Below are 72,089 nucleotides of genomic sequence, written 5' to 3' on the forward strand. Positions count from 1 at the left end.
TGCCTGGAGAATCCCATGGACAGAGGAGCCTGGGGGGCTATAGTCCACGGGGTCTCAAACAGTTGGACATGACAGAGCGAAAAAAAAAAAGTTTCTTAGACTTTCAAGTTGCTGACTCCAAAAAACTTAACAATCTAGATCTCCTATTTCTCTTCTTTTCATTTTCATTTTTCTTTTGGATTTCATTTTTCTTATGGATTTTGACATCTAATTAAGAATATCAACCCTAGTATCAACTCAGGAATTGAAAGCCTGATTGTTTTACCCCTTAACAGTTATGTGATTTGGGTGAGTTTCTTAATTTCTTTATTACGTAATTTCTCCACTTGCTAAATGGGAGGGATAACTAATTGCAATGCACAGAACAGGCAAATGTTAAATGAGATATTAATTCTAACATCGAGAGTGCAGGTTTCCCAGTTGGCACAATGGTAAAGAATCCACTTGCCAATGCAGGAGACACAGGAGATGTGGGTTCAATCCCTGGGTTGGAAAGATCCCCTGGAGTAGGAAATGGCAACCCACTCTGAATTTCTTGCCTGGAAAATTCCATGGGCAGAGGAGACTGGCAGGCTACAGTCCATGGGGTTGCAGACAGTCAGATGCAACTGAGCATGCAGCACAAAATCAAGAGTGCATCAGAACCATGCTGGAGGGCTTGTTACAACAGAGATGACTGGGCCCAACCCTCAGAGTGTCTCATTCAGTAGGTCAAAGATGGGACCTGAGATGAGCACGTCTCATGGGTTCTGAGGGGATGCCAATGCTGCTGGTCCGAGGACCACAGCTGTAGAACCAGACCTTCCCTCCTGAAACACCTGTGGAAACCTGTGTGCTGTCGATTCAGTCATGTCCGACTCTTTGCGACCCTATGGACTGCAGCCCACCAGGCTCCTCTGTCCATGGGATTCTCCAGACAAGAATCCTGGAGTAGATTGCCATGCCCTGCTCCAGGGGATCTTCCAGACCCAGGGATCAAACTTGCATCTCTTAAGTCTCCTGCATCAGCAGGCAGTTTCTTTACCACTAGTAGGAATATAATGCGTAACACACACATAGTTTTAATTTTCTATTATGTGGACTCAATTGATCAGTCTTGTCTGACTCTTTACGACCCCGTGGACTGTAACCCACCAGACTCATCTGCCCACGGAATTTTCCAGGCAAGAATACTGGAGTGGGCTGCCACTTCCTGCTCCAGGGGATCTTCCCGACCTAGAGATCAAACTTGAATTTCTTGCCTCTCTTGCATTGGCAGGCAGATTTTTTACCACTAGCACCAACTGGGAAGCCAATTTTCTAGTAGGCAGGTTAAAAAAAGAAGTGGGTAAAACCAATTTTAGCAATTTTTCATTTAATCTAATATATCATCGTATTATATGATATTACCATATTAACAAGTAATTGATGTAAGAAATTATTAATGAGATATTTTACATTTTTTGGTACTAAGCCATAGAAATCTGGGATGTATTGTACATTTCCAGCATATCTCATTTCAGACAGCCCATTTCAGGGGCTTGTGGCCACTCCACTGGACGGCACAGTTTTAGGTATTTGTGAGGGGAAAGAACTGGACAGTTCTGCATGTGTTCTCAGAATGAAAAACTCCTCAGAGAGTACTGGGCTCTTTATGCCATAGATTCTTCTGTAAAGAGTGACATAACTTCTCAAAAAGCCAGATGTCCTTGTGTGAGAAAGTGGAAGGCTTGGGCCCGAGATATTTTTCATAGAAAGTTGCATGTTCCACCAGGCAAAAAAAAACATCCTTAGATATCTGTTATGGTGCTCCTAAAATATTCACATTTCTGAAACCACACTCTTATTCCTGGAAAGTAAACTCCCAGCGTGTCCATAGATTCTGATATTCCAGTCAAGCCCAGGAGTGGTGGATTAGCTGCTTTTGTTTCTTCCTGGAAGAGAAACTGGTAGACCATTTGGAGCAGAAACCTCCAGGCAAACTGCCACATGAGTAAATTAGAGTCACCATCTTCCAATTCAGCTTTCTCGCAGATGGCGATGGTGGCCTGTAGTGCCCAAACCTAGGAAGCGCGTGCCTGGGGTGAGAAAGCCCGCCCACTCCAGAGAATTTCCACAGCGGACAGGGTTGAGTACTTCACTAATGAAAGTGCTCAGTCGAAACTCACAGTTTCTATTCAGACAATGTTGAAACTCCTTCAGCCAAGTATTCTTATTTCTGTTCAAGTAGTCCTTAACCCACAAAGCATTACCTTTTTAAACATCTGAAGTTGAAGATCATTTTCATGTTGTCTCTGCAAAGTCAAGTTTTTAGGACTCAGAATAGCTGTGCTTTCAAAGTTTTTCAGTCTTGCTGAAATCTGTTATTGATAATGTGATTCCATTTCAGAAATATAATTCAGGGGCTGTATCAACTATATTTCAATGTCAGATGTTTTGGATTTGCTCTGGACGCACTGAGGTTGTGCCATTAGTTGAGAATAAGGCATGATGTGTGACGTGTCCCTGAACCTGCAGTGTGTACTAGTCGTGGCTTATTTTCCTGAGTAACCAAGTCTCGCTGACTCTGCTCTGCTTTATTTTCTTGAGCTTGAAGCCACCATCCTCACTGCCCATCAGCGTCCTTGTCTTGCCCTTTCACTCCAGCACCCAATCCTCTCCCTTCTGCATTTCAATCTTATTTGCATTTCAATCTCATTTCCCTCCTGAATATAACTTTATCTTTTTCCTTGACTGTGCATTCACAGAAAACTCTTGGGACAAAACTCAGTCTAATTCGACCTTGTTTTCTTAATATTATCAATTCTCTGTTGGTAAATTATCTTTAAGCTAATTGCATTTTTCATTATTTTCTATTTTGCTTTTTAAGCAGGAAGAAGAGGCAATAACAGTTGCAGAGACTTCCAAAAGTATAATTTATGCTATAAACTAGCATGAGGGATGGGGGCAATAACTCTTCATGTTAATGTCAGCTTTTTTTTTAATTTATTTTTTTATTGAAGAATAATTGCTTTACAGAATTTTGTTGTTTTCTGTCGAACCTCAACATGAATCAGCCATACGTATACACATATCCCCTCCCTTTTGAACCTTCCTCCCATCTCCCTCCCCATCCCACCCCTCTAGGTTGATACAGAGCCCCTATTTGAGTTTCCTGAGCCATACAACAAATTTCTGTTGGCTATCTATTTTACATATGGTAATGTAAGTTTCCATGTTACTCTTGCCATACATCTCACCCTCTCCTCCCCTTTCCCCATGTCCATAAGTCTGTTCTCTATGTCTGTTTCTCCATTGCTGCCCTGTAAATAAATTCTTCAGAACCATTTTTCTAGATTCCATATATATGTGTTAGAATACGATATTTATCTTTCTCTTTCTGACTCACTTCACTTTGTATAATAGGTTCTAGGTTCATTCACCTCTGAGAGGCTTATAAAAATCCCTAAGCCTACCTTCTTATAATCTAGAAAAATCCCACACTCAAATTCTCACCTTTACCTTCAGGATAGCAGTTGCCCAGCCCCAAGGACATCTCAGGAGAATTGCCAGAGGGAAAAAAAAATAGAAGCAGCAAAAAACAAACCTGGCTTTCTATAAGTTATATAATGTAGGTGGGAAACTTTGCCTTGAAAAGGGCCTTTTAGAATAAAAACATGGGTTTCCCTGATAGCTCAGTTGGTGAAGAATCCACCTGCAATGCAGGAGACCCCAGTTTGATTCCTGGGTTGGGAAGATTCGCTGGAGAAGGGATAGGCTGCCTACTTCAGTATTGGGCTTCTCTTGTGGCTCAGCTAGTAAAGAATCCACCTGCAATGTGAGATACCTGGGTTTGATCTCTGGGTTGGGAAGATCCCCTGGAGAAGGGGAAGGCTACCCACTCCAGTATTCTGGCCTGGAGAATTCCGTGGACTGTATAGTCCATGGGGTCGCAGAGTCGGACATGACTGAGCGACTTTCACTTTCAGTATAAAAACATAAAATTTAACCTAAGAAAATCCTTTAAAAGCATTGACCTTTGCCATGAAACCCACAGAGGAAGGTTCAACTAAGAATCCCTCATTGTCATTAGAATTTGAAATACACAAGATGTGTTTCAGAAAGACTCAAAATTAACTGATTTCCACAAAGCAGGGCTTTGATTCATTTGGCTTAGTGTGTAAGTCTTTGTGATAAAAAATATTCTTAGCCCCTTACTGTATGTCAACCATAGACTTGAGCTCCAGATATACAAAGATGCAGAGGACATCATCCTGGGAGGGAGGAAGACAGACACATGAGCAGATGATGACACTGTAAAGGGTGATCAGGGCTTTGACATGCATATAAAGGAGCAACAGATTTTACTTGGGTCAAAGAAAAAGTGACATTTAAGCTAAATTTTGGAAGAGAAACAACAGTTCCTCAGGTAAATGAGGAACAGTTCCTCAGCCCTCAAAGTAAATGAGGGCTGTTTCAAGCAAAGAGAACAGAGACACAGATGCAAACACAAAAGAGAACTTCATGAAGAACTGTAGTAGTTTGAAAATGAAGGAGTGCAGAGCATTTATGGGGTGGGTGGAAGCAGAGCAGAAGGACAGCAGGTCAGGAAGAGCCTTGTTCTGGCAAAGGAATCTAAACTCCATCCCTCAGACAATGGGACTTGCAAGTCAGGGGAGTGGTACTCCTACCTAGACACATTTTAGCAGTGTCATTAGCAGGAGGCTGGATTGGAGGAGACCAAGACTGAAGGCATGGGACTAATAGTTCAGGAGGTGGAGATGGTGGGACATAAATTAAGTAGTGGAAGTGGCAGGGAAGGAAAGAAATACTAGGAGGGTTTTTAAGAAGTGAACTGACTACTTGGTGACTGACTAGATGTTGAATATGAGAAAGAAGTAATTTAGAAAGGCATTTTCTTCTACTTCCTTGATGAAATTCTTGATGTAATTCTGCATGCCTGTTTCTTCCAATACTTTGTTAGTTTATTCAGTTAACATGTATGGAGGGTTTATTATGTGCCAGGTGTCATAGTAAATGCTGAAGATACAAATTCAGTTAATCAGCAAATACTTCATAGACACATGCTTTCCATCAGGCACTGTCCTATACTCTCAGAATCCAACAGTGGAGGAAACAGACAAGATATGTTGAAACAAGCAGGAAATCCAAACAAAGAAAAAACAAATAGAGGAATAAAATGTTTCTCTTTATTAACTTGTTGAGCAGCAGGTAAGACAACTTCTAAAGTAGCTGCTTCAAAATGATGAAGCAGAGACAGGATTCTATAGCCTTGTGAGAAGGAGTCAGTCTGAGAATAGGTACTGGAAATTCTGACAACAGAAACCAAAACAAAGTTTCAAGCATCCTGGTTTTCAAATTTTAGCAAAACAGAATATTGGTGATATGCGTAGTCACCTGCAAGAGCGAAAAGACCCCAGCAGTTTTCCCCAGAAAGATGCGAGTGGTTATTTCTTAGGAACTTAACATTAGACCAGGTAGAATGGAAAAATCATGAGACCAGGGAAATTGAAGATAATTCAGAAAAATACAGGCTTTCAAATCCTTGCTCTCCTGCAGTTTACCTCAAGTGAAATAGATGATAAAAGTTAGTAAATTATATAGCATATTAGAAAGTGATGGATGTTATGGAGAGAAACAAAAAGCACAGAATCTTAATAGGGAAAATAGTGTGTGTGTGTGTGTGTGTGTGTGTGTGCGCGCGTGCATTCACAGATAAATGACTGTTCTTTTATTAATAAGTGAGATGACCTGAGAAGGATGCACAGAAGCAGTATAGATGCAGATAAGAAAGAATGCCTGTCTTCAAGGAATTCAGTGTCGTGGAGAAGTCAAACAAGTACAATATCACGTGAGACATTAGGAGTTGGAGGAACGCACGGGTGGTGTGGCAGCTCGTGCGTTGGGTACCTAACTCAGCCAGACAGCAGGGAATGGTTAACAAAAGCATCTCCAATAAGGTGCCACCTTAGCTATAACCTGCAAGTTGAATTAGAGTAAGTTGAATAAGATTTATTCAGTGGGTTTTGTTCCAGGAAGGAGGGACATCATATGACAAGGTATAAAGTTATGATAGTTTGGAAATTCCAGAGAACTTCCATTAGCTTAGAGCTACTGAGAGCAGGGTGTGTGTGGAGGGGTAATGGTGACACGAAAAGAAGGGCTGGATCGTGGATGGACTTGAACATCACAGCAAGGAATCTGGATTTCAGACTGAAGGCCATATATGTGTGCATGTGCATATGTGTGCTCGTGTGTGTGTGTGTGTGTGTGTGTGTGTAATATCACTGAAAGATTTTAAGTACTAAAAGGATTTTAAGCAAAAAAAAATATTGGATTAGTTTTTAGAAAGATTAGGCTCATAGTCATGTTATAGATGGATTAGAGGAGACTAGGAAGGAAAAGAATCCTATAATACAGTTAGGGAGACCAATTCAAAGCTCATTAGTAGTAAATTCAGCCAAGACAGGAGAAAGCCTGAAGAAGTCAGAGGCTTGATAATTGAAAGGCGATAGAAGGCAAATTCAGGAGCTATTTAGATAGTCTCTGTTGATGGTGCAAACTCTCAGGCCCTCAGCCCCATTTCCCCTCCATCGCTTTGTTGCTTGTGGGCAGAAGCCCAAACAGAACCTTCCACTTCAAAACCTCAGCCCAGACAAATCAGTGCATCCATCTATCTTTGATGTAACTCGAGCAGCTGCTCTGGAACCATTGCCTCTGGTAGTTTATGGTGTAAAGCGTGCCACAGAGCTGTGCTGGGCATCGCACAGGCGTGTATGAAAGTAAGTACATAATACTACTCACCCTCGTGCAGGACAACTGAGAGGAGACCGACTGACAGACTCCAGGGTGTGCGTTATGGCAAGAGCATCAAGGGCTGAGTAATGGAAAGTAGGCACTCAGTAAATATTTGGAAAGTGAAGAAGAGAGGCCCAGCTCTGTTTGGGGAAGCTAGAGGAGACTTCACAGAAAGACATTTGAACTGGGTCTTGAAGGAGGCATATACAGTTTCCTGGGTGCACAGGGCTAGCATTCAATGAAGACAGACTGATAATGACCATGGAGACAAGCACGGTCAGCTGTGAGATCCTTTTTCTGTTTTGAAATCTCGCTTAGGTCCACAGCCATACTCAGTTACCTAAATTCAGCCTTCTAATGAGGCAGGAAGGAAATGATTTCATTCTGAAGGCAGAGACATAAATAATCACAGAAAACCAAATATATAAATGCTATTTATCTCTGGTTCTTCTGTTAATGTATCATTAACATTTAGAATAAAAATCTGCTGCTGCTACTGCTGCTAATTCTAATATTTGAAATGATTGAAGAAACAGACTGAGGAGAATCTACGAAAGGCCTCGATCTTCTGTAAGCATCTGAGGAAGGAAGATATGTAACTTGAAAGTTAAACCAAGAGTCTCGTGTCTCAATGCTTTCCACGTCAGTTGTGTCTCTCCTAAATGAGTCCAAAGTTTAAACAGGCACTAAACGAAGTCATAGAAAGACTTGGAGGCAACATGAGGGCATGAATTTAGCCCAGGTCGCAGATGACAGAAAGGAGCTGGGGATGACCAAAGCTTAATGTTTCCACAGCCTTAACTCCCCCATCATTACTTCTCATTAGCTTTTTATCACGTTTAGGAAACTACTCCATATTCTGTGATAACCCATATGGAAAAAAGAACCTTAAAAAGAACGGGTATGTGTATGCTGCTGCTGCTGCTAAGTCGCTTCAGTCGTGTCCGACTCTGTGGGACCCCATAGACAGCAGTCCACCAGGCTCCCCCGTCCCTGGGATTCTCCAGGCAAGAACACTGGAGTGGGTTGCCATTTCCTTCTCCAATGCATGAAAGTGAAAAGTGAAAGTGAAGTTGCTCAGTCGTGTCCAACTCTTAGCAACCCCATGGACTGCAGCCTACCAGGCTGCTCCGTCCATGGGATTTTCCAGGCAAGAGTACTGGAGTGGGGTGCCATTGCCTTCTCTGGGATATGTGTATATGTATAACTGAATCACCTTTCTGTATACCTAAAACACGTTATAAATCAACTATACTCCAATATAAAATTTAAAAATTAAATTAAAAGAAAAAGAAAATAGAGCACAGATTCCACCCCAACTGCACCAATCTGAGAAAACAGCGAAACCTGTCAGAGGCAAACATTAAATTTTAGTTAGCACTGAGTGAAGTTATAGAAGTTTATCTGACTCAACCAGTCATAGATCTGCATTTGCTAAAGATGTAATGTGACAGCTGGGTTTGTAATAAAAATGTAGCAACTGGTTCTCCAGCTGCTGACATTCAAAGCACCATGGCCTCAGAACTGAAGGACAGGGGCACACTGTGCAATCAAGAGCTGAGGAAGTGTGTACGTTGACTACTTGCCTTGCTCTTCCCTCAGTTATGTGGGAAACATAGAAAGGAACTTAAGACTTATTTCCAAACAAAGCATAGTTAAGTACCTACCTCCTTCCCAGGATTACCTAGCTTGACTTTGTCTGCTCCTGGCAGAAAGACTGCCCATCAGTCTTCCTGGAAGACTGGAAGAGTTGGACAACCCTGCAAGACACAGAGCTTAACTTGGTCCTGAGGGGGATGGAGAAAGAGTTGGGGGGTTGGAGAGGGAAGGATCCTCTGTCGTCCCCTCTGTCGTATCAACTGGTAGGCTAGTGGAGATAGGACAGGCTAGGCTTCCAACAGCAGAGAGGAAAATAGTTTTGTCCTTGAGGAGGGGGCCCTGGGAGGATAGAAGTATAAACAAGTAGCAAGCACAAGCTGGAATCAAGATTGCTGGGAGAAATATCAATAACTTCAGATATGCAGATGACATCACCCTTCTGGCAGAAAGTGAAGAAGAACTAAAGAGCCTCTTGATGAAAATGAAAGAGGAAAGTGAAAAAATTGGCTTAAAGCTCAACATTCAGAAAACTAAGATTATGGCATCCAGTCCCATCACTTCATGGGAAATAGATGGGGAAATAGTGGCTGACTTTATTTTTCTGGGCTCCAAAATCACTGATGGTGATTTATAGCCATGGTTATAGCAGATGGTGATTATAGCCATGAAATTAAAGATGCTTACTCCTTGGAAGGACAGTTATGACCAACCTAGACAGCATGTTAAAAAGCAGAGACATTACTTTGTCAACAAGGGTCTGTCTAGTCAAGGCTATGGTTTTTCCAGTGGTCATGTATGGATGTGAGAGTTGGACTGTGAAGAAAGCTGAGCGCCGAAGAATTAATGCTTTTGAACTGTGGTGTTGGAGAAGACTCTTGAGAGTCCCTTGGACTGCAAGGAGATCCAACCAGTCCATCCTAAAGGAGATCAGTCCTGGGTGTTCATTGAAGGGACTGATGTTGAAGCTAAAACTCCAATACTTTGGCCACCTGATGCGAAGAGCTGACTCATTTGAAAAGACCCTGATGCTGGGAAAGATTGAGGGCAGAAGGAGAAGGGGACGACAGAGGATGAGATGGTTGGATGGCATCACCGACTCAATGAACATGGGTTTGGGTAGACTCCGGCAGTTGGTGATGGACAGGGAAGCCTGGCATGCTGTGGTTCTTGGGGTTACAAAGAGTCGGACACAACTGAGCGACTGAACTGGAACTGGAATGGAACCAAACTCTTAGGGTCTCAAAGGTGAACAAAGGAATTAAGACTTGATACAGAAGGCAGCAGGAGCCCTTGTAGATTCTTGAGCAAGGGCTTCAAAGTGATAAATAAAATATATATTTGGGAGATTTATCTGGCAATGTAACACAGACTGGATCAGACATGGAAGGAAACAGTAGTTTTCTAAGTTATTGCAATTATCAAATTCTGGTTGATCACATAGGGACAATGGGAATGGAAGGACAGGAAATTCTTTTTTCATCTCTTATTATCCAAGTTGGGTTTCCCCAGTAGCTCAGCGGTAAAGAATTCTGCTGCAGTGCAGAAGACACAGGAGATGCTGGTTCACTCCCTGGGTCAGGAAGATCCCCTGGAGGAGGGCATGGCAACCCACTCCAGTATTCTTACCTGGAGAATCCCACAGAGAGAGGAGCATGGTGGGCTACAGTCCATAAGCTCACAAAGAGTTGGACACAACTGGAGTGACCAAGCACACACGCACATTTTCCAAATGTTGGTTGGGATGGGAGTGGGGTGGGAGAAAATGGGTGCTTGACTAGGAAACTGGAAACAGAGCAAAACAAGTTTATTCACTGAATGATTTGGGACCATGTGACAATTCTCCAGTGTTCTGTAACCTGTGGGAACAGTCACATCATTTAAATGCTGGCTTTGCATTCCTGTCAGTGGAATCCTGGCCGAGGAACAGAAATGCTATTTCATATGGAATCTAGAAGCCAGTGTGTGTGGAAATGCAGACTTCCAAGTCGGAGAGTAGTAGTAGTGAAAGTCGCTCAGTCGTGTCTGACTCTTTTGCGACCCCGTGGACTATACAGTCCATGGAATTCTCCAGGCCAGAATACCGGAGTGGGTAGCCTTTCCCTTCTCCAAGGGATCTTCCCAACCCAGGAATCAAACCCAGGTCCCCCACGTTGCAGGCGAATTCTTTACCAGCTGAGCCACAAGGGAAGCCCAAGAACACTGGAGTGGGTAGCTTATCCCTTCTCCAGCAGAAGAGAACTCGGATCCAAAGGGAACCGTGAGGGCTGGTGTTTCTGTGACAGAGAGCTGTGTGGTGCAGCATGTGCTCTTATCTGGGGTAGGAGCAGGGTTACCCGGTCACCTTGGATGGCGCTTGGAGGACACAAATGGAAAAGGTAAGCCCTCCAAAGAGATTTCTGAATTCGCTACATGTTTATATTCCTTTTGACACAGTAATGGGATTCTAGGCCTGTACGATTATATTTTAAAAAGAATTTCTTAACATTCTCTCTCTTTTCTTCCTGTGGCCTCTATCCTCATCCTTTGGATTAACACCAAGTTAGAAGAGCAGATTTCCACATTTCATTCTTATTTTTAAGCATCTCATCTTTAATGTATCCATGAATGCAGACTATGTTACAGCAGCATGAGAATCTTCTTTATATCTGAAAATAATTTCTACAATGTTCAATCATCAGTTTCCTCTTTCAAGCATAATGTTAAACCATCAACTGAGGAAGGCTTCTTCTATTCTTGGTGAGAAATCAAGAGAAGGTCCTTTTATTAATGGCATGAATATGAAAGTGAAAGTCACTCAGCCACGTCCAACTCTTTTCGACCCTGTGGACAGTCCATGGAATTCTCCAGGCCAGAATACTGGAATGGGTAGCCTTTCCCTTCTCCAGGGGATCTTCCCAACCCAGGGATCGAACCCAGGTCTCCCGCATTGCAGGCAGATTCTTTACCAGCTGAGCCACAGGAGAAGCTCAAGAATACTGGAGTGGGTAACCTATCCCTTCTCCAGTGGGTCTTCCTGAACCAGGAATCGAACCAGAGTCTCCTGCCATGCAGGCGGATTGTTTAACAGCTGAGCTATCAGGGAAGCCCCATTAATGGCACGTCTATTACAAAATCATTGTTGATGATCAAAGTTCAATTTAGTTTAGTAGACTTATTTTTAATGGAATTTTCTAACTGTGAAATTAAGGAATTCTGATAAGCTATGTTTTGATAGCACACTTAATACAATTCCTTTCATTTCATCCACAGACATTTGAGTGTCTCTTTATTCCAGCAACATGCCCAGTGCTAGTGATTCCAGTTTGAAAGAAAGAGGTGACCCTCCTCTTGACCAGGGTTGATCCCTACCATCTGCACTCTGCATTTCATTTCCTCCCATCTTCTGTGGGATCTTTTAAGTGTTAATTATTTAAATCATACATTCAGCCATTCAACAAACATTTCTGAGACACTTTACACAGCCTGTTGCTGAGGCTGGAGGTGAAGGGATGAAAAGACAAACCATGTTAGATGAATATTGCCATTCAGTGTGAGAAGACTGTCCCCTTTCTGGTCCATCTTCTGCCTCTCCACTCCATCAGACTCTTGCTGTCCCTATAACACAGGCAAGCTCTTTCATCCTGAAAGTCAAAGTTGAGGCAGCCCTCTTTGGACACCTGCTTCTACTCTACAGATTTTATTCCACGACACCATGTTCCTTGTGTTTCTCACAACTCTGGCTTCATCTTCATGGTGGATTCATTTCCTTTTATAAGCCTTTTAACCCCAAAGTTCAGTCGTTAGCCTCCTCTCTTCTCAATTTGTACAGAACCCCTAGGGATCTCATTCATGCCTTCAGCCTGGCATTCTCGTCAACTCCAAACCCGTATTTTCAACTGTCTCAAGGATCTCGTCTACAGAGACATCAAAATCGGGATCTTATAGATTCATTATATCCAACCTTGCAAACCTTCTTCCCACCTTCTGTTTTCTTATCCCACTTGACGATATCATCACCACTCAGATACCTGGGCCTGCCTCCTTCTCTGACTCCTATAGCTCTTATCACCTTGCTCTGCAGCCAGCCACCACCAGGATGGTAATCTTGAGGCACAGATCTCTCTGAGCCTCTCTTTCTTTCTCTGACAGACAGAGCTAGTCATCGAAACCACATGGAGTTACTGTGACGATGAAGTGAAATTCTATATAACATCGGACACAGTGCCTGACCCACAGCAGACATTCAGCTTACGTTTGTTTCTTCTTTATCCTTATTCCTTCCCCTCATCCCCACCCCCACCAGACTGCGAGCCACCTGAGGACAGGGTCTGCATCTTATTTACTTTCTATGAGGAAGAATTGTTTAATGAATCACAGAACCTATGTAACAGGGACTTAAAATATGCAGACCTTCTAAGTCTGTATTTAAGAATCATCAGTGCTACCAATATTTCAGATTTCTGTGTCCTACTGTGAGGAAGTGCAAAGAGGCACAACTTTAGTATAAACGCTATACTGTGATTGTAGTAAACAGTAAGGGGTTTTCACAGGGTGTGTTTTTCACACCTATTAGGAACAGACCAACTATAAAACCTATCACCATGCGTTCAGAACACAGCCTGAAGCCCACATTTCTAAAATCCACCAAAGTTCTCAGTCTGCATATTGTGTGAACCAGAGGCTTTCATTTCCTTATTTTTAATGGAGTCTTATATTTTCATCAATTTTCATTGCACCAGATGCCAAGGTATAAATTATTTTTGGTAAAATAGCATCCTTATCCTGTGAGAAAGAAATCAGAGTAGCACACTTCCCTTATGGGGAATTCTTTGTTGTAGTTTAGCATTCACTATGACAACATGGCCAAGTGTGGCTGAATTGCCATCTCACTCTGAAAAAAAATTTTAATTCTAGCTATGTGTGGATTATAAGCAGCTATTTTCTGATTATACAGAGGTCTGTTCAGTGTTTTTCTAACTTACTTGTTGTGTGGTAGGTAGTGGTTAATCGTGTTTGCTTTGAGCAAAAAGGACTACTTGTTTAAGAAGGCAGATTGTACACTGCTGAGTCACAGAGTTTCCTTTGACAAAGAGAAAGTGGACCCTAAAGAGAATGAGTGAAGCTGGGGGCACACAGTGCATAGCGAGGGCGTGGAGTGGAGTGTGTACTCCTCCTCCTCTGGCCTCCAGAGAAGTTAGAAGGAACACATCCAAAGCCTTGGGAGCCTGCAGATTGAGAAAGGCAAAAACTGGAAAGAGGCTAGCTAACCTGGGCTTTATGCAGTTAGGTGACTGGGAAAACCATTTAAGGTTTTTTCCCCCTGTCTTATTTTATGAGGTGTTGTGTAGCTCATAAACAAACACTTTAAAATGAGCTCTATTTGGTTTGTTACTTTAAATTAATTCTATGTGAAAATACTGATGAGCATGAGGGAAATTGAATCCTATTTTTCTTAGATGACAGTCATTTGTGGACTCTTTACGGAGGGAACCTCATCTGCTGCTGTGGGCTGGGAGGATAACTTGCAAACTCAGAGTATCTTGTGTGAGGGAGACAGATGAATTAATGCAGTGATGCGTGCTATGTATTCACTAACAGGGCACAGTATGAAACCCACAAGAGAAACCACCCCTGGCCTGGGAGGGTCACAGAAGACCACGGAGGAGCTGACGTCTAAGTGAAAAGCTAAAAGATGTATATGATCTTTTACATCAAGGTCTTGACAACCTACCTATTTTCTCTCTTCCTCCTAACCTAAGTTAGGACCAGGAAATAAGAGTGTGTATTTTAAGGAGAAGTTCAGTCGCTAAGTCATGTCTGACTCTTCAAGACCCCATGGACTACCCCACGCCAGGCTTCCCTGTCCTTCACTATGTCCCGGAGTTTGCTCAAACTCATGTCCATTGAGTCGATGATGCCATCCAACCATCTCATCCTCTATTGTCCCCTTCTCCTGCCCTCAATCTTTCCCAGCATCAGGGTCTTTTCCAATGAGTTAGCTCTTCACATCAGGTGGCCAGAGTATTGGAGCTTCAGCATCAGTCCTTCCAATGTCAGGACAGCCTTAAAAAATGCTACTCCTAATACATGATGACATTCCTTGGCTAAATTATTGTGTCAAATTTTATATACTGAACATGACATTAATGTAGAAGGAAAAAGTGATATCAAGATTAGAGTTAACTATTTCTACATATATTTCCCAGGTGGCGCTGGTGGTAAAAAACCTGCCTGCCAATGCAGGAGATGTAAGAGACCTGGATTCAATTCCTGGGTTGGGAAGATCCCCTGGAGAAGGAAATGGCAACCCACTCCAGTATTCTTGCCTGGAGAATCCCACGGACAGAAGTTCCTGGCAGGCTACAGTCCATGGGGTCCCAAAGAGTCAGACATGACTGAAGTGACTTAGCATGCACATATATTTTAGTCATATTTTGGAACAGAAGTAGTACCAAGAGTAAGAAAAAGCCGTTTCACCACCAAAACAAAGCTGATCGTTCTAAATGTTTTTCATATATCAGGTAGTGAGTTCTGTCACAAATGACTGGACCATGCATATTGATGTCATAAATCAATTTCCTCCTCCAATACGTTCTCATGGCAGTATAACTGAAAGTCAGACCCTATGGAGAAGCTTTTATCGACTAGAGTATGAATGTCTCTTCATACTGTTCATGGGGTTCTCAAGGCAAGAATACTGAAGTGACTTGCCATTCTCTTCTCCAGGACTGAACTGAACTGAACTGATGAATGTCTCTAGGATACTGGCTTTGCTGGGATTATAGTTAGACAATTTGAAGTAGCCCAGATTGCAGAAGAACAACCCAGAAGGTGTTGCGGATTCTGAGTACATGGCAGACACGTCCCTGAGTGAGAGCCTGCTTGTTCCTGAGAGGAAGTTGAAGAAGCCAGTGGAATCGCTGGAGAAGAGGAACCTTTGTGGTTAATGAAGGACAGCATCCAAAGGAAAGGGGAGAAAGGATTCGGTTTAGTTCAGTTCAGTTGCTCAGCCATGTCCCATTCTTTGCGACCCCATGGACTGCAGCACGCCAGACTTCCCTGTCCATCACCAACTTCCACAGCTTGCTCAAACTCCTGTCCATTGAGTCGGTGATGCCATCCAACCATCTCATCCTCTGTCGTCCCCTTCTCCTCCTGCCCCCAATCCCTCCCAGAATCTTTTCCAATGAGTCAACTCTTCGCATGAGGTGGCCAAAGTATTGGAGTTTCAGCTTCAGCATCAGTCCTTCCAATGAATATTCAGGACTGATTTCCTTTAGGATTGACTGGTTTGATCTCCTTGCTGTCCAAGGGACTCTCAAGGATGCAGTGGAATACACTATTCTCACAAGTTGGAGGCAACCCAAACCAGGAGGCAGTAAAATCTCTAGAGGGGGAAAAAGAATTCAGGCAGAACTGGGAATTTCACTTAGCCTTATAAACAGTGTAGGATAAATTGTCTGCAGGATCACTGAAGCAAAGAGTACAAATAAGCTTGAAAGACTGATATTTATATGGAACAGCTGATTGAAAACTGCCCTAGCACAAGCAGAAGAGAAGAGAAGTTTAAAGTCTCAAAGATGCCAGGTTTACTGAACCGAATAAGATGCTTTTTCCTGTTCAGCAATTTATTGGGTTCTTTGGCTTATTGCTTCTTTCCTCACGTCCTCATGAACATTTTCACAGCATATGGTATGCCCTGCTTTATTAAACTTCTCAGTTCAAAAACTCAGTGAGCTGAACTGTGGTTACATATATCCCAGCCTGATTTCTTTCTGCTGGCTTTTCTAGGCAAAAAATTATTTGTTAGAGCTTCCAGGATGAAATAGACACACAGAAAGATGCTTAGAGAGTCTCTGATTCAGGTCATTGCCATTGATTTTTTTGGATGGTGCCCATGAAATCATTGTGATCAGTTCTTCTCATGGGTTTCAGGGTTCTCATTCTGCCCTCCTGGGAGCACAGGGAATTTATTCCTGCATGGTTGGTCTGTCTTTCTTTCCCTTGTTCATTCTGCAAACATTACTAAGCCATCTATGGCTGGGGGACAAAAAAGTAAGATTTGCAAAGCACTTTCATATATGTTATTATTCCAACTTTCAAAAAACTCAGAAAGGGTATGGTCATGTCATTCCCCTGTTTGTGCTTATGAGGGGTCTGCAGCGGGCCACCAGCCACTGGAGGATGCCCCAGCCTCCCGTGGCAGATGAGGCCTGATGATGGTTTCTATCCTGACTGGCGGGGACCATCTCTCACCACTGCCCCATAGAGCCAAAACTAGCAATTTTGTTGTCATGGGGTTCAGAGGGAAGCCCACCCTCAAATCCTCAGATATTGAGGTGTACAGGGGAAGGTGACGGGGAAATGGCCTCCTTAGTCGTGGCCACTTGTCCTTGATCTTGTATCTCAGGTTCCCTCTCTTCACCCATGGGGCTCCCCTGGTGGCTCAGACGATGAAGAATCTACCTGTAATGCAGGATATCTGGGTTCAGATCTCCCCCAGGTCGGGAAGATACTGAGAAGAGAATGGCAACCCACTCCAGTATTCTTGCCTGGAGAATTCCATGGACAGAGGAGCCTGGCGGGCTATAGTCCATGGGGTCACAAAGGGTCAGACAGGACTGAGTGACTAACATTTTCATACTTTCACTTTCACTTTCTCTCCACCCTGTAAAAGTGCTGCAGAAGTTGTTGAGCTTCAGGTGCTACTCAGTCACAGGACACAAGGAATTAAGATGCTGCACCAGCAGGAAAGTTACTCAGTCTTGTCCGACTCTTTGCAACCCCATGGGCTATACAGTCCATGGGGGAGGACCTAAACACCTTGGAAGCTGGTCCTGTGCTGATCTGCCTTCTCGCGGGTACGGTGTCGGCCGGCAGCAAGGAAGGCTGTGTGATTCCTCACACATACTAAGCCCTCTTGACCACCTGGCCTTTGACCTTGTTGCTGCTGCAGGAATGTCATCTTCCGTGCCCATCCATATGGCCAAGAGCTGGCTCAGGCGTCCTCAACTTGCAACAGGCTTCTTCCTCTGTGTCTGCTGTACATTCTACTTACTTCCAGTAGAGCTTTGTAAATTCTCAATTTGTTCCTGCCCCCCAACCATTTAGCTGAGGCTCGGTTGGCATGACAGCCAGGTGTGCACAGACACCAAAGTCTATGAAGTGAAAAAAAAACAAAAAACATGACCAAACCTTTGGAACTGGAAAGCAAAAGCAAATGGTTAATGTCATTTTTAATGTTCCAACCAGTCATCTTGATTCATGTATCCTTTGGGTGAATAAGCAGAGCATGTAGACCCAATCAGTAGATGGAAGACAGAGGAAAATGAGGTCAACTCAATGTGTGAGGGATTATTTTTTTTGTTTCTTTTCTTTCCCAGGTAAATCTGTGAAAACTCTGTTATGACTTGTGGTTTTATGTTTGCTGACTCTGAGTGACTGAAAGGATAGAGATTCAATAACTGTTTTTACACTGTAATCTTCAAATGATCATCCTTTGGGATGCAATTTCATTTTAGGGCAAAGAGAGCCCAAAAAGATGCTCTATACAACTCAAATCACATCTCACAAAGGTCTCCCTTTCTACCTTTCAATTACGCTCAGTTCTTTCTGTCTGCTTTTCCTACTTTATTTTTTCTCCTGTGCACTTAAATTATCTGGCCTACAATGTATTTTACTTATTTATTATGCTATTGTTGTCTTTTCCACTAGAACACGAACTCCTTGAAGAGTTTTGGTCTATTTTGATTACTGTTAAACCCTAAGAGCAAAGAACAATCCTGGCATATAGTAGGTAAGCAATAAATATTTGCTGAAGGCACGAACACTTCTTCATCAGAAATGAGTCTGCCCCATGGAGGGGCTTTTTGTGTGTTTTGTGTGTGTGTCCCTCACTCCCAGCTGCTGTGGAGCTGAGACATCTTTGTGTCCACGCTCTGTAGCAGGGCCCTTGCTCAGCGTTCCTGGCTCCAGCTCGGGCACGTCCATGAGAAAGGAGCCTGTGTGGGACCTATGTTTATAGTTAGGTAAGAGAGTAATAGCCTGTGATCTTCTCTCCATTTTCAGCAGGTTCACATTTATCCTGGCCTGCAGAATATTGTGAAGTTTAATATTTGGATATATAGTTATTCCTTAGCCACCTTTGTGAATAAATGTTTTCCTAAACATATCTATTAAAAATGACAATTTCTGAATGAAAGGATGAGAGAAGTAAAGAGCAGTAGTTGCAGAACTTAGAGACTGATTTTTTGGGTTGAAGTCCTGATTCTGCACTCACTAGCTTTGTGACCTTTGTCAGTATCCTTATCTGTAGAATGGGAATAATGATAGTATCTACTTCAAGGACTGTTTGGAGTGAATAAGATGCTTTAAAAAGTGACATGTATGACAATAGTGACTGTGTGTTGGCAATTAACGTTATTTGTCATTATTATTATTCCTGCTTGAATAATGGTCTTGAGCTAAATAAATTTACTTTTATTGGCAGTAGTAAGCATGTTTAGATACTCTTAATGTTATTACAATGACATTGTAGTAAGCAAATGAATCTGGCATTTTATTAACCAGAACTGCCCTAGACTGGCATTTATACCTACAGAGCAAAAAAATAATGTTCATGATGATCATTCTGTCACTGGGAGATCTTGAATTAGCTTCTGAATTATTGAAGTTACTATAGCTTTGGGGTTGAGTGGATTTTGTTATAAAGAAACTATAAACTACTTTTTTTGCAATATGATAATCTGGAAGTCACAATGTGCAAAAGCTCTTCAGTAAGTTTATGTTCTTGAATGCCAGGGAGAAGTAGTGCAAAGACTCCTCAAAATATAAGGACAGTCTGGGAACCAGTGATACTCTGTGCAGCTAAACAGAGCATATTGGGAATCCAGAGGTGCTGGTTCACCGGGCAGCCCTGGATGATCTGGGCAAATATGCAGGGGCCTTCAGGTTGCCTGATATCTCCAGGTACCATCTCATCCCACCCTGACATTCCTAGGATGACTGCAAGTTTGACTGTAACCCCAAATTTCTGATCACTAGCAGGTTTCATCCTCGACCTGTGTCTCCACCATTATCACTCACATTCTGATACAGGACCCCAGAGCCCACAGACCTTGGGAAGGGGATAGGCTGGAGTTAGTCAACAGGGCTGTTCAGGGAAACAGTAGCATGAGTTCTTCCCCTCACGTGTCTTCGCTGAGGCCCTGGGAACTTAGAGAGGGAGCAGAGGGAGCAAGATTACAGCAGCACAGAAAGGGACAAATAAATGGAAAAAAAGAAAGTGGAAGTGGAATTACATTCATGAAGGTAGGGAGAGCAGATAGTAGGCAGAAACAAATGGAAAAATTTGAACTTTTAGGAGCCAAAAGTTCTACAGAATATTTGCCTGATATTTACATGTACAGTACTAATTAATCACCACATATTAAGCAATGTGATGTTAGATGATTTATATACCATTTCTACTTAATTTTTACATCCTGTAAGTGTGATATAAGTGTTAGTTGCTCAGTCATGTCCAACTCTTTGCAACCCTATGGACTGTAGCCTGCCAGGCTCCCTTGTCCATGAAATTCTCCAGGCTGAAATACTGGAGTGGGTAGCCATTCCCTTCTCCAGGGGATCTTCCTGACCCAGGGATTGAACCCAGGTCTCCTGCATTGCAGGCAAATTCTTTACTGTCTGAGCCACCAGTGAAGTAACTATTCTCTTTATGTCATTAAGGTCTTGGAGGCTCAGAGAGGTTGCTTTAGGTCACAGAGGTAATATTTAAGGCTCAAGGATTTGAACCACCTGTACCTGAATCTACATGTGCCTGTGTTCCATGACACACAGAGTGATTTAAACAGGGCAGGTAGATAACTGAGGATAAACTACCCAAAAATGTCAACTATTTGCCAGAGGCTAGAGTCATAAGGAATCAGCCATATAGTAGATGAAGCATGACAACTCTTTCATCAATAGAATTTTAAAAGGAGAAAAATTTTACATACTTCAGCTTTACTGTGGTATTAGTTTTATTGGAACATTAGTCACACATGATGTTAAAAATACTGGAGAAAGAGTTACATGGACTGAAAATGAAAGACTTTAGACAAGGGTCAAATGGAGACAAAAGAGGAGAGGGTTGGAGGGAAAGGGTGGGGAGGAGGGTAATCTGAGAAAGTGGGGAAGTCGGGGGAGGAGAGGGAGAGAGGAGGGGGAGAGGTGAGAGTGTGGAGGAGGAAGGGAGTTGTGTGGCAACACTCATTCTAAGCTAAGACCGTTTCCATGGCTAGAAGATGAACAGATATTTGTAGCATGAAGAACTACTCTCCACCCACTCCCATACCCCACTCAGGGAGGATCTGAATAGAACTTTTTGTCCATCTTTGGTCTGTTTTCCACAAAGCAGCTAGAGTAATCTTTCTTAAACAAAAATTCAGTGATTTAACTTTTCAGCTTCAAACCCTTCAATGGATTCCCCCTGGTCTCTGAATAAAACCCAAATCCTACTATAACCTTCTGTGCGTGCTTGCTAAATCGCTTCAGTCATGTCCAGACCTTTGAGACCCCATGGACTGTAGCCTGCCAAACTCTTCTGTCCTTGGGATTCCCCAGGCAAGAATACTGGAGTGGGTTGCTATGCTCTCCTCCAGGGGATCCTCCCCGCCCAGGAATCAAACCCATGGCTCTTAGTCTCCTGCATTGAGAGTCCAGTTCTTTACCACTAGTGCCACCTGGGAAGCCCCTATAACCTTCTAGGCCTGCATAATCTGCCCCTGCCCACCACTCCAACTTCATAGGAGCTGAGACTTTTCCTGCCACAGGGCCTTTGCACACACTGCTCCCTTTGAAAAAATACTCTTCCCAGCATGCTTCAGTGCTCATATGTGATCTCATCACAAAGGCTCTCCCTGACCACCATATCTTAAGTGAGTTTCCCTTCTTATCTATCACTTTACCATTTGATTCTCTTCATAGTGCTAATAGTACTTGTGATTATGCATATTGCTTTTTATTTGTTTCTGTATCTTCTTCACTAAATTTTAAGCCTCCTGAAGGAAGAAACTATATCTCTTTGCTATACCTGCTGCCAATGGTCTTATTTGTTTATTTAATAAATACCTGATGATAATGATGTCTCCCTACAGTGTTCAGGGTGGCACACACCATCCCTCAGAATGGATCAGATCTAAGCCCTAGTGGTAAAGAATCTGCCTGCCATTGCAGGAGTCGCAGGTTCAATCCCTGGGTCAGAAAGATCCCCTGGAGGAGGAAGTGGCAACCCCCTCCAGTATTCTTGCATGGACAATTTCATGGACAGAGGAGCCTGGGGAGGCTACTGTCCATGGGGTCATGAAGAGTCAGACACAACTGAGTGCACACAGACAAGATAAAGAAAAGCAGTCAGTGCTTGCAGTGGTTTGATGAGGTCTCTGAATAGTCAGGTGTGGAGTGAATACTGGGGTCAGTGAGCTCTGCTGTAATAAAAGGAGTGGTACTAGAAATCGTCTCGTACAAACTAGAGATGTTTAGGCACGGCTTTGAAGTCAAAGAATGAATAAGGAAGAACTAGTGTGCCCTGCTCACCGTTGAGGGCAGGGTTGTAGTGAAGTCAGCAGACTGTGAAAAATGATGTGTAGACTTTGAACACTGAGAATTGCTGTTTGTTCCTGGGACGTTTGTGTGTGAGTGTATGCTACACACACACACACACACACACAGAGGGTTCTAAGAGCTGCCCACTGGTGACCAGGAAGAAAGAGCACGGTTGTCCTCTCAGGGGACAGCCTGAAGAGAGCCCTGGGAGCCCCAGAGCTCCTGTCAGACTCTTCCCCCAACCACCCACTGGAACCACCCCCCACCCCTCCATGCACCCTGTTCTGTCCTGAGTTACTCAGGCCCTGGGAAATGCAGTGCTGAAGTGTGAGTTCTGTGTGCTCTGCCGGGTAGGAGGGATCCTAGAGGGCTTCCTGAAGGACAGGGGACCTGGTGTTGGTTTGAAGTGGGAGCCTTGGGTGGGGGAATGGCAGACCTTAGGCAGCAGGTCTAGACACTGGCATTTTTCTTGGAGAATGGTTCATTTTCATTCACTGGTTCATTCATATGCTATTGCTTTCTTTTGGATTGTGGGAATAATCTAGTTAGGATACCGTGAAATACATTTTCTGTCCTTTTATAAATCTCGTTGGTGACCCCCATCCTCTAACCTAGTCTGTTATAGGCACACAAACTTGTGAAACAGGTACTTTTCTCATATCCCTCTTCCCGGGAGCCCAATGTGATGACAGCAGTTTTCCACCGGGGAGGGTGGCCTGGAGTTCAGCTGCTCCCTCATGGGTGGGGCTGTGAGCAGTGTCGGGGAAGGGGACACTTCTCTCAGAGAAACAGCCGTTACTTAGGCAGTAGTCCAGAGGGAAGACCTCCCTGGTCTCCACAAATACGCTCAGGCGATATATGTGACCCTGAGCTTCCGTGGTGGCTCAGATGGTAAAGAATTCGTGCAATGCACGAGACCCATGTTCAATCCCTGGGTCAGGAAGATCCCCTGGAGAAGAGCATGGCTATGCACTCCAGGATTCTTACCTGGAGAATCCTATGGACAGAGGAGCCGCCTGGCAGGTTATACTCCATGGGGTCTCAAAGCGCTGGACACGGCTGAGTAACTAACACTTTGACTTTCCTCTGCCACCGTGTGTCTCACTGACCATGAGCATCACCCAGGGTCCTTGTTAAAAATACCGGTTCTCTGGCTCCCTCCTGAGGTCTGGACTGTGGCCTGGGAATATCTCCTGAATAGTTCCCAAGCATCCAGGTGATTCTTCTGATCAGGGACTTTTGGAACTCACTGCCCCAGAGGGAGGGGACCCTTCAGGGGTGGGGAGAGGCTGGCGTTTTGACCACTCTTTATTGATCCTGCTTCAGTGAGGACTTGAAGGAAAAGCCTTCCCAGGAGAGAAGCTTGTGGACCGCCTCACTGAGAACAAACAATAAGAGAAGAGCCAGGCTTCCAGTGGGCTTGATTTCTTTATTTATAAACCAGTCTTCCAACCTTCCTGAGCTTCTTAACACAAATTCATCTCAGGTTGTAGAGTCTGTTATCCTGGCAAGCTGGGAGTGATATTTTATGTCTTTGAATGTTGCTCCCAATCGCTAACCTTGAGAGCTGGAACCATCGTGGAGGGGAGTTGGGGGGTGGGGAAGGGAGGGGTGTGCCTGAAAAAAAATTTTTTTTTTAATTAGTTTTAGTCCTAGAAGCCTTTAGATCTCTTCCAGAAGGAAAGTGTAAAGTTACCCCCTTTGAACAGGTCATTCGCAGATTATACTGTCATGTGGCAAATTTGCTCCTTTATTTTTTAAAATCAGTTCATCCGAGTCCTTTTTTCCTTGGTAACCAAAATAGCACAAGACTAATCAAAGAGCAAAAGTGATGATATAGATGCCTCTGTAATCCTGTGCAGCTTTCATACAACTCTTAATTGGGAAGGGTGTGAATATACATATACATATATATATTATATATTCTATGTTGTGTACAGACACACACACACACACACACACACTGAGAATGCTAATAATGGTCTAAAATAGCAGTTTTTCCAGTCCAGCATTTATAGTACATAATAACATTGTAACACACTGCTGTGCTTTAAATGACAGCAGAGGGGAAATTTTCACTCATTATACATTTTAGGGCTGCAACTCTGTGCAGGTCTTATAGTGTTTGGGGGGATTTTTGATACATAAACCTTCCGATATGGTCAGATTTCAGTGAGGCTTATGGGTTAAAAAAAAAACAAAAACCTGATCCTCACTGTGAATTCACATCTCTCTCAGCATTTTAGAATGACAAAGGTATGCCCTGTAAAAATGGTGCATTCTTTACCCCACTCCAGTTCTGGATGGAGAAGCCATGCAACCAAACCAAAGGGTGGCTTTAAGGCCCCACCACTTCAGATTATTAAATATTTTGGATAAGAAGTGTCTAGTTGCCCTGGGCAGATAGGGCCATGCTGATGCAGGGGCTTTGCAGAATGAATACATTCAATGTTTACACCGTAGACCACTGATTTCAAAAATTATATTAAAATTCTTACTCTTAAAACGCTGCAAAGGAGCAAAGCTCTTTGCTTGCTTTGTTAGTTTTTTGGGGGGCAACTTGAGTCCCTCCATATTCCATGTCTGTGCTCTCGAGAGTGCTTCCTTTCATGCACAAAGCCCCTGAGTTCAACTGTGCTTGGCTGACCACAGTATAGCAGCCCCCTACCCAATGTGAGTGTTTACAGTTTTAAACATAAATCCACATCCTGGAATCCTAATGTAGAGTATTATGCTAACACACAATAATGAATTATCAGAGACATGTAACATCCACAGAGTATATAACAACATAACTATTAAGCAATGGAGTCTTCTAAGTTTTGCAACCTAATGTGAGAGAACAGACATCTGACATCTTGGAGTCAATATAATTCTGCACTGAGCTTATGAAGACTGTGAAACTGAATAAAGGAACATACTTTCACAACCACGAGGAGTGCAAAATACAACTAAATGAGTATTTTCCGTATGTATGATTCCCACTGATGGAAATTATAGATACAAAATAAAAATTTCCAGTGTCTGTTCTGGTGCCTGTCTTAGGAATAGCAACAGCAATTATCACAAAGAATTCCACAAACATAGAGTCATTAAGACTATAACATAAGTAGGAAAAAAAACCCCAAAGCAGAAATATGTTACAAACAGCATCATAACACTTATTTGTCTTGCTATTAAAAGTTAAAGTCTTCCAGAACTTCTCCATATATGACTTAATTCATCAATAAATGTGATTTTCATTGGTTAAAGTGAAATGAAATAAAACACTTAGCATATTTTTGCCTCTGGCTGTAGAGATGTTATACATGAAATCCAAACTGATTTTTTTTTTTAAACTTGGTGTTTTCCACTTTATCTTTAAAATATGTAAAATATCTTCTACATAGCTCAGACTTCACTTTGCCAGTTTCTGCTGGCTCCGTTGGTTTCATGGTTTTGTAAGAGAAACAGAAGTGCAGAGCCCTGACCCTGACCCAGCTTCCTCTGCGAGGCCGCCTCAGGTGAGTTCAGCCTCAGGTGTCCAGCAGGGTGGCCTGCCCCACCGAGAAGCCAGCTGCAGGTTCATCAAGCGGTCTGGGTGAAATTCCTCACCATGCAAGCATTTCTGTCAGCATCAACTCCTACATTCACAACAAAAAGCATCATGAACAGAAAAAGAAATCAGGGCTGAAGGAGGAGAACCAGGTCTAATTGGTGAAAAAGAACAACATGGGCATTTCTTTCCTGAAGTGCCTGCTTCCTGTGATACTTCCCCTGAGGGAAAACTTCAGCAGCCACGGCACTGAAAGATTCTTCCATTTTCTTCAGGAGGAAAGGTTCGAAAAAGTGGACCTTTGCGAGGAAATACTGCAGACTTCCAAGTTGGTGAAAGAACTCCCAGCGTCGCTTGGATACTCCGGGTAGGAGGAACTGGAGGAGATGATATTTTTGAGCCTCTGGAGGGCGATGATTAAAAGCAGGAGCAGAAAGGCTAACAGGCTGAGGAATATGGACACATAGATGTAGACATTTGACAGGTGGCCCGAGGACGGGTCCACCGATGTGGACAGGGATGTGGGAAACAGCTGGAGGAAAGTTCCGTTCTCCACACTCCCCGAGAATGCAGAGGAAGAGTCAGGTTCAGACATCTTTACCGAAGGTCACAGAATGCACAGTGTATGAAAGTCAGTTTCACACAGGGGTTAAAAGGGACAGAATCAGCATTCCTTCTGCTGTGATAGCCTCAGCAAACACTGCAGCACAACAGAACTTCTCAGTTTCCAAGCAAAGGCGGCAGGTGCCAGGTGTCCATTGACACTGCAGAAACAAAGACAAAAAACCCCAGACAACTGAGTGCATTATTCAGAAAGAAGTCACATTAACTCTCATTTCCAGTTTTAATTTCAGCATGGCTTAATTATAAAATCCATCGGGGAGGGAAAAAAATGAAATCACTTTCCCAGGAACAAGTAATGTTCCTGACTTTATGTTACAAATGATGATATAAAAATGCACTTTTATTTGATCTCATAGTACCCTAGGTGCCAGGTTTCTCCAAAATAAAAAGGAAAGTACATTTCTGGTGTGTTCCATCTGCTGAGATTTCAACAGATGCTCCAAGCCTACTCTGAGAATAGGACCCCAAAAGTTAGCTGCAAACCCTCCTCCTCCAGAAAATGAATTCCCTGCACTGTCCAGCCCACTAGCACAACTTTTTTTGACCAGTATTTCCTTCTAGCATGCTTTGGAGAATCACTGCACGTGTAAGCTTGCTTCTCATAATTTGCAGACTTGTTTATAAAAGCGTATCTCTTTGGGATCAGGGGTCATTCCTACATATTTGTTTCCTTTTAGGTCTACCTCTGTATTCTGTTCTGCATATTTTAGGCATTGAATTAAAAACCTTTAGATTGATAAAAGTTGGATTTCCTCTTAATTATAGAAAGAGTACTGGGTTTGCTGTCAAGAGCCTTAAGTTTGAGGCCTGAATTCTCCTTTATCTTTGGGAAGCTAGGCAAATTACCTAGCTTCTGAGCTTCATTTTTCTCATCTGTAAAATAGTATAGTACTGCCCCAACTGCACACTGTGTTATGCAGGGATCAAGATAGACAGGGAAGCACTCTGTGAACTGTAAAATTGGGCCAAAATGAGCTCAGTGTGTGTGTGTGTGTGGCAGGGGGAGGTTCATCTGTATGTGGGGTGTATGTGCATGTGGTATGTGTGTGGGGTATGTGTGATGTGTGTGTGTGTGTACATGTGGTGTGTGGGGGAGTGAGGGGTGTGATGTGTATGGGTGTGTGTGTGGGTGTATGGGTGTATGTATGGGTATACGTGCGGTGGGGGTGAGGGGTGTGATGTGTATGGGTGTGTGTGGGAGTGTACATGTGTGGTGTGGGAGGGGGAGGTGCATGTGTATATGTGTGATGTGTGTGTTGAATACAGGGAAAGAAATGCTCTTGGCCATGTTCCCCTCCTTATGTGGTCCCTGTGAGGAACGCCAGAAACAAAGTGGACGGAGCCAGGTGGGCATCCTGGGAGGGAAGGTGTGTGATTCTGCAGGCTCCAGGCGTGGGTGTGGGTGCGGTGTGTCTCTACCACCCTCGCGTCCATGACTGGAGAAGTCCCAGCCAGCTTCTTCTGCCTAGTCAATGTGGGGGCGAGGGAAGCAGCCTGAGGGAGAATGATCCCTCTGATGGATGACTCTGTTTCCTCAAATCCAGCAAAGATGCTCTTCCTAGCTCTTTATGGCATTGGACCATTTGGTTGTAAATTTCCAGATTTCCTTGCATCAGATGTAGTGAAATGCTGCCTCTGTACCCTGGCTTTCCCTTTCCCTAACCTCTGCCCACATTTTACCTTGACAACTTTCCTTTCCTTCCATTCCTCAAATCTAATTAAGTGACTGATTCCTTGAGGGGCTGACAGCGGCCGCTGTGGCTGTGGCTGTGGCTGTGGCTGAACGGCACTAATGATTCCCAAGAAGGAGGGACCCTCTGAGAGGGCTGCCCTGGCGGCAGTCAAGCCAGCTAACAATCTCAGTGACTCCTCAGAGGAGGCCATGGGACAAGCTCTTAGTATTTCCTAAAATAATGAGACTCCCATTCCTCATTACACTTTGGTGATTTTAATTCCATTAGGCTGCTATAGGCTCCTAAGGATCCTTTAAAAAAAAAAAAGGATCATAGTGGGACTGCAAACGTGTTCCACTGATCTGGTAGTAATACCATGCCTTATACAGCAGAAAAGTGCCCTAGCCATTCATCTGTAGGGAAAATAGCAGCATCTCAGAGACATCATCCTGGAGAAGGGAACGGCTACCCACTCCAGTATTCTGGCCTGGAGAATTCCATGGACTGTCCATGGGGGTCTGACATGACTGAGCGACTTTCACTCAGAGACAGCATGGTGCATAGGAAAGAATCGTGTGGACTGAATGGAAAGAAATATTCAAGATGTTCTGATAAGACCTCCTAAGTCTAGCTGAGGAAACTAAGGACAAAGATTCTATCTTGCATTGATATGACAAAAATAAATGTATCTAATTAGAAGATAAGCCAGAACTTCCACCTTTTATACCATCCAATCTCAATTTTCCTATCCTTTGATAGTAATGATTTTACTCCTTCTTTTTCTGGCATCGGTAAGAAGGTAGGGGCTGTACATTTTGTGTTGTTCTTCACACAAACTAGTTTGTAGGAGAGGCAGAGCAGGAATTATTATTTCCATTTTGCAGATGAGGAAACTGATCAACAAAGAAATTGTGATTTACTCAGGGTTCACAACTAGTCAGTAACAGAGGACAGAGAGGAACCCATGCCTGAACTGTGTTCTTACTTTCCTCAACTGTGGTAGGAAGAGAAAATGACGACACTCGGTTAGTTCCTACCTGCCACTTACTTTGGACAAGTTTACAGTTCAGTCTTGATATTTGTTTTCCCATCTGTCCAATGATACCTTTTCTACCTCTCCACAAGCTCCTAAGTTAGGATGTGACACTGTGTCCAAAATCATGCTTTGAAAATAAAAAAAGTCCATCCAAGTAAAAGACCAGTAGATATAGGTCTTTCTCAATCCCTCGAAGGACTAGAGGGACTTCCAGGTCTCTGCTAGTCCAATAACTGACACGTACAGGTCATACATTCAGCCGAAATTGGCTGAGTTCTCTAAAACCACCTTTGCTACTCAGCTCTGTATCATTTTCTGGAGGTGAGGTTGGAGGCACCGAATCAGTCACTGGCAATTCAATGATAGAGCTCACAACTGGCTGCCAGACTAGTTGCTAAATCCAAGGTATCTATTTACAATGTAAATATTCCAAGAGTACGTTTCACCTCCTGAAGATCACCTTCTTTGAGACAAAAGCCCATTGTGAGCCTCAAGTGTCTATGGAAGAGTTTATGGCAACTGAGGCTGAGAATGTTTGGGGAAAGTGTCTGACCTTCCAAGTGGCCTTGGGAGATAATGGTAGAAATGAACAGATGACAACTTGCATCCTCATTCAACATTTCACAATTAAATATCTTCTCTAAATATTCTTCCCCGAATATTTTAGATTTACTATTACTTTCAGAATACTACCTAATTTAAAATGACAGATCTACAAACTTCATTTCACTCTTCTACTCCAAAACAATAGAGTGTACACACTGTTAGAATCATTTTAACTTGATGACATCACTTCTTATTTTCTTATGGATGTCTTAAAAATGGATAACTCTTTTTTCTCTCTGGTGAATGTTTTGAGTCTGTGTATAATGCTGAGGATGACCCAGAGTGTATGTGTTTAGTCACTGAACAGTGTGAATGAGGCTGTAGGTGGTACTTTGGAAACAAAATCAAACAAGTGTGTTTCAAGATGCTGCTTCTTGGGTTGTTTCTCCCAAACAGATTAGGTTCAAAGGAAAAAAGAAAGCGATTTCATCTGAAATGCATAGCCTTGACCCATCCAGGGGCAGCGAGAGCAGACTCTCATTTCATGTGGCACCTAAAGCCATGTGAGGATTGAGATGCATTTTTTTTCCCTCTGACCCATTCTCAGAATTTTTTTTTTTTTTTTTGAGAAAGGAAGAAGAGACAGATTGCATTATAAGTGAAGATCTGGGGAGATGTTTCAGTTCATGATCAGCCAGCTATCCCTTTGTCTCTTGGAATAGAAAAATGTGCTGGGAAGAAGTCTACAAGCGAGGAAGGATGGGCGTGTGATCTCACTGTGAGTCCGGTGGGGTGGGGAGTCAGAGGAACCGCACAGCTAAGAAAGACCTGGCGGAGGGGGGCGGGCCTCCGTTGCACGTCACTCAGTGCCCAGCCTCTGTGACTCCTCTGAAAGAATGGAAGCTTTCCTTCCCAGGGGGTGATTATGAGGACTGTGAAGCTCTGAAGGAGCAAAGCATACTCTCTGCTGTGTGTACCTTCCTGCTTAGTGAAAGGAAGGAGATTTGATAAGCCCTCATCTCTGAGTGCTCTCCCAGAAGCACTGCAAGACCCCTGGGTGGCCAGCTTGTGGGAGGGGCCTCTGCCAGGGTCTTGACTTCTACAATACAGTGGTGGATTAAACCCAGCCTACAGTCAGCCCCCAGTCTGGCACAGCAGTCTCTGAGTTTCTGACCTTTATTTAAATACATTTCTATGTGAATAGCAACTCTGTGAAAGGTTTTTTTTTGTTGCTGTTGTTGTGGAAAACTGGGACAAGCTGCTTTGTTCCCTTGTGGACATTATTTAGAGTGCCCTAGCTGTTAGGATGTTGAATCAACAGTTCATCGTTATCATGCCCTGCTGTGTCATTCTCCAAAAGGTGGGCCTCCCAAACCATTAGCAACAATTTGATACAGTATTAACATGCATGGTAAAGGCTCTTTCCAGGTCTACAAATGTAAAATGTAATTGTATAATGTAATGAATAGTTTTAGATGATATATTTGATCCCTTTCTTTGTAGGACATGTAGAAACTACCATTTCCAGAATCTGGAGGGGAACTTATCATATCTTAGCACAGTTGTTTCTAGTTCTACTTAGAAAAGAACATGGTTTATATAGGACCTTGAACTTTCCTTTACAATTTGCATGATTTTCTTTTCTCTTAATGCTTTTTCTTCACCTAGTGGCCTTTTAGGTCATGCTAGGTAAGAGAAGGTAGGTGCTGACAATACATACTTTAAATGCAAATCTTCACTTGCAGTCAATGGCAAACACTTACCCCTAGGCTTGCAATAATGAAAATAAAGTTCATTATATTACTACTAACCTTATTCAAAGCTGATTAAGCCCATCCATGCATGTATGCTAAGTCACTGCAGTTGTCTGACTTTGTGACCTCATGGACTATAGCCCACCAGGCTCCTCTGTCCATGGGATTCTCCAGGCAAGAATACTGGAGTGGGCTGCCATATATTCGCTTATTTGAGAACTGCTCCTGCTTAGTCAGTACAGTGCTTTGGGAGAAGAATTTTGTGTGAAAATTAGTGGAATCTCATTATGATTCCCTGAGTCAGCACAATAAAAAATAAAACCAAGTAAAGAAAAAAACTGAGTCTATCTGCTATTCAATGTGGAGTTAGAGAGCCATTTCTGAAAAGAAATGTGGAGAGATGAAGTTTCTGGATAACGTCCTAGAATTCATGGTCTGGTCTGGATGCATGTGTGCTAAGTCACTTCAGTCGAGTCGCATCCAACTCTTTGCAACCCTAGGGACTGTAGCCCGCCAGGCTCCTCTGTCCATGGAATTCTCCAGGCAAGAATACTAAAGTGGGTTGCTATGCCCTCCTCCAGGGGATCTTCCCAGCCCAGGGATGGAACCTGCATCTTTTCTGTCTCTTGCATTGGCAGGCGGGTTCTTTACCACTAGTACCACCTGGGAAGCTCCCCTGGACTGGATAATGGCAGCCAAAAATTAAAATGAACAGTCCTCTTTATTTGTAGTTCAAAAGAATGATGAGAAGATGTAATCAGAATTTCTTCATAGTACTCTGGTGAAAATTAAAGAAGTGTTGGAGTAACAGCTTAGTATCTGTGATTTATTTTCAAAACCAGTTTCTAGGGTAGGTCATTAGGTGGCTTTGGATTCAGTCCAATCCCTTATTATCTCTCTTTACCTCGGTGATGGCTTTTATCTCTCTGGATTAGCCTCCGGCTCAGTAAAATATTTCCTCAGCAAAATAATTAAATTATTTTCAGAATACTTTTATGTTAGGCTAGTTATTTTGTTCTGATTCTTTAAAAAATAGTTATCCACATAAGGTATAATTCACAGAATATTCAGAATATACCTTTCTTGATATGCAAAATAGTGTAGATTGAATGAAATTAAAAAATAAAAATAAACAACACAAGAAACTATTTCAAAAGGAGATAGGAACCTAAGTGACCATCTATCTTGTACAGCCTCAAAAGCAATTATAGATAGGAGTTCCCTTGCATCTATAGCACTGTTTTCCTGGGGAAATCAAACTATTATTTGTAATAAAGTTTTGCTACATTCTTGTGAACATTTTTATGCCAAAATCTCTGCCTTAGTAAGAATAATTATTTTTAAATGATATTCCATTAGAAAAAAGAAAGTTTAAGTGGATAATTTTCTGGACAATGATGCATGATGCATGCATTCTCAATCGTGTCTGACTCTTTGCGACCCCATGGACTACAGGCTGCCAGGCTCCTTTGTCAATGGAATTTTCCAGGCAAGAATACTGGAATGGGTTGTCATTTCCTCCTCCAGGGGCTCTTCCTGACCCAGGGATCAAACCTGAGTTTCTTTTACCTCCTGCATTGGCAGCGTATTCTTTACTACTGTGCCACCTGGGAAGCCCCCATTTTCTGGATTAAAAAGGTCAAATATAAAACCAGTATTAGGCATAGTATTTTTGTGATTTTGTAATGATGTTTAGAAAAGACCAAGAAGGGGTCTACCCTGCACTTTGGGAAAATTGGACTCATCTATGTTATTAACACAATGAATCAAATCAAAATGAGAAAAGTGGCCACTTAAAGGTTGAAGGAAGCAGGAACTGGCTCAGAAGTAGCAGAACATGATATGTAGTCACTTTCAGGGAGCAGGAGAAAAGATTATTGGCTATACACTTGATTTAAAGAAAAAGCAAACCGTCAGAGAAATGACTTGAAGATCACAGGCAAAGTTGAAATGAATCAGTGTGAAGAAAGACGGTAAGAAGCCAAGATCGACCTTTCAAGATGTTACAGAATTTTTAATGAGGACTTTGAGGTGCAACTCCCTTCCTCCACTCAGCTCTGATCATTTCCAATTTTTTAGAAGAATATTAAGAAAAATATATATTATTTTAATTCTTGGAGCAACTAGTATACAAAAAAGCTTCCTTATTTTTTTTTAACATTTTTAAATTTTATTTTTGCTGCCCAAGGGCTTTGTCTAGTTGCTGTGAGAAGGCTTTCTCTAGTTGTGGTGAGCAGGCTGTGGAACACTGGCTCAGTAGCTGTGGCGCATGGGCGTAGTTGCTCTGGGGCATGTGGAATCCTCCCAGACCAGGGATCAAACCTGTGTCCCTGCATTGCAGGGTGGATTCTTAACCACTGGATGACCAGGGAAACCTGCTTGCTTATTTTTAATAAGACGAGACATGTTTTAAAAAATTCTCAACCATGCTCTGGTTGGAGAACCATGCTCTGGTTGGAGAACCATGCTCTGGTTGGAGAATGGCATTTCCTTCTTTCCCATTGCCTTTCATTCTATCTCCACAATTAAAATAATTTGTATTAAGTTTAGTTTTTGTCCAATCAGGAAATGCTCCTAACAGTCTCCTTATGGAGTATGATATTTGGGAAGATTTTGTTCTTGTAAACTTAATTTTGCAATTGCCATAAGTCACTTTTTTAAACTTTTATAGGTAGACCACAGGGTATTCCCGGTCAACTCTCTCAGGCTCCAGGGGCCTTTGAGTGCCCCTAAAACTATTCTAATGAGACAGGGAAGAGCTTGGAAATATGGGATTTCTATAAGCTTTGATAAAGTCCACCCTAAATTTAAGCAGATTCCTCTGAAGTAGGCAACTATGGGCCACTGGGACCATGCAGCATAAGAAGAAAGTAAGTGAGCTTGTACAACTCCTGACCAATGCCACTCTATTCTCTTGTTTCTATTGTTATTTTCCTTTTTAAATACACATTCTTCTTTTTGTGACTAACCTGATCCCTCTTTCTCTACATTTCCTTCCATCTCCCATAGGTATCTAGGCAAATGTGTTCAGTGAAAACTTTTCTGATGGCATATGCTTCTGTATATGTCTATTACTGTTTTGTGTATACATTATCTTGTAATTTTTCATCTGTATTGTAAATTTTCCAGAGAAGGCAATGGCACCCCACTCCAGTACTTTTGCCTGGAAAATCCCATGGATGGAGGAGCCTGGTAGGCTGCAGTCCATGGGGTCGCTAAGAGTCAGATATGACTGAGCGACTTTGCTTTCACTTTTCACTTTCATGCATTGGAGAAGGAAATGGCAACCCACTCCAGTGTTCTTGCCTGGAGAATCCCAGGGACGGGGGAGCCTGGTGGCTGCCATCTATGGGATCACACAGAGTCGGACATGACTGAAGTGACTTAGCATTGTAAATTTTCAGCTTATAAGAATGGATATGTAGTAAATGTTTTATTCACTTCATAAATTAAACCCCAAGCTTAATTTTCCATTAAAATATCTTGGTAATTGAGGCATATGGAAGACAGAAAGATAAATTATCTAATATATCCACTTATAAAATTTGCACCTAAGAATATGCCAAAACCTAACAAACCATTCTCTTATCTATAAAAATCAGGTATACAGGTACAATTTGAAAAAAAAAAAGTGATGATATAGGTTGTTTGAAAAGAACTTCAGTATTAGCAAATTAATTAAACAGGCCATGATTTATTTATATTTCTCTGTTGACAACTATAGTCATGTATTTGTTTAAACTAAGATGCTTTATAGCCTCTTCTTAGAAATGGACTAGACTATGACAAGTATGTGTGTTTTAAGTCCTGCATTTCCCAGCAAGGACTCAGGCTCACAGAGTCTTCCATCTGATGACATTTTCAACAAAGCATTTACTTGAATTAATAAACCATCGCCCCTCATAATACAACTACAAATAGAACCTTAGTTGATTACATAGCGTGTACGCTGCCCAGCCCTCCTGGATATTAGCCCAGTGCTTAGCATAATTCATACATATGGATTCTACTAAATACATTCTCTCATTCTTCCAGTCCTCCATGGCTGAGAGTCAACGTATGATGATGCTTTCCACAGTGAAACGGGTATTTAAAAATAATAATGCTTGGTAATTGGCAGCTTAGGCAGGCTAAGTTTTGGCTACAACCAGTTTTGGCTGTATTACATTATTTAGTATTCAGCTGAATACTCAGAGAAGAAAAAGTAGGATGCAGATGTCGAGATTTATCCTCTAATACAATGAAAGATCCTTGGGCCCATTAAAAGGAAAAATAGCTTTGTTATAAAGGACATTATTATGACAACTGGGGAAATTTGGGCATAGACTGTACATTGGATAACTGCATTGTAGCAAAGTTAAATTTCCTAAGTGTGATATAGGAGGACGTTCTGGTTATTAGGAAATACATGTACAAAGTAAAATATCACAGTAGCAGCAACTAACCTTCAAATGGTCAGCCAAAATAAAAAAAAAATTAGTATACACACACATACAGAAAGAAAAGATGATGAAACAAATGTGTTAAAATATTAGCAACTGATTAGTTAAAGGATATATAGGTGTTCATTGTTATTATTCTCATAGTTTTTCAGTAGGATTGGTGATCTTTAACATATAAGTTAGGGAAAGATGGTTTATCCCCAAGGGTATTAAGAAAATATATTTGGTATAATATGCAGTAAGTCAGTAAAAATGTTAGAAGCTTCTAAATAAATACAGTGATTAAGCCTGACTTTTCAGTGGGCTTTGGAGAAGTTCAAATATTTGCTGCACCATCAGCTTATGATGCCCAGAGGTACAGGAAGTGAAGTCTCAGAGAATGAGAGAGAGGAGGTTTAATACTCCTAGGGAACTAGATCCATAGTGGCAGGACAGGCTGCCTGAACACCAGGAATGGTGACTGGCCAGCCAGCCTTGCTCATGACTTCACTCTGCCGCCACTCACTGGTCTGAATCTCTGTCTGGACCTCCAGATGAATGTAAGGTGTTCGATGTTCATCTTACGTCATCAGTCATCCTCAGAGGCAGCCCAGGATATCTTTCCTGCACTTTAAATACCCAGTCAAAGGGAGGGGCTTTGTAGGTATCCTGATTCAAGAAAGAGTAGTTTTCTTTTTTAAAATAATTGAGATATAATTGACATATAGCTTCCCAGGTAGTTCATTGGTAAAGAATCTGCCTGCCAATGCAGGAGACGCAGGTTTGATCCTTGGAAAGGGAAGATCCACTGGAGGAGGAAATGACAACCCCTTCCAGTATTCTTGCCTGGGAAATCCCATGGACAGAGGAGCCTGGTGGGCTATAGTTTACGGGGTCACAAAGAGTCAGACATGACTGGGCAACTGAGCATGCATTACTCTTTAGTATAGCAGCAGTAACTGACATATAACATGGTATTAGTTTTTGGTTGTACAAAAATGATTAGATATTTGTATATTGCAAAAGGATCACTACAAGAAGATAATATGTGCTACCACCCACAGTTGTAATTTTTTCTTAATGATGAGAACTTTTAAGATATTAGCAACTTTAAATATACAATGCAGTAGTATTAACTACAGTCAACATGACAAATGTTATATCCCCATGACTTACTTATTTTATAACTGGAAGTCTGTACCTTTTGACCACCTTTGCACATTTCACACACTTCCCGCCAACCAACTTGTTCTATGAGCTTGTTTTTGTGTTCTTTAGATTCCACATATAAGTGAGATTGTGTGAATTTGTTTTTTGGTCTGACTTGTTTCACTTAGTATACTGCCCTCAAGATCCAAGAGAGAGTCATTTTCTATTGAAGGCTAGTGTGTTGGCAGGCTCTGGGGAAGGTCACTGAGACTCCCAATAGCCAATGAGGTCCAGGTTCCACACAGGGCCCACAGGAAACACAGAAGCAAATAAACTCAGCAAAAGCGGGAAACTTGATTTAGGCATCAAGCATCGGTCTTCAAACTCCAAGTTCAGCAGATCAAAGAACTCATGCTTCCTGCATCTCAAATCTAGCAGCCACCTCCCTGATCGCTCTGGTTTGGGTGCGTCCTAATACTATTGTGGCAAGAAGAATAAACCCAAATACGTGAACTCTCTTACAGTTCAGGGTCTGCATCTTTTGAAATAGGAGCCAGTAAACAATTTTTAAAGAATGAAACTGCTGCTTCTACTACTGCTGCTAAGTCGATTCAGTCATGTCCGACTTTGTGCGACCCCATAGACAGCAGCCCACCAGGCTCCCCCGTCCCTGGGATTCTCCAGGCAAGAACACTGGAGGGGGTTGCCATTTCCTTCTCCAATGCATAAAGCGAAAAGTGAAAGTGAAGTGGCTCAGTCGTGTCCGACTCTTAGCGACCCCATGGACTGCAGCCTACCAGGCTCCTCTGTCCTTGGGATTTTTTAGGCAAGAGTACTGGAGTGGGCTGCCATTGCCTTCTCTGAAGAATGAAACTAGTCATTGAAAAATGCAGCTGCAAATTTTTTTAAAATATGGAGCATTGACATTAATAGTGCTTTTCTTTAGTCATAAGCAATCATATGACTGAGGCTCTAGGTAGGTACCCTAAATTGATGAGTACCAGATGAGTCAGATTTTAGGCAGAGGTTACATAAAACACCAACCATATAAGGAGACAAAGTGCCCTCTCATGGCTCTGAAATTACTCTTCTACCAGGATTCCCAAGTTCACCAGCAAAGGCAGGAGACAGAAATGAGGACAGTGTGTCCTTCATCAGGAAAGCATGTTCCCTCAAGAAACTTCCCATGGTCCTGCTAATCCTTTGTGTAAACAGAGCAGCAGAGCTTGCCTTAAAATTCTCTCATTCATCCTTCCTTTTTCTCTCTCAGGCAGCACAATAAACTCAAAAGTCTGGCTAACAAAAAGAATGTCTACGTGTTCCTTGTAACATGGAGCACCATGACACGGCAGACTATCAAATGTAGAGGAAATCAAGTCCCTGGCAACCTGTTATTTGAGATAACAACCCAGGACTAGAATTTGTCAAAGACAATATGGAAGCAATAAGCAAATGTAGGCTCAAATGCTCCCAGAATGTGTTTCACTTTTAAAAATGGGAAGAGGTCAAACTGGAAAATAATTAGTCATTATTTGTAGAAAACAGACTACCACACTGCTGGCCTATATAAAAGACTTATACATTCTTTTAAAAGTACAAATAAATATGGCTTTACTCATGAAAATCACGAGGATCTTTTATACAAGATTTATCAGACTTTGGCTTTGCCCTTTATGAAGGTTGAGCTCTCCACTTTACCTTTCAGGCTGTGTGCTTTGTGTTTTTTTTAATTAAATTTGTAGGAATACCCTTAATCAGAAGCACGCATTCACACATCACTCATTTCTCTTATATCTGAGTGCTTTTTTATTTCAGTGTATGTGCACTGGATGTAGAGGCAACATCGTGCCAGAAGAGTGGTGAGAAGTAGCAGGGGGTGGTGCAAGGATCCCCAGGTCATTGTGGAATGAAAGGAGGTCTTCAGAATGTGACAGGCAGAGGAAGCTGGATCTGACATGCTTGTATAGGAGAAGGGATGTCCAGATAAACGAGTTTGGAAAAACAGCAGCACAATGAATGACAGCAGCTGATATGTATTCAATAAAAGCATATACTAGTTGTGTGTATATGTGTATGTGTGTGTGTGTATGGCACAGGGGTATTTTCTTTAATCTTCACAAGTCTGTACTGTAGTTATTATTATCCCTTACCTTGCTTTAACCAATGAGAAAATTAAGGATCAGAGAATTCAAAAGCTTGCCCAAGGTTACCCAGACACTTAGAGGCCAGACTGGAATTCAAATCTATATCCCCATGTCTCCAAATTTTATGTTCATTCCATTTCTTCTCTCTGGGGAGGTTGAAGATAAAGGAGGAATACATTTGAGACCTGTGGTCATCAGTGATGCTTACATGTTTCTGCTGTCCCTCCCTCTGTCCAGGCATGTTGTACGGCTGCGTGTTTCCACCCCCTCTGAAACTAGGGTGGCCACATGACTTGTTTTGATCAGTAAAATTTGCGGAAAATTTTACATGTGTTACTTGTGGGTATAAAATGCAAGACTACATGTGAGATTTGCCACATGCCTTCCCTCTGCTCCAATCACTGTGTGAATTTGCTTCTCTTGTGGCTCAGCTGATAACGATTCCGCCTGCAATGCGGGAAACCTGGGTTTGATCCCTGGGTTGGGAAGATCCTCTGGAGAAGGGAAGGGCCACCCACTCCAGTATTCTGGCCTGGAGAATTCCATGGACTGTATAGTCCATGGGGTCACAAAGAGTTGGATATAACTGAGCAACTTTCACTTTCACCTTTCTTTCACATGTGAGATTTGCCTTCCCTCTGCTGCAATAACTGTGGATTTGGGCCAGCTTCTGCCAATCTGGGTTCCTGGGTGACCAAAGCCAATGCATTCACCCCTTTCTGGTTATGTGAGCACTTAGTGTGAACAATAAGTAGACTTCTGTTGTTTTAAGCCACTGAGATAACTCGCTTATTTTGTACTGTAGCATAATCTACCTTCTACTGACTGACTCACTATGACAGCAGAGGTTACGATGGTATATAACAAACTGACTTTAAAGCAGTCAAATTCTGAATAATGGAGAGCTGCATGAATTGCTATATATTATATTAAAACTCTCTTTTGGCACTGCTAAGAAAGAAGGTTGTAAAGCATGTTTTTGGTTAGCTTTAATTTCATACAAGAGTGAGGTTTAAAGGAATGAGAGTGAGCTATTGATACAGCTACACACATTCCCTGACAAGCTGGAGCATTTAGTTCAGTTCAGTTCAGTTGGCCAGTCATGTCTGATTCTTTGCAACCCCATGGATAGCGGCACACCAGGCTTCCCTGTCCATCACCAACTCCTGGAGCTTATTCAAACTCATGTCCATCGAGTCAGTGATGCTGTCCAACTATCTCATCCTCTGTCATCCCCTTCTCCTGCCTTCAGTCTTTCCCAGCATCAGGGTCTTTTCCAATGAGTCAGTCCTTCACATCAGGTGGCCAAAGTATTGGGAGTTTCAGCTTCAGCATCAGTCCTTCAATGAATATTCAGGACTGATTGCCTTTAGGGTGCATGAAGAGGTGCTATTTTATATGGACAGTCCTGCCCAGCTGTCGCTTTAACCTGCACAAATGGTTTCAAGAGGGACTAAAGTGAAAATGAAAGTCACTCAGTCATGTCCAACTCTTTGCAACTCCATGGACTATATAGTCCATGGAATTCTCCAGGCCAGAATATTGGAGTGGTAGCCTTTCCCTTCTCCAGGGGATCTTCCCAACCCAGGTCTCCCGCATTGCAGGTGGATTCTCTACCAGCTGAGCCACCAGGGAAGCCCAAGAATACTGGAGTGGGTAGCCTATCCCTTCTCCAGCAGATCTTCCAGACCCAGGAATTGAAGAGTCTCCTGCATTGCAGGCAGATTCTTTACCAACTGAGCTATCAGGGAAGCCCTCAAGAGGGACTAGGGGAGAGACAATAAAGACATGAAGACTAACTCAAGACCCCTAATGGATAAAACAACTCATTATAAAAATAATGGGATAGTGGTAGTGACTTTGGTTAAGAAAACTATTCTTTGATACAATCAATGATTAACTCAACAACTTGTTAACCATGTACTATGTAAGGTAAGGTGATAAAATATTACTATATGTGCATGAGTCTAATGCACATGCATATTTTTATAGTGACCATCTTGATTAAAAATTCTAAAAATCCTCTCTTATATTACCTACCTTATGTGTCCCTTGTTACATAGCCACATGCTACTTTTCCAGTCTCATTTTTCTCTTGTCTCTGAGAATGGTGTTCCAGGCATATTAAACTATTATAGATTCCCCATATATTTTGAATTCTTATATTTAATTCTTATATTTGTATGTCTTCTCCCCAACTCCACCCCAAATCCAATTTGTTCATTCTTTAAGACTCTGCAAACCTTCCTGCATCTGCCTCATCTGGTAATTCACTCGTAATATAAATCCCTACCTATTTTTCTCTAAGCAAGTTTCTGGCTCCTTCTTCTGTATTCTCAGGATACTTTCTATACCTTTCTACAATAGCATTTCTCACATTTTATTATACTTGTTACATTTGTTGACCCACTGGTCTGCTTTGATAGACTATGTACTCTTAGAATAGAGGACTAATCTTTCTATCTATGAATCAGCAATCTCTATTATAAAGATTCTCAATAAGTATTTGAAGGAATGAAGGGATCAAAGGGTAAAAGAAATGAGAAACTTGAAGCTTCTTGGAGAGGTAGTTTCTATCTATTCTACTTTTGGATTCACAATAATATTTATTGAATGAAGGAATAAATGATCTTGTATTAAATCATACTGATAAGGCAAAGGGTAGCTATTCAATAGTGAAAAAAAATGATGAACATGCCCTAAATTTATAAATATTTTAGTTAGGGCAATAAAATGAATAGTTCCATGCTCCAGAGCAAACTTGGACCATACTTTTATCAAGCAATTGTATCTCTCAACAATATTCAACAAAGATTTTATTGAGTTTCTTGTCCACCAGGATAATGGAGGAATCTGCTGTCAACACTGAAATATATTATCATGAATGTAGTTGCGTGGCTGGAATGAATGTATTCTGAAGAGCACAATAAAAATCAAAAGGGAGTTTACCATAGTGAATCAGTGAAGATGTGACTGGATATGGAAACAGGGTGCATTGTTTTTTTTTTAAATATAAAGTCTATGATAATCCCATTCTTTGAAAATCACCAAGTCTCATACAATCACAGTCCTTGTCTCTCTGCTCATCTGTGGAAGTAAAAAGGGTCAAGGGCAATACGCTGATCACTGTAGGGAAGGGTATTATAATTAGCTGCGTACAGGAACACTATGTTTTGTGGTGCTATTAGTCTCTCTGTCTCAAAGTTAAATATACCTTCCGCTCAAAAAAAACACTAAAAAAAAACCAATTTCAATAGAAAATGAGCACAGGAAGAGAAAATGTTTACATTTTTACAAATTTCTCAATTTAACTACAAAGCCCACCTTAGAGATCAGTGCTACTATTCAAATAGCCACTTGACTCCCTCAGGAATAGGTGGGTTATGAGTCCTTGTGGGAAGAGGAACTTCAAAGCACTGCTTCCTTCAAGAAGATTTTACTACCAAAAAATCATCCAAGCTAAAAAGTCTGCTTTCATGCCTTATTTGATTTATATTCTGGCTCAAGTTCCGTCTCTCCTGGTGAATGAGTAATTAACAATTCAAGCGCTGGTGCGTGAACTGTACTTTGAGTAGCACTTCATCTCAATTGCAGCCATGGTAATGTGAGCAGTGATCTCCCCAGCAGTATTGTGTTAGGAAACTGATCCAGACTTCCGCTTCTTAGAAAATAATAAAAGGGATGAAAACAGTGGAGCACAAAAGGAGCAAATATTTTCTCTCCTCATTCACTGAACTAACTTAAGACACTTTTCATGCATCTAACACATTCCTTCTTTCCTGCGTTTACTCTCAATATTGACTTTCCTCCGTGAAGGGAAAGTTATATGTATTTAATTATACATTAAAGGATAATGGTTTTTTTTTAATAGAATCAAAGAGTTGGAAGTCCTTAAAAATCAAGAAACTGATGTTTCTGAAAGTTAACTGAATTTTGAAGGTTATTGATTATACTCCTAATGGAAAAAGAAGGCAGAAGAAAGAAGCCACAAAATGAGAGCCTAGGACTCCTTTCCCATTTTTAAATCCAACTAACTCAGCTGGGCTAGGTGGCCAACAATAGGAAATCAGATGAAAAACAAGTTAGTCAATTTCTTTTGTTATCCAGAGGTTAATTCATGATACCAATTGAAATATGTGCCAGGCACGGTCCAATGGATAAATAAAAGATCAAACTTGATAGAAATGATAAAGTGATGAGGACAGAATGAAGGATTTTGGAAACTATTCCGTTGAATCAGGCCACCTTTGTTGACAAGGAATCTTTGAAGGTCTGAAAAGCATCAATCAATATTACACTGTCAATCTGAACAGCACGGTGCCCTTAATCTAGCACTTGAATCATGAAAACTGAGGTCAACAAGCTCACCAACGACTTTCTCATGAGGAATTGTTAGAATAATCAATTGGTTGCCAAGGCATGTGAGAAGCACGAGGGATAGTATTGGTAAGTATTTTATTTTTTGACCTGGGTTCCATCTGCATGGGTGTGTTCAAATTGAACACAAAAAATCATAAATTATGTGCTTATGACTTGTGTACTTTCACTATGGATGTTAAGTAACAATAAAAATTATCTTTTTAAGTGGGAAAAATATGTTGGGCATATAGAAGATACTCTGGATCACAGTGGGGAATATCTACTACTTGTTGGATGTATTACTGAGTCCTTTCTGTTTTATTGAAGAAATGCACAGCATTGGGATTTCTTTGGAAGGAATGATGCTAAAGCTGAAACTCCAGTACTTTGGCCACCTCATGCGAAGAGTTGAGTCATTGGAAAAGACTCTGATGCTGGGAGGGATTGGGGGCAGGAGGAGAAGGGGATGACAGAGGATGAGATGGCTAGATGGCATCACTGACTCAATGGATGTGAGTTTGAGTGAACTCCGGGAGTTGGTGATGGACAGGGAGGCCTGGCGTGCTGCGATTCATGGGGTCGCAAAGAGTCGGACATGACTGAGCGACTGATCTGATCTGATAGGTCAATAATACAAATAATAAATCCTGAGAATTTACCCTATAGGGAAAAATAAGACAAATTTAAAGGGTGCACGCACAAAGATGTACTCTGTAGCTGAACACTGGAACTACCAATGAGTCAAAGATTGGTTAAACAAATGATGGCAAGATTGTACAAATAGGGGATTCTGGTATAATCAAAAGAATTATGTTTTCTAACATGGAAAGACGCTGGACATGTCTGGCAAAGTAAAAAAGTAAACTTTAGAGTTGTGCATAGTATGATTCTGTTTTTATAAAATGATTACCAGCCTGGCTGTTGCTGCTATGTATGCACGTGCACATACACACACACACACACACACACACACACACACACACACACACAATTTTAGTGACATGCAAAAACCAAACCAAACTAAACTAAAAGAGATAAGAGGTTATGTACCAGGTTGCTAACATATGGTTTTGTTAGCAGGTGATATTATGGGTATGTTCACATTCTATTTTGTGCATGTCTGCATTTGAATGTTGGTACAAGAAAATGAATCTTAATCAGAAAATGCAGGTATTTTCATTAAGAAATAGAAATAAAATTTAATAATAACTTATGCAGTAAAATATTCCTGATTAAGCCCAGAACTCTTTATCTTTCTCCCCTTCCTTCTTTTTTGTAACGTATATGCTTAACACAAGCCTTTAAAGTGGTTCATATGTACCTTTTATTTCAAAGTTTAAGACTCTCAGGCTGAGGCCAGTAAGTCAACCTGCCCAAAAAGACGTGACTGTACTTTCTGTTACAATTGCATTTTACAGCATGTTCTGAATGTTCTGTTTAAGCAACGAGAAGAGTAAGTCCCTCTGCTATGATCCTGGTCACAGGAAAAGTGAAAGTGAGTAAGAACCAAACCAGCATGATTGGCAATAGTTGGCAAATTGCCGGTCACGTCTGATGAGTACTAGATGACCATGGCAAAGGAAAGCTGCTGTCTTGGCTACCCCAGGGGGCAAATCTGTCCTCTAAATGTTCCCTGAATGAATATCTTTAGTGTTTTGACTGTGATTGAAGTCAACTTCTTGTCTTTGTGAGTTTGAAATAGGTTCTTAACAGCCACCTATCCTTTTGTTTTCCATCAAAAACTGTATTCAGGTCTGTTACCTTCTTAAGTTACACTTTTTAACAACTATTATAGGCTTATAATTTCCACACCTGTTCACTATTGTCTATAACAATGTCAACATCAAGATCAAGCCTGTAATATTGTACAAATAATAAATCTGGACTGACTGAAAAGTGAAAGAAAGTGAAGTTGCTCAGTCATGTCCAACTCTTTGCAACCCCATGGACTGTAGCCTACCATGCTCTCTGTCCATGGGATTTTCCAGGCAAGAGTACTGAAGTGGGTTGCCATTTCCTGCTCCAGAGGATCTTCCCGACTCAGGGTTGAACCTGGGTTTCCCGCATTGTAGGCAGATGCTTTACCATCTGAGCCACCAGGGAAGAGTCTGATCTCCCATCTTAACACAACTTATGCATGTATGTTAAGTCACTTCAGTTATGTCTGCCTCTGTGCAAACCCACAGACTGTAGCCCACCAGGCTCCTCAGGCAAGAATACTGGAGTGGGTTGCCATGCCCATGGGATCTTCCTGACCCAGAGATCGAACCCATGTCTCTTATGTCTTCTGCATTGGCAAGCGAGTTCTTTACCACTAGCGCCACCTCAGAGAAGGTGATGGCAACCCACTCCAGTGTTCTTGCCTGGAGAATCCCAGGGACAGAGGTGAGCCTTGTGGGCTGCCGTCTATGGGGTCGCACAGAGTCGGACATGACTGAACCAACTTAGCAGCAGCAGCAGCAGCGCCACCTGGGAAGCCGTTACAACTTCAGTTCAGTTCAGTTCAGTTGCTGAGTCGTGTCTTAACTGTTTGCAACCCCACAGACTGCAGCATACCAGGCCTCCCTATCCATCACCAATTCCCGGAGCTTACTCAAACTCATGTCCATTGAGTCAGTGATGCCATCACAACTTAATAGAGGACAATTTAAAAGTTAGGAACTCAGAAAGTATTTATGACAGTCTCTCGTGTTCCTGATGTGAATTCAGACACTGTTTTGGCTAGATTGTGCCATTTCATGTTTAGATATACTATTAAATTGTATATGGCTACTTGACCATTCAGAACCCTCATTGTTTTGTTGCCAAAATTTAGTGTAGACTTAACAATGACGGTGTCTTGGTTCCAAAGGTGAGCATGGGTTCTATTCATAGGGAACTCTTGAAGGAGTCATTCCGTGTCATGAGACTGAGCTTCTCAGAACACTTGATCCCACAGAGATATCTACTACAAGTCAGAATCAGAGGTGCTGAGGCCCTAGAATGTGGCTCAGTAGTCTGCTACCCTGGACCTGAAAAGGCCAGTGGATGTACAGATGTACACCAGCACATTATGTATCTCTTTACATCACAGACATCCAGGAAAATCTGCTGAATTGAACTAACCAGCGGCAGAGAGAACAGAATGGATCTTACCTTCGGTGAGGCTTCTTTAAAGAGAACCATAAAGGTGTGTGTGGTGAGCTCTTCAAAGCGCTTTGCCTTTATGTAGAGGAATCAAAGATAGTAAATAAATAAGCCAAATAAATAATAAGCCTCCAACCCAAACACAGAAATGGAACACTCCACCCATTTTCTGGAACTCACTATTCCCAGACTACTTCTGAGGTTGGCAAACGGTTCCCCATGCCTGATGCCCAGCATTTGAAGGTGACTGGGGCATCCTCTGTGGGGCTGGTGTCGATGCAAGACAGCCTCACTAACACTTCAAAAGGCCATTTGTCAATACATTATAGATCAACTGTGTGCGGATTATTAAGGGTGTGCATGTGTGTGCGGGGGTTAGGGTGGGGGTAAAATGCCTTTATATTTAGTAAAATAGTGCCAATATATTTGAGCATGCCTCGGAGCCAGATCACAAATAAGCTAAAACTAGTTAAATATACCTTTTTTTGTCTTTTTAAGGAGGATGCATTGGGCTTAATGCATTAGAGGGTTAAACCTTTGAAGAAAAGGGTATCACTTATTTTGCCTCTTTTCCTGTTGATAGGCAACTGTCTTTACAGTGAATCTGGAAAATCTAAAGTGAAAAGCACCTGGGGGAAAAAGAAAAAAAAAAAAAGGCCTTTCGGGGCGTGGTCCCTATGGTGGGCCCGGGAATGCTCAGGACATATCGCCGCCTGTTTCCCGCCCTTGGCACCTGTAGTCTGGACTGAATTAAATGCGAAGGCTGTGAGACGTCCTGTAGCCGTCCGATCCCATTCTCGCCCGCAAAGAACCACCCAAGTGCTTACTTCAGCACAGAATTTTCCAAAGGAAATTTTACAAGCAGAGGAAATGAAGGACAGTAAGAAACGGACCCCATCCCTGGAGTCTGGCACCAAACCCAGCAACAGCGGAGCCCCAGGCGTCTGGCGGTGGAAAGCGAGCGGGTGCCTGGGACTCAACGAGACGAGTCTGTGAATGGAGTCCGATGCTCCCCGCAGGACTCACCTTCCTCCTCAATTAGAAATCAGACAGTCTGCCCATGGTCCACGGACCTCGTCAGGAAAACGCGGGATTCCAGCGTCTCACCAGATCAGGGAAAACGGGGAGGAAGCCGACGCGTTTTCCAACAACAAGGACTCGGAAAACCGCGACTGGGGAACGGCAGCCTGTTCCGCGCCAGTAGAACTTGCTCGGATTTGGAGCCGCCGGGGACCGGTGAAGACGGACGCGAGGCAGGTAAGGTACAACGCGGGCGGTCAGTGTGCGCGCCGCGAGTCCTCAGGAAGGGAGGGGTGACCCTAGAAATCCAGGTGGGCGCCCAACAGACACGAACGTGACCGCACACACCGCAAAGGCGAGAATAACCTTTCTCGCAAAGGCGAGCGTGCACCGAGACACACTCCGCAAAGTGTAGAAGTGCCTGCACTTTAGCGGGGGAATCAACCCATCTCTGCAGCCGCAGACGCGAGGGCAGACATCCCCGGTGCCCCGTGTCCGGGATAGAAGCGGGTCATCCCGGGACCAAGGACACGGCGTCCTACTGTAGCCCCGAGGAGTTACCGGAGAATAGGCAGAGACGGGCAGCGGAAGCTGCTTGCCTGCGCGAAGGGGACACATTCGGGGGTGACCAGAACAAGGAGCTCAACCGCTGGGAGCCTGGGAGAGTTGGCGAGGGAGGTCGGGAGGAGCGGAGTCTCTGGGACCCGAGGCCACCCCAGGAGAGGAGTCGGGGTGCCGGTGGCACAGGGCAAGCCCCCTCCAGCGCTCGGCACCCCGCGCCTCCCCGGCTCCCACTCCTCTGCCTATACTCGCGGGCGGCGTCGGGAGCCCCTCACTGACCTGCGGGTCGGGGCGCGCGGATGTCCCCTGCCGGCTCCCGAGCTCGGGGTGGGACGGGCTGCGTCGAGCTCCTCGCGGGCGCTCCGGGTCTCGCCGATCTGCGCAGGAGAAGCGGTCGGCGGGAATGGTGGAGCGCACCGGTGCTGCGCGCGGCTGGGGCGCACGGGCTGGCGGCGGGCGCAGCGGGAGGCTTCCCTCCGCCCGGCAGCCGCACAGCCAATGGCGGCGAGCGGGGCCCGCTCCCCGCCGCCCCCCAGCCGCTGCTCGGGCGGACACTCTGTGCTAGGACTGGAGCCAGGCTCTGGCAAGGGAGGAGCTTGCGCCAGCGTCGGAAAATCCTAGAGCGGGAGGAGACTCTTGCGCAGGGAACCCCATCTGGAGAAGGCAGATGTGGTGGCCTCAACTTTTGTACGTGTGTGTGTGTGTGCGCGCATGCATTAAGGGAGGCGACTGGGGACTTAGGGACCTTTCTCTTCAGGCAAAAGCATCTACTTTCTGACAACTCTTCCCCTCTTTTGTGAATCCCACGCAGCCCCCATTCCAAACCACGAGTCTCGGTGCATCACAGGAAGCCCAGCTCTGAGCTGCGTTGGGGGCATCGCCCGGTCCTGTGATGTGCCTCGCCTCAGACCTCTCTCCTCCAACGTTTCTCTTCTTCCCCCTTCCGAGACCTTTGCCAGATCATCAGATGAGATGAATAGGATTGCAGTTTCCATCACTGACAGGGAGACAGGCAATCCTAGAAATTCCCTACTGGGCCACTGGCTCAGAGAGTCACACATCTTAAAAGAACTCTATACAGGGAGCCTTTAACTGGTATGCTTAACACCGATTACCGCTCAGCCCTGTGACCTTCCCCCAGTGATTCTGGATTCCTGTTTTTTCAACTGGAAAGCGAGAGGCTTGGATGATTTGATGTCTGAGGTCTCTTCCACTTTGACAATCAACAACCCAAGTGGCCCTCTGGCCTCTATGGCCTGCGAAGGGCTGAGCCCTGGGAGGTGTCCCTGGCGTGGCCTCCGGTCCCTGCTCTGCCTGCCGGGCTGCATTCACCTTGGTGTCATCTCCCTGATGAGATGGCCAGGAGCACAAATCAATATAAAAAGATGCTGCTCAAGCCTTGGTGACCATGTAAATTTGCCCAGATACTGCCACCTACCAGCGCCCAGCTCCTGCGGTCATGGTAGCTGTACCCCTGTTCAGTGGTTCTCCAGGTAGAGGCCGATGGGGGTGGCAGGCTTAACTTAGAGCCCCCTTTGCTAAGAGAGCAAAGGCTCTCTCTCTCCCATTTCCTTCTGCAGGGAGATTGTCCATATGTTCATCTTTTCTGTGTGACTCTTTGCATATAGGATCCAGAAAGCAGGATGCTGGAATGAGTTGCACTATCCAGAGGGCATATTCGGAGACGTGTTTTCTCGCAACACACCTGCCTTTGTATCCTGAACTTTACTGTCCACATGCTACTTTCATGAATTGTCCTACATCCACTTACCACTTGCTCTATTAGGTACTTAGATTTCCATTTAGCCTCCTCGTAAGCAGTGACATCCATGAAATCATTGCTTTGTTATAAACCAATTGTATTTCAATACAAAATAAGTAATAAATAATCTGTGAGGATTTTCTTGGTGTTTCCTGAACTTGGTTTCCTAGGGCTGCTGTAACAAATTTCCAAAAACTGTTTCAAAACTGATGTGAGAGGCAAAGCTTCTCTTCTATTAATTTTTAAAAATTTTAATGTACAAATGATTTAGAAAATGTTAATTGTCAAATCTGTCTTCAAAAGTAGGTTGGGCACCATTCAAGGTCCTGGGAGTTTGTGGGCACAGTTTAGAGACGTAGTACTAGCTTCTAGCAAGCATGACCACCCTATCTTTCCCCCAACACCTTTCTGCCTTATTCAGAGAGAGATGAATGTTTTTTTCAAAAAGTACAGAATTTGGAATCAGATGGAGAGTCATTAAATTCTGATGCTCTCATTTATTACCTGTGTGATTTAAGCCAATCACTTCTCTAAGCCTCAATATAATAGTGTCCACATTGTTATGTTGTTGTGAGGGTTAAATGTGTGTGTGAGCTTGCACACACACACACACACACATATATATACATACACACAGAGTTCCTAGCAATTGCCTTGCATATAATAAATGCTTAAAAATATTAGGTCCATCTTTTCTTCCTTGCTACCATCAAAGCAGCATTCAGAATTACTTTGTCCATTCTCTAATTTCCTTCTAGGTTATCAGGAATCTTACGTTCTGTGTCTAATATCCCCAGATTCTCTGCTTCTTTTCCTTAATTCCTTCATTTCTGCCCTTCTTATGATTCCTTCTCAAACTCTGTCCTCTCTCTCATGCCTCCATCTCTCTTCTTTCAAGCAGTTCCCCCTTTTCATCTGCCACAATTTCATAGATCTGTGCCCTGTAAAGGAGCTAAGATAACTCAGAGAAGACTGTGGGCATAAAAATTCTTACTTCTTTTGCTCTTTCATGAACTGTCAATAGTCCTTTTTGTTTATTTGCTTGTTAAATCATAGTATTGCCCCAAAGTGTGAAGACATTTATGTTATCTAATGCTGTGGAAAAATTCCTGGACCACGGTCCTCTTAAATTTGACGGACATTTTTGAGCATCTGCTATATGCCAAGCAGTGCCCCAGCACTAGGGAGATAAAAAATAAAGCCAAAGTCTTCTAAAATGCTTACAGTTCAACCGGGCAGACAGACATATAAATACCTACTTTGAATATAAGTGTGCCTTGTGAGGCTTCAAACAGTGCATGTGAAAGAATCCCCTGTGCTTTTGTGGTCATGAGATTGTCTCGGGCTGGCCAGTCAAAGTACTCAACCTGCCCACATCCCCCGCTGAGTGGGGAGCCCTGTTTTGCTGCCCCGGAGCAGAGCTTATTGGTTTTGTCTTCATGTGATGGATGTCCACATTTTTTTTTTCCTTAGCCACCCGTCATCGTGCCACTGTTTGAAACTTTGTGAGAGGCAGAGCCCATCTATCACTGATGAAGCCTGAAAGGCCGTATACTCTTTCCTATCCTCTGATCACCACCCAACACCAGTGTAGCTGGGGTGAGAGCATGTGACCTAGGCTTGGACAGTCAAATATACCTCCCTTGGACCTGGAATTGAAACTTGGTCACACAAAAGAACTGAGATGAGGAGAGTGCTTTCTGGAAGTGACTGTGACACTGTCCAGGTTCCAGGGGGGCTGGGGGACAAGTAGTGAGACCTGGTTTCCAGCGCCCAGTGTCAGTTACATGTCATGGCTTCTTCTGTTCAGGGATGGCAGGAGTATCCACCCTCAGCTAATTTGGAGGTATGACTTGGCTGCTGTTTTGGCTTCTCAGCCTCCATTTGTTTCTGTTCATTTTCTGAACCTCTCTCTGATCCAATATCCTTTCAATATATACTTTTTTCTTAAATGAGCCAAACTGGTTCTTAGCAACTAAGAATGCTTTGGCTGACTCCTGATACAAAGTCTCTACCTCAACAAGGAGAATGCTAGCTAACTGATCCAGGTAACTTCTCCTTCTAGGACATTCAAATTGGAAATATGTGAGTCGGTCAATCAGAACCCAGAACAGAAGCTAAAAACACACACCCAGGGGCTATGAGATAGCAGGGACTGTGTAGGCTGAAATTGTGAGTAAGTTATGAACAAGCAAAAGTTATAAGCTAGCAGAAATCAAAGCACATGCAGAGGGAGGAAGAGGTGGTTGGCTGACAGCTGCAAGGAAGCAAAAGTCAGAGGCACTGAGTCCCCATGATGGGGAAGGAATGGATGAACCCCTGCTCTCCAAGCTTTAGATCACCCTTGAATTTGAACTGTTTTCCATTTTCCAAACTACATTTCCATTTCTGTGAAACTGATTAGCCATAGCTATTCATGGTTCCTTGAAATTCCAGGTGCTCTCTTTTCAATGTATATCCTTATAACAATTCCACTATTATTTGAGGTAACCAGAATAAGACTTTGCATATGATCAAAGGATCCCAAAGATTACAGTGATGCTAAGACCCAGGACACAGTAGACAACTGTCAAGTGTTATACTTCAGTAGTCACTGACCTGCCTCTCCAAAGATGTCCTTTGGTTTCCTATTTTCCTGGAAGTTTCCCAGCAGGAGTACCCTTCCTCTGGGCCAGAAGATACTAGTTTATAAGAAGCCCCTGTTTAAAATGTGCTCTATTCCTCAGAGGGAAAGAAGGACCAGAGGTATTTCTCTCTGCATTAGCTATTAGCACCTGAGCAAATTAAATGAGTTCGTTCTTAAATTTGAACACTTAGAGGTCCAATGTTCTTGCCTGGAGAATCCCAGTGATGGGGGAGCCTCGTAGGCTGCCATCTATGGGGTCGCACAGAGTCGGACACGACTGAAGTGACTTAGCAGCAGCAGCAGCAGAGGTCTGATAGGGGATGAGCTGGTTATAGGGCAGAAAAATCGGACACAAGGGTGGGGTGGGGGAGGGGATGATAGAAAATGGCGGTGAGAGGTCCCGGGACACTTCCCCATGTGGGGATGTCCCGCTGGGCAGCCAGTGTGGAGTGCTGGGGGCAGCGCGGCCAGAATGGCAGCCGGCGTGCACTTCACAATATGCCTTCTGCCGGCTCCAGAGCGTGACTTTGCAGAGTTTCCGGTACCCTTCAGCTCTCGTAGCAAGTTGGGCTGAGCTAACATGGCAGCATAAGATGGCCATCTTGTCTGCTTGCTTTGCAGTTCTGCTCAGAAATTACATTAGCTGTGCCTTGAGGTTTCCTGAATTCATTACCACAGCCTTCATTTTATGTCGCGAAACATACAGTGCCCTCTCATGGCTTGTGCAAAAGAAAGTGTCTATGTGTCTCATCTAATCAGTGAATGGTACACATTCTAGAAAAAAAATAGTGATTCTGTTAATGAAACTTGACACAGGAAGGAATGAATTTACACACGATACTGTGTTTCAAGGGAGAGAAGATGCATTGAAACTGCTTTAATGAAAGCAGAAGTCTGAAGTTATCTCTATAGTGGTTTATTTATTTTGTCAAAGTCTAAAATGTACCTCAGGGTTTGGTGTTTTTCTTCTTCTGAGACTAGTGGGTAGAACTCTTCTCAGAATAGCAGTGAGTCACATCAGGGTGCAGGTAGGAGAAAAAAAACATAATGCCAGGGACCCATCTTTTCTTTCTTAGCTACACACTGCATCTGCTGGGGGCTTTGCTTGCCCGTCAGCTCTGTTTGTGTGGCCAAGTGACTTACTGTGAGTTATAAATCAGCGATGAGCAATGTGAAAAGCAGACGGGGAGTTGAATGCATCCTCCACATCTCTGTCTTGTGACTGGCTGGAGTCCATGTGCAATTTTGAAAAGGATGTTTGGAAAGGATATTCATCATTTTAAATTGCTCCGTGGGAGCTTTGCAGTTCATAATGTGCCTCTCAGGTACATCTCAGAGACGGCTTTGCCTTGAAGTGGTTTGCAATTTCATAACAGCAAAAGGGCAACTTTGGGGTGTTAGGCTAGAAAAGCTAATTTTGAAAGAATTAGCAAGAAATAAGTTTGGGAGGGAGGGTGAGTAGAGGAAGCTGAAATATTTGGGCTGAATTCTACCCCATAATATCTGGCACTGGAAATTCCCTTGGTGTGCCAATAACTTTGCTGTCCATGCCTCAGCCCAACCCTCAAATACCATTGGGAAAATCTACTAGGGCGTGAGCCTTCAGATGATGAAAATATATTTGCTCTTGTGGAAAAACAGTTAAAAACCCCGACGTATGATAGTTTAACAATGCTTGAGTTGACCATCTGCAAGAAAATCGTTACTGAAATGTTTCTGAGCCAAACACATCTGCTGCCGGCAGTGCTGTGTGCTGTGTGCTATGTGAGTGGTGTTGACTGTCACGTGGAGAGTTGGTGTGTGGGCACCACTGCCCCAGACATCCAGGTGAGAACGAATCAGCAATCAGCAGCCTGGGAAAATAGGCATCTTGAGCCCGTGTGCTCTAAGGTCAAGAAGAGAGGAAACCAGGGTTGGATTTTGATTCAGCATAATAAATATGAGTATTATGTGTACAGAATAGGAAGGATGAGATTCCCACAAACCCTGAAGGGGGAGGGGAGGGAAGACCCGAAGATCCGACAGGACTGCTATTGCAGAGAGGGCCCTATTCTTTCATATGCTAAAATGTCTTTTAGAAAACCTCCAGAAGAGATTTGTGTACAAAGCACACATGACACTAATTGGGAAGTGGTGCTATAAAAACTATAAGGGTAGTAATTGTATTTCCACCTCTTGCATCGATAGTCAAGGCAGATAGGTAGAGAATGTTTTCCCTGAATAGCGCCTTGCAGTTTAAACCTCCTAAATATGGTCTGTTAGTCAGCACAACCTTTTTGAGCACCTCCCTTGTGCCTGGAGCTTGTTCACAGTCAGAATAAGATAGAGTTGAGCTGGAGTAGATGATCATCAGGAAAATATCTGAGAAAACAGACCCTTCTGGACATACTGTGGTCCGCCCCACCACCCTCACCCCTGCCCAGTGTGCAAAAACTCCCATCTTGCCTTTTTCTAGTTTTTTTCTTAAAACAAATTTTATTTCCTATTTTCTCATCCTCTTGGTTTTCCTTTACCTACTTCATCATGAAGTGAAGTTGAAGTGAAGTCGGTCAGTTGTGTCCGCCTCTTTGAGACCCCATGGACTGTAGCCTACAATGCTCCTCCATCCATGGGATTTTCCAGGCAAGAGTACTGGAATGGGTTGCCATTTCCTTCTCCAGAGGATCTTCCCAACCCAGGGATCGAACCTGGGTCTCCCACGTTGTAGGCAGATGCTTTACCATCTGAGCCACCAGGGAACTTCATCATGAACTTCCACTTAATTTCATCCAGCTCTTCCACCCAGCGGCCCTATAGCTTTCATGGTTGATCATCTGCTCTTGTTCTCACTTCCGTCTTTCCCCCTCTGAGATTTCGGGGGTCTTTACTCCAGTGGGCTTCAAACTCAGTGCCCGTAAGGTACAGGAAGACTTCCCAAGAGAGGACTTGTGCAAAAAAAAAAAATAGTTTTAAGGGAAATTTCAATTTTATATCAAGTATTTTTCTTAAATTGACCACCTTGAGAATTTACAAGCATTTGTAATACCCTTTCTCGTACTACACATGAGAAAGATGTGTACCTCACTGATCCCAAATCTTACTATGGGAAATAGGAATATAACCGATGGCCTATATTTGCTATAACTTAATCTAGAAAGATGGAGAAGGCAATGGCACCCCACTCCAGTACTCTTGCCTGGAGAATCCCATGGACGGAGGAGCCTGGTGGGCTGCAGTCCATGGGGTTGCTGAGGTCGGACACGACTGAGCGACTTCACTTTCACTTTTCACTTTCATGCATTGGAGAAGGAAATGGCAACCCACTCCAGTGTTCTTGCCTGGAGAATCCCAGGGACGGTGGAGCCTGGTGGGCTGCAGTCCATGGGGTTGCTGAGGTAGGACACTACTGAGCAACTTCGCTTTCACTTTTCACTTTCATGCATTGGAGAAGGAAATGGCAACCCATTCCAGTGTTCTTGGTTGGAGAATCCCAGGGATGGGGAAGTCTGGTGGGCTGCTGTCTATGGGGTCGCACAGAGTCGGACATGACTGAAGTGACTTAGCTTAGCTTAATCTAGAAAGAAGTAAATTCACCTGTGGATGAAATAATTAGAAAAAACTTCTTATTTACCTTACTGGGCTTCCCGGGTGGCACTAGTGCTAAAGAATCTGCATGCCAATGCAGAGGAGATGCAAGAGACACAGGTTCAGTCCCTGCGTCAGGAAGATCCCCTTGAATTGGAAATGGTAACTCACTCCAGTATTCTTGCCTGGGGAATCCCATGGACAAACGAGCCTGGCAGTCCATGGGGTTGCAAAGAACTAGACATGACCAAGTGTCAGAGCATACATATTAACCTTATTAAGAGAACTTTCAATAAAATGTTAGCTTGTATGTTTAATAGTTATTTATAAAAATTAAAATAAATCAATGTTTTGGTAAAAAGCTTTAATATATGAAAATTATTCATCAGATATATTAATAATAATTATAATAGTAATTAATTTAGAAGAAAATTTTTAACCCTATGCTCACAGAAAATATAAAACTTACATTAAAACTTCAGTTTGTATACAGTTGGCCTTGAACAGTGGAGGATTGGGGCGCCACCTCTCCCCACAGACATTTGAGTTTAGCTCACAGTTGCCGTCCGTACTCAGTTACTCCATGTCTGTGGTTCTTCATCCTGGGATTCAGTCGACACCTGAACCTGTAGTACTGTAGCATCTGCTATTGAAAACATTCCGTGTATAAGCAGACCTGTGTACTTTAAACCTGTGCTGTTCAGTGGGCAACTCTATATGTTTGTTGAGTGAGGGTGATAAATAAAGAACTTGTGATTTAAAAAATACATTGTGAAACTCAGTTGCCAGGGAAGATATGTGGACCATAAGAACAGATTCAAATAAAAAGAAAGATGTAAAATTTCAATTTAAGAGCACTTTTATCTATTTTTAAATGGATGATGGTGGGTACCAAATTTATATGGTACTAAAATTCCTTGATTACTGCTATAGACTGAATGTTTGTGTCCCCTCAAAATTTATAAGTTGAAAACTAATCGTCATTGTAATGGCATTTGCAATATTAACCAATCACCCTTTCACACTGTGGTGTTGATTAGACAAGAATAAGAGGGAGAGAAGAGAAAGGTTCTGATTCCTTGAAAAAGTCATACCTTGAAATTTCAAGAGGGCAAATTGAAGAACACTGATGTAGTACAAGGGTAAGCAAACATTCTGTAAGTGACCAAATAATACCTATTTTAAGCCATGGCGTTTTTGTGACAACTTCACCTCTGCTGTTGTAAGCAGCCGAAGAGCATATGTAACAGAGACCTGGCTGTATTCCAATAAATCTTTATTTGTAAAAGCAGACAGTGAGCTGAATTTAGCCAACTCCCAATATAATACATTATCCATGACCCACAAGAAGCCTGGGCAGTAGTTGAGGCTTGAAGTTACCTAAAGGGAATATTCGCTTCACATAATCAAGATGCAGATATCCAGCTTGATCTTTTTCCTGTCACTGAAGGCCAAGATTCTCAGATCTTTGGGTGTCCTCACAAAGTAGCAACTGACTTCTCCCAGGTTTTCTGAGAGAGAGCAAGGAGGAAACCACGATGCATTTCTGAACTGTTATAAGTCACACATTGTCACTTTTGTCACATACTGTTTGCTAGAAATGAATCATTAAGTCTGAGCCTCAGAAAAGAAGAAATACAGATGGCCAAAAGGCACATGAAGAGATATTCAGCATCGCTAATTGTTAGAGAAATGCAAATCAAAACTACAGTGCAGTATCACCTCACATCAATCAGAGTGGCCATCATAAAAAGTCTACAAATAATAAGAGTTTGGGATTAACGTGGGCTTACCTGGTGGCTCAGATGGTAAAGAATCTGCCTGCAATGCAGGAGACCTAGGTTTGGTTCCTGGGTCAGGAAGATCCCCTGGAGGAGGAAATGGCAACCTACTCCGGTATTCTTGCCTGGAGAATTCCACAGACAGAGGAGCCTGGTGGACTACAGTCTGTGGGATCAAAAAGAGTCAGATATGACTAAGCAACATTTTCATTTTCACGTGTTTTGGGGATCAACATATATACACTACTATATGTAAAACAGATAACCAACAAGGACTTAACTGCATAGCACAGAGAATTATACTCAATATTTTGTAATAACTACTATATGTAAAACAGATAACCAACAAGGACTTAACTGCATAGCACAGAGAATTATACTCAATATTTTGTAATAACCAATATTTTGGAAATGAATTTGAAAAAGAGTAGATATACATATATGCATAACTGAATCACTTTGCTGTCTCAGTTCAGCTGTCTACCTGAAACTAAAATAATATTGTAAGTCAACTATACTTCAATAAAAAAAAAGTCTGACTCTCAGAATACACCTTTTTAGAACAGGATTGTCAGAGAGTCTGTGGACATATTTTAAAGACACTACCAAGCTGTTGTGATGTCTTGTTTTGGTTGATATGTTTTAAGAAATCTCAGTTCAATACTTGGAAAAGGGAATATTTTAATAACTTTCTTAAATAGTTTGTGGCTATTCTTAGATGCAACACCAAATACTAAGTTTCTTAAAGGTGAATTGCATCATAGAATCTGAAACCATATCCATGAACTTTTCAAAATCTGTTACATTAAAATTTATTGGTTTATTTTGTGCTTTGAATCGCTATTTTACCCATTTATTTTGTAATGATGCATTCTGTAACATGATGCATTGGTCAGTTGGAATATTGATTCTTTGAATTATTCAGCTCTGTCAAATGTTGGCATATTTCATTATACAGTGTAAAATATTTTATCTGTTAATGTTGCTAATCATCAGAAAAGTCTTTGAGCATTGAAAAACTGCCAGGCTTGCACTGGTAGATACAATTTTTCTAAAATTCTGATTTTCACTGCAAATCTTGAATCTTATCCTTGGCAACAAAACTGTCAGTTGCTTTCCTTGAAGTGACAGTCTTATTGGTTCATTGTTGAGAAAGTTTCTGCCAAATACTCATGTCTAAATAAACATGCTGCTGCTGCTGCTAAGTCGCTTCAGTCGTGTCGGACTCTGTGTGACCCCATAGACGGCAGCCCACCAGGCTCCCCCGTCCCTGGGATTCCCCAGGCAAGAACACTGGAGTGGGTTGCCATTTCCTTCTCCAATGCATGAAAGTGAAAAGTGAAAGTGAAGTTGCTCAGTCGTGTTCAACTCCTAGTGACCCCATGGACTGCAGACTACCAGGCTCCTCCATCCATGGGATTTGCCAGGCAAGAGTGCTGGAGTGGGGTGCCATTGCCTTCTCCGCATGATTCTTCACCAAATCAAGTAAAAATGGCAGTCTCTGAAAAAAGTTGCTCATTCAGCTCAGAACTCAAGCAACTGTCCAAGTCCTTTTTTTGAGACAACCATCATACTTCAGTGTGTAGCAGGGGTACTTTTTGAACACTTCCCGTTTCATCAGATTATAAAAAACCAAGTACATCTAAGGACTGATATTTAATAAAGTTAATAATTTGTATTGCTTTGTTAACAGTCATTGTAAGGTGAAACTGTTCTCTGGCTTTTTTTTCCCCTCCTGCCAGTGAGTGGCAGTGAAGTACAATGTGCATTATAGTAGCACACTGATTTCACACGAAACTAGTACATGATACCAGTACACTTAGAAGCCATTGCCTCGATTTGTGTTTAGCCACCAACAGCTTTCAGAGAAGGCAGTGGGAACCCATTCCAGTACTCCTGCCTGGACAATCCCATGGACGGAGGAGCCTGGTGAGCTGCAGTCCATGGGGTCGCTAAGAATCGAACACGACTGAGCGACTTCACTTTCACTTTTCACTTTCATGCATTGGAGAAGGAAATGGCAACCCACTCCAGTGTTCTTGCCTGGAGAATCCCAGGGACGGGGGAGCCTGGTGGGCTGCCGCCTATGGGGTCACACACAGTCGGACACGGCTGAAGTGACTTAGCAGCAGCAGCAGCAACCAACAGCTTTAGCCATCATTGCTTTTGTACCATCTATGCAAAACAGTGCAATGAAAAAGACAAATAATGTCTCAGTATTATTAAAATAGTTGTAAGTTTATACTTGACAGTAACTTCAATGACCCTCAGAGGCCGACAGCCCGTATTTGGGGTACTGCTGTCCTAAGGCGTTGGCTAAAGACTGATTTCTCCTGAGAAAGTCTTGTGTCTTGTGTGAATCTTCTCACAAGCTTTAACCTTGATCTTCTGTCTTCCTATCTCCACCCCTCCCCACCAGCCATCTCCCACCACCATTGCCTTTACCCAATATGCCCAGGGGCTGTACTTGTTTTCTTGGGAGAGACTGTCTTCTGACTTGTTAAGTTTTGTGGGGAATATTTTAAAAAGATTTACCTTAAGTATTGAAAGTTTATCTCATTCAGATGATAGAAGTTACCTTAAAATGATTTATTGTTAACAACAACCATCTTAACTCCACTGGAGGACTGTCATAGCCTTGGTATTAATGTTGGTGAATTTTCAAAAGTATAGGACATGTTAGTAAGTCATGAAACTAAAAGTGAGAGAAATATTCTTTTCCTAATTGAGTGCTGACAATTTATGTGCTCTTAGCCCACCTCTTGCAGGATAAGTGACAAGTATCAGTGACTTAGAAGTGGATCCATGTTCAAGCTGTGACCCCTTAGCTCAGCAGAATAGAGTCAGCACAATGTATGATGTTCAGAGGGACTAAGGATTCTTTGATACCTTTTTTTTTTTCTTTTGTCACACTGACTTGAATCTCTGCACCGTATTATTTGTCATGGTATGCACTGACCACTGAATTTTTTCAGTTTGTCTAAACTCAGTTTTTGCAGAGAGGTTTCAGGTATAAAAGGAGAATCAAAATGGAGTCAGTGTTGACAAGAGAGGCATCTGAAATAGAGCTGAGAGGCCACTGAAGAAGTGTGACTCAAGCACTGCTCAGCCCAGATGAAATTTGAACTTGGACCACTTCTTATCATAACATAGGCATCCAGAACATCAGCCCAAAAACCCAAGATATGTATCTGACCCTTGAAAGTGAAAGTGTTGGTTGCTCAGTTATGTCTGACTCTTTGTGACCTCATGGACTGTAACCCACCAGGTTCCTCTGTCCATGGGATTCTCCAGGCAAGAATACTGGAGTGGGTAGCTTTCTCACTGCTTCCCTTCTCCAGGGGATCTTCCTGACCCAGGGATTGAACCTGGCTGGGTCCCCTGCATTGCAGGCAGCTTCTTTACCAGCTGAGTCACCAGGGAAGCCCTTACTTACTCTAAAATAATTTGTGACAGCCTATCCCTTAAGGACAAATATTTCCTTTCTTGCATCAGGGTCAGTCACAATTTTTGAACAACCTTGTGGCTTTTGCCTTGATAAGCCCCAGACACTTTCTATTCTCCGGGACCACTCTGAACAGTTTTACCAGAGTCTATGTCTCCTGAATTGCAATTCTTAAGACCCCAAATGAAGCTCTTCTTTTCAGCCTCAGTAGTGATTATTGTTCGACACAGGATAGATTATGCCTTTGCCCCTAACTTTTACTCGAGGTGTGTCAGAACCTCATGCAATCTCTGTAGAAGTTTCCTACTTGGTAATAAGTTGGGAGTTAACATCTGCTTGGTCATTTTTGTTGCACTGATCCACCTATTGTTTTAAGAGTCCATGGTGCTACATCTAAATTAGGGCTCTCATTTATCTCTGAGGCTTTGTGTCACATCATTAACTCCCAGTATCCAAATGATGATTTATGCAGACCATTTGGCTACATTCACACAAATTACTTTGAGGGCCTTAGTGTAGCTAATCGAACTCTGTTAGAAAATGTCAGTTAAAAATATTCGTTGCAACAAATTTCGTTTGTAATGAAATCCTTCTTGCTGTTGGGCAGGAGCAAATCTAGATTTTATAGGGCCTGAGATTCACATGACTTTGGGATCCCTCTAAGAAAAAAAAACAAATACAAAGTTATAAAAGAGATCTTAGTTAAAATGAAAAAAAAAGTAAATCACAACAAATTATGGAAGGCTTGAAGATTCAGAGATCTCTGTAGGCCAACTTACCAGAAATGAACACATAGGAATGCTTCCTGATTAGCACCTGGCTTGCTGGCCCTTCCTAGGACACGGGGACATTCATAGCTTCTTGCCTTCATAGACCTGTGCAAGCGAGAGCCCCAAAGGGTCAGCCTTGTTAACTTCACTGTGGATCCACTTTGGCATTGGAAGGACTGTCTATTCCAGATACTGCCACTTTTCAAATCCTGCTGTCAATCTGGCTGTTTTTCAAGTGACCCTAAATCAGGCGAAGTAGAATCTTGAAATAAACTGCAGTGACAAAGACACTTAGGGTCTTGCTTTTCATTAAGCATTTAAAATGTCATTCTAAAATGACATTTTAAAGGCCTGCTTATTCTAAAATTGTATTATATTTCACGTTATTAGACAAGGAAGCCTCTCAGAGTGAGCCAAATACCATCTTTGTCTATAGAAAACTTATGGCTGTTACTGAAAGGAGATTCTGCAAATTTCACAAATTCAATTCATGACTCCCATCAATTTTTTAAAGAGGTCTGCCCCTTAGGAAGGCAATTTGAGAGGCAACATTTTAATGATCTCCATTGGAGATCAGGTAGTTCGTTATCTCAAATATCATATTTATTATATTAATAGATTGACATGCTAATAAAAGGGCAAATCCCCATGCATATGTTTTATAGTGAAGGTAAAACCCTTAGAAGCATGAGATTAGAGTGATGTCAGTTAAAACAGCCATAGAGATATGTAAAAGTGATCTTTTAAAATATGCAGCAAGTTGGTCTCTTGTAAGGGATTTTCTTCTCTTCATCTGCCAAGATTATTTAGTGATATCCTCTCTTCTCTAGTATATCAGTTACTTTACTAAATGCATGAGTACAAATAATAAAAGTGAAAAAATAGTCTCCAGAAAAATTTATGAAACCATGATATTGTATAAATACTACAGGTAATAGATCCATAAAAGGTAAGTGCATCTATAATCCTTCATCTTTTGTAACATCAGAGCAATATATACGGCTTCTAGCTTGTGGTTCTCATTACATGGATAGAATTGGAACATTCTAATCACATGATTATTGAATCAGCTGTTCAGTTTATTTTTGTGCCACGGAAAACTTATTACAAATATCTCATTGATTAATTCATCAGTTTGACTTTGCAGTGGTTTGAGTCAATGTTGGAGATAGCTGAAACCTTGAGATCTAGAGTATGTGTTGTTTAAGTCAATGTAGATAATGACAGAATCATAAGGCTCAGACTTGAGAAAGGATTGTGGTTTATCTGTCAATCCTTGAACCTTCAGACCTTACATTTTGCAGATAGATAATATATCTGGTTTTAGAAAGTTTACAGTATAATTAGTATATTACTTAATGATTACTTAAATAATACTTAATTCATCATTAGAAAAAATATATTTTATATTTAACATAAATTACAATGCCCTGGAGTGATTAAATTCTATAAGTATTGAGTTTCTATTCTAAGCTCAACTCTGACCATGATAGAAGATCCATGGAGGTTTACATGACAGGAGGATTAAGAGTTGAAGGATTAGAATAGATTTCTCCAAAGGAGAAACACCCCAATGAAACATTTGGTCATGATGACAATGCATGTGTCAATCTTTGTGGTCCTAACCATAAGTGCTAAAGGAGGAAACCTGAGAAAATAAAGTTCAGTGTTAATGGACTCATCTGGGGATGGTTTAGAAAGATCTAGGCCTTGTCAAATGACATTGAAACGAAGTTGTATTTGGATTGTTGTTTAATTGTTAGGTCGTGTCTAACTCTTGTGTGGCTCCATGGACTGTAGCCCTCCAGGCTCTTCTGTCCATAGTGTTTCCCAGGCAAGAATACTGCAGTGGGTTGCCATTTTCTTCTCCAGGGAATATTCCAGACCCAGGGACTGAACCTGTGTCTCCTGCATTGCAGGTGGATTCTTTACTGCTGAGCCACCAAGGATGCCCAGTATTTGGGTAGGTGGACAGTAAAGTAAAACAATGTTTAAAACAGAAAGAATAGCATGGGCAACACTGTGAAGAAAACCCTTATTATCTGTCTCATTAGGAGAGAGAAAATGTTTGTTGGTTGTTTTGTTTTTCTGTTTTTGGCTTTTTTTTTTTTTTTTTTTTTGCACTGCTGCTGCTGCTAAGTCACTTCAGTCTTGTCCGACTCTGTGCGACCCCATAGATGGCAACCCACCAGGCTCCCCCATCCCTGGGATTCTCTAGGCAAGAACACTGGAGTGGGTTGCCATTTCCTTCTCCAGTGCATGAAAGTGAAAAGTGAAAGTGAAGTCTCTCAGTCGTTTCCGACTCTTCTCGACCCCATGGACTGCAGCCTACCAGGCACCTCTGTCCATGAGATTTTCCAAGCAAGAGTACTGGAGTGGGGTACCATTGCACTGAGTAATTATTAAATCATTTCTTTGGTCTCTTCCTTTCAAGTTAAATAATCCCAGATCCTCTGACCTTTCATTACACTGTTTTCCAGCCCTCAGCCTTTTCTGAGGCTCTCCAAGCTTTCTGTGTCTCTCTTGAGCCATATGGCCTAAAGGATGGAGCTTCAATTAGGGATTCGGGATTCTGACTTCTACTTGTTCTTCTTCCTATTGTGTAGTCTTGACCAGGTGCTTACTGGACCTCTTTCCCTCTGTAATTTAAGGCACTGGACTATGGCCTCTTGACTTCCTTCTATCTCAAAATTCTGAGTCTTAAATTGTGAAACTAGCATTTGATATGAGGTTCTAGTCATGTGGAATATTGGAGAAGGAAAATGGCAACCCACTCCAGTGTTCTTGCCTGGAGAATCCCAGGGATGGGAGAGCCTGGTGGGCTGCCGTCTATGGGGTCGCACAGAGTCGGACACGACTGAAGCGACTTAGCAGCAGACTTAGCAGCAGTCATGTGGAATAAGGTTAAAGGGTTAATTCCGATCTCCTTTATCCTTCATGTATACTTCTCTTTGGACATTCCAATGTCATAATTATATTTAAAAGCCCAGGGTCCAGAAAAAAAGTCTAGTACTTACATAGAAACTGGGTTTCCTTGTCCTTGACTTTATCAACAAAAACATCATTTGCATAAAATGACCTTAAGCACCAGCCACCCTAAGTATGGAGTAAATATATTTTCCTCTTATGGATAATGACAGTTGCTTTTTAAAAAATAATTTAAGCTACTGATCTATAAAGTATTTTGAATATGCCGTTGTGGAAGATTGCATTGAAAGAGTACTGAATTCAGGTTGTTTTCTGACCATGTCCTTCCTTACTGAATCATTCTTCAAGATATTGTCTCTATCCTTCACTTCTTTTTTCCCTATTGTGCAGCATTTAGAAGAATGAAATTATGTCTTTTGCTACAGAGCACAAGACAATTACATGCATAAATTCCGATATTTATTCCATCAGAATAAATTTCACTTGTCTTCCTTAACCTTGGGATAACACAGAGTATTGTAACCTATTAAAGTAAGCATTTGTTGAACAAGTAGGGTGTTGAAAGTAGGGGAGTTCCAAAAACTAAGGCAAACATAAATATTGCTCAAAATGAGATAGATGTACTATGTAGAGGAAATAGGAGTCATAGTTATAAATATGGCCTCCACCATGGCTAATGTCCTAAGCATGGATGCTGGAGTCAGATGCCTGGGCTTGAGTCCTGTTTCTACCACTCACTGGCTGCATCACCTTGGCCAGTTAAGTATTTTTCTCAAGTTCTAGTTTTCTCCTCTGTAAAATAGTACCTGCCTCATTGGGTTGTTGTGAAGATTGAAGATGCTAACACAAATAAAGTGCCCAGAACACTATCCAACAAAGTCAGAGGTCAATAAATATTAGCTGTTGTTTTTGTTATTACCTGAGCTTGTAGCTGCTAGTACTGTGTTTGACATTGAGCGATAAAGACCCACAAGACAGAAGCTTGTTTCAGTTTCACAGAGGGATTCTAGAGTAGAAAGTCCAGAGCTGGTCCTTGAAGTCCTCAGGCACCCAAGATGCTTCCAATTCATTATCCCACCATCCCTAAGATGTGACCTTTATCCTCATGATCCAAAATGGTGCTAAGAGCTCAACCCACATTCTCAGCAGTACAATAGAGGAAGGACAAAAGAAAAAGAGGGAAAACTGTGGTATGTTCTACTAGCTGTGTTTTAAGGAAACATCTCAGGAGATGCCTAAGGTTTTTTTGTCCATAATATTAATATACAAAGGACCAACTTTCTTGATCATCCAGCCCCATTTCACACTTTTAATTTTTAAAGCATCACAAGAGTTATAGTCTGCAGTCTACTGGGGCTCACTATGGCCATGGAATCTTTTTCTGTTATATGTCAACAATACTGATGAACTAAAGCATAAAACAGTTTGACTGAATTGAATATCATTTAGTGTTTTGTACCCAGCTGCCTTTGAAATGTCATTGTCTTCAGTGCTTTGGATGTACCTGAATTGTTCAGATTTTAAACTCAGCACCATAAAATGCGATTTTCCTTCCCCTTTGCGAGTCAGTGCCAAGTTAAGCCCACATTGTAGACTGATTGTATAACAAATGCTTCCATCAAGAGTGCTCTGGGGCAGAAATGGCCAGAAAGTTTGTGTGACAGAACAAGGTGATGTGGCAGGAAAATTAGCTTCGCCCTAGGATTCATATGAATAATAGATGCAATGCAGAATAAAACAATGGTTAAAAAAATCAAAAACCACTTAAATGACAGCAACTCAAGGTCACACACCATGCTGGGTTTGTACAAGGGGGATGGATCACTGCCATACTGAAGTCTGAAATGTGGTTTCTGTGCTCCCTTCTCTGTTAAATGACTATTACTTGGCAGCTATTCATTAACATGAGCAGTAGGATCACTGAATAGAAGGCAGTAATTAGAGTATAATATCTCTTGGTCTATAGCATGTTATCTTTTGTAACTGATCAAAATGGTACATCCAGGGACATCTTATTCAATATTTCTAATGATAATAAAACCTCTACTGAATCAGATTTCTAAATCCTAATGCTGCTGTCTTTGCATAGCAATCAGTAGATCACAGAGTCTTGTAGAGATGATGTGGAAGTGGGTATATTTGGGAATTAAATACGAATTCACTAACAGCATAATTAGGCTAGTTTTGAGAAGCAAATATATTAGTACTAAATATAAGCCCTAGTAAGAACTAGGATTCAAGAACACAACATAATTATCCTGAGAAGGACAGCATCATATTCATAAGTTGAGATATTACTTTTAAATCAGTTCTCCCGTTCTCCCATCTACTGTAAGAAGTGGGTTGATGTTAGTTGAAAATGGCTTTCAGATGACAGGCTCACTACCTATTTGGCTTATTCACTAGAGAAGGAAGAGTAAACGAGCATTTCTTTTTGTTATCTAATGTTTAATGAGTGTGAATGGGTTTCTTTTGAGTAGCTAATGTAGTAAACATAAAATATATGAATGATATTTAACTGTGGCAGACACTTTCCGTTGCCTGTTAAATATCTCCTCACTTCCTGCTTGCTGCCAGAAGCCAGATTTTATTAAAGACAAAAAACACTTGCCTAACTATGTGCTTACAAAGCCTCTTTTATAGTTAGAAGTGCACTGTAGTTGGGCCAGTGAAACAAAGGTAGAATTTGGCTGAGCTTTCTAGGAAAGTGTTTGCTCTCCCAATAAAAATGGATAGATGTAACTGGCATTGCTCTTTTCCTTTCTGCCTTCCTCTTTCCTTGAAGGTATGATGTCTGGAGCTGCAGCAGCTTTCTTACAACCTTGAGGTGAAACGCATCGATTAAAAGCCCCCCAAATGGCTGACTCTGGCTCCAATGTCCCTGAGTGCTGACAATGCCAGCAGTCTACTACCTCCAAACTTCTTATGGGGGTGTGTGGGTGTGTTCAGTCACTCAGTTATGTCTGACTCTTTGTGACCCCATGGACTGTAGCTCATCAGTTCCTCTGTTCATGGAGTTTTCCAGGCAAGAATTTTCCAGGCAACTGGTGTAGATCACCATTTCCTAACTACAGGGATCTTCCTTAACTCAGGGATCAAACCCGTGTCTCTTCTGCCTCCTGCATTGGCAGGCAGATTCTTTACCTCTGCACCACTTGGGAAGCCCTTCGTATGGGTGAATCCCACCTTATTAAAGTCATTGTAAAAATAAATAAATAAAGTCACAAGTTTTTTTGCTTCTTACAGTCAAATATATACCTGATCAAAACCTGGGCCTATATAGAACTTGTTGCCTATTGGAATTACCGTAACATTAACATAGTGTAGGATATTTCAGTGACTCATGAATAAATTAAAAGGAAGACACAAACCTTATTTTTAAAGCTGGACTGATAGGATGCCTTAAAAATCCTGAGGGTTATATTTATGTTGGTCACTCTCCACTGACCATTCCTCAGATCAACTTTTGCCCTTCTCAACCCTCCTCTGAGCCCTAGGAGGCTAACCCTGTGAACTGCATCCCCTGACTCTTTGGCTTCTGTTTTTTCAAACAGTGGTCAGCACCAGCAGGAAGGAGACTGGAGGTTGGGAAGCATAACAGATAATCTTTAGTGTGGCTCGTTCATGTTCCCAAATCCAGTGACTAGAACATAGTACTGATGTTTAATATGAATATAATTGCTTCTCAAGGTTAGCCCAATTGTACTGTTACCTTGCATTTGTATTTAGTTCCCCAAATACTTAATTATGCATCAAGTCTGTAAGCCTGTGATGTACTCATTGTCATGCAAAGGCAGCAGCACTAGGATTTAGTGATCTGAATCAGTAGAGATTTTATTCTCAAATAAAAATATTGAAGGAGAGGTGAATAAGGTAAGTGGTGGGAGAGGGAGGTTGAGCCGTATCTTCCCTGTTCCATCTCTGCTTTAGGCAGACTTCTGGCAGAATCTGGATTCTTCAACTCTTTGGTTTCTTGAAAGGTCTTATCTTCTCCATCTCGTTACGTCCATTTCTTCTGTGGTTAATTTCTTGGGGGCATCAACATCTTTTATCAGTTGCTTATCTTGGCCCACATTTTTACAAAAGTACCTTGAATCACCTGCCAGAGCTCTGTTTGATACAATATTCTTATACCCACATTTCTAAAATTGATGTTAATTTATTTGATGAAAACCGTCAAGTATCTTTTAAAAACTTGTCTGGATTTGGCATGTAACTCAACCGAAATCACGTTGATTTGTGTGACTACTTGAGCAGTGTAATCTGTTGTTCCAAATTAACTCACTAGGGGCAAAGTGACTTTAACATTTGCTAATGTATTTGTATTCCATTCTATTTTTATGGCAATGATGAACAGTCTAGAAAATTTCAAACTTTATTTCAACTGTAAAGATATGTTGCCTGGAGTTAGGTATTCTGATCTAATACAATATTTGTGAGATAATTTTATAATGATTTCTAAGTTAATCCTAACAACCTTCCTATGAACAGGGTCAATGTTGTTATCAGTCCTTATTTTAGAAGTCTGACTTCTGAGCAAGGAAGAAGAATGTTCCCCAGCTTATACCACATGCCAGTTAAGGTCTGTAGTACAAGTTTCCTTGTTATTGTTCTGGAGGTACTGCTTTAGCTTCTCTTCAAAAATTAATTCACTCTCTAACTGCAAGTCAGAGCACGTTGCATATTTTGCCTTATGGACAGCAGCCCATCGTATTCAGTGTGTATTATAGATTGTTTCTGATGGCTCTAACAATGCCAAGAAATAATGGATGGTCTTATGATCTTTTTCTTCTCAGTTCTCTCTCTCTCTTTTTTTTTTCTTTCGCACCACTGAACCCACTGCCTCAAAGATAGAAGAACAGTTTCTGAGGTAGCATTGAAATTTTCTAAAACTTCTCTGAGCTTACCTGTGCTCCCTAAGAGAGAAGCATCCGATGGATGATGCCTTAAAGGCCAAGTGGCGGTGCTGGTTTAGTTGCTCAGTCGTGTCCGACTCTGCAAGCGCGTGGACTATAGCCCTCCCAGGCTTCTCCATCCATGGGATTCTCCAGGCAAGAATACTGGAGTGGGTTGCCGTTTTCTTCTCCAGGGGATCTTCCCAACCCAGGGATCGAACCCGTGTCTGGTACATTGCAGGCAGATTCTTTACCGAATGAGCACCAGGGAAGCCCAAAGGTCAGATAGTGCCCGCCTATCTTAGCCACTCAACCCGATCATTTTAATAAAAACCTCTAGAACTGTTGCAAAAGGCAACAAACTCAGTTAGCCCACATGCACACACTGATATGTTAAACTATGCTTTCTAAACATGCAGAGGCTGAATTCACTTGCCACGTGTGAGAGAGTTGCCACAGAAAGAAGAAAGAGTTCATTGAGAGACTCTGTGCTGTGATCTGTACAAGTCTTGTTCATTGCATGATGTGATCAAGAAGATAAATTTTCTTTTTGGTCCTACCCTTAACCTCTGCCAGTTTTATTAAAAAAAAAAAAAAATGGAACTCATAGTCTTCTTCCCAAAGCGTTCTTTCTGGGTCTCTTATGCCCATCTTCAGTTCTGTTGCCCATACATCCGGGACTCATTTTTTACTTTTTCTTCATGTGTGTCTTGTATGGCCAACAGGGGGAGAGGACTCATTCTTCTTTTCCTTTCCTAAGTTGCCTGACCTCAATGAAACCATAGATTTCTAAGGACTAGCAGAGAGCTCTTTGGGGTAACAAAATCACAGTTTGGATGTATGTGAATCATGCATTATCTCTTTTTGTGATTCCTGTTCCTTCATCTACTCACTGAAGGCCAATGTTCCCAGGATCCAAGTTTGGCCATCCCGTTTTCTTCCTCTGTCTCCTCTGATTTCTCTCAAGTGGGTGCACTCTGCTGCCACCTGTGCAGTGATGAGTTTTGTACATCCCTCTGCTGAGCTACACACCCAGGGGCCTGACTACCTGTTGGGCACCTCCACGTGCACAGCCTGTAAGCAGCTCCAAGTTGACATGTCTGACTGTGCTCCCTTCCAGTCTGGTCCTCCCCTTGTACCCCTGTCCTGATGGACGGCACCCCTGCCTTCTGGTCCGCCTGCGTAGGCGGTCACCCAGGAGCCCTCGCAGTCTCCTCTCTCATTTCAGCCCTCCGTCCTCTCCTCCCCACTGCCGACCACTCTCTCCCTTCCTGCTTAATTCTTCTGCGTGCAGGGTTACTGCAGGAGTCTCCTGACTAGCTTCCTCGTTCAGCCTCCCTCCTCAGGACCCATTTCAACTCACCTTCCCCACTGCTGCTATTCTACTTATGTCATTCTCTGCTTAGAACCCATCTGCTGCTGCTGCTGCTAAGTCGCTTCAGTCGTGTCCGACTCTGTGCGACCCCATAGACGGCAGCCCTCCAGGCTTCCCCATCCCTGGGATCCTCCAGGCAAGAACACTGGAGTGGGTTGCCATTTCCTTCTCCAATGCATGAAAGTGAAAAGTGAAAGGGAAGTCACTCAGTTGGCAAGAGTACTGGAGTGGGTTGCCACTGCCTTCTCCTAGAACCCATCGTTGAATAGCAATTGTGAGTAGCAAATAACCTGGGAATGTATATTTTTGAATTTGTCTTTATTTTCTGTTCCCCTTTCCTGGAACTTCTGTTATTTGAATGGGCTCTCTTTGTTGTTGTTTTTGTCTTTTTCTTTCCTGTTTTCCTTTTCTTGATTCTGTTCTATTTCTTGGAGTGTTTCATAAATTTCATTTTCCATCCACATTAGTTTCCCATTCCTACTTAAAAAAAATTAATAGCACTCTCATTTTATTTTTAAAGGTTTTTTTTTTTTGTTTGCTTTTAGTTCTCTGAATGTTTCCTCTGTTCTTATTTCATTGGTGCAGTCTCATGTCTCTGAGATATTAATGAAAGGCTTTGTTTTTACAGTGTCTTCTCCTCTGAGTATCTTCTTTCCCCTATTTATTTACTTTAATCCTCAAGCATCCAGGGACCCTTCCTTGTCTGGTCCTAATTGAGACTGAGGTCATCCAGTTGTTGATTGGAAGTTGTGTGTGAAAGCTCAAAGTTTGTTCCCTGTCAGGCTTCACTCCCAAGTGATCTGGCTGCCCTGTTCCTTTGGGGACCCCCAGTCCTTCTCCCTTGGGTTGCTCAGATTCTACCCCTTGAACTGTCTTCCATTCTCCTGTGTAGGCCCGGCTCCCCGTGGTCTAGAAGGCCTGCAGGGGGTGTGGGTCACACAAGTCCCTGGACCTTCACCTAATTCCTGTTTTTACTACAGCGATCCCACCCGCTGTCAGCTGTGCTGTGTCCCCCGCCCTCAGAATACCTCTGATTCAACCTCTCTGGAGAGTAAA

At 42.4% G+C, this 72,089-nt stretch overlaps 1 protein-coding gene across 1 annotated transcript; it reads right to left on the reverse strand.

Annotated features, from left to right (window-relative positions):
- Window positions 1–23,348: 23,348 nt before the first annotated feature.
- SERTM1 (serine rich and transmembrane domain containing 1) lies at window positions 23,349–48,315 on the reverse strand. The gene is made up of 4 exons (NM_001302941.2): window positions 48,167–48,315; window positions 47,333–47,625; window positions 46,316–46,381; window positions 23,349–26,238 (listed from the first exon to the last, which is right to left on the reverse strand). Exon 4 carries the CDS (start codon window positions 26,067–26,069, stop codon window positions 25,746–25,748), a length of 324 nt encoding a protein of 107 aa, NP_001289870.1. The 5' UTR covers window positions 26,070–26,238; window positions 46,316–46,381; window positions 47,333–47,625; window positions 48,167–48,315; the 3' UTR covers window positions 23,349–25,745.
- Window positions 48,316–72,089: the final 23,774 nt, after the last annotated feature.

The sequence above is a fragment of the Bos taurus genome, chromosome 12 (assembly GCF_002263795.3).
Source record: "Bos taurus isolate L1 Dominette 01449 registration number 42190680 breed Hereford chromosome 12, ARS-UCD2.0, whole genome shotgun sequence".
NCBI lineage: Eukaryota > Metazoa > Chordata > Mammalia > Artiodactyla > Bovidae > Bos > Bos taurus.

Coding starts and splice junctions, on each gene's coding strand:
- SERTM1 (NM_001302941.2), bottom strand. CDS start 26,069: ATGTCTGAACCTGACTCTTCCTCTGCATTCTCGGGGAGTGTGGAGAAC.